The 72,089-nt window shown below is 46.6% G+C and overlaps 1 protein-coding gene across 2 annotated transcripts; it reads left to right on the plus strand.

The window, feature by feature from the left end:
- The first annotated feature begins 13,287 nt into the window (after positions 1 to 13,287).
- On the plus strand, positions 13,288 to 38,093 carry LOC119390544 (uncharacterized). Of its 2 annotated transcripts, XM_049414861.1 has the most exons (4): positions 13,288 to 13,526; positions 16,215 to 16,358; positions 18,837 to 19,832; positions 37,201 to 38,086. In XM_049414861.1, exons 1-4 carry the CDS (start codon positions 13,298 to 13,300, stop codon positions 37,347 to 37,349), a joined length of 1,518 nt encoding a protein of 505 aa, XP_049270818.1. In that variant the 5' UTR covers positions 13,288 to 13,297; the 3' UTR covers positions 37,350 to 38,086. The 2 variants fall into 2 exon arrangements, with proteins under 2 accessions (XP_049270818.1, XP_037514080.1); XM_037658152.2 differs by lacking the exon at positions 16,215 to 16,358 and having other exon boundaries at positions 37,201 to 38,093.
- The last annotated feature ends 33,996 nt before the right edge of the window (positions 38,094 to 72,089 follow it).

A 72,089-nucleotide genomic window follows, 5' to 3' on the forward strand; every position in this document is an offset into this window, starting at 1 on the left:
TTGTTACAATTTTCGCTTGTTCATTCTTCGCCCTAATACCCTCTTGTCGGAATAACGAGATAACGCATTGTGGAGTGCATGTACCCTTGTTTTCGAGCAAGCTGCTCACGTTTCTTCTTTTGAGCATCGTCGCGCATATGTCATAAAAGATGCCTGGCAACAGCACTATTAACGGCAAGATTGATAATACTAAGAATTGCGCAACAACCTCACTTCACTATCATAAGAGTCTCTCTTTTGTGAGAATAGTAATGGCCTAATACACTAAGTGTTTCGATCGTAGATGCTTTTCCGCCACGAGGCAGTCACATTTGTGTATGTGCTGCCAAGTGATTGGTACGTACGCCTGTGATTTTACAACAATATTGCAATTGCTCTTTCAATCTTATGAATACGGGTCTTACTTTATTTATTTATTTGTTCTATTGCTGCGTCATCGTACAGTTCGTGTTTTGCAGCAGTTGTATTGCCTTTTCGGCAGCAACTATAGCGGCTTTACTGCAAACGGCCTCATACGGCAACGGCGTACACATTAGCGACTTGAACGTTGATGGTCGTATTGGCATATATGTCTTTCAACAAGCTTGTTAGTGCGCTGCCCCTATTCGAAACTATATGATATGATAAAATTATTTGTAACTGTTAACTAAAACCAAAACCTAATGCAGACATAATGTTGGAGAAGCCAATAGCAAAGATCATTTAGAAATAACAAAACTTGGAGGATGCTTGAGCTTCGCCTTCAAGAGCAGAACGCGATAGCGTAAACGGGCCCCGTGCACATCGCCTTCAGTCGTGCCGCGAGGAAAGGAACGTTGTGCGCATAGCATTGACCCTTTCAATCTATCCTAGCATGCCTACTGCAAGTACAGCTGCGAAATGCCCAATACGCCATCAATTCCCTTTGCAAATTGGCGAAGAACCCAAAGGTGCCACGCGCACCTGCGAAGCCGCGCACTTTGTAACGGGTGGGTAGCTTTAAGCCACCCACTCATTGCGCAATTCACATGTGTTGACGCCTGGTACAATTCTACGGTTCTGCCACGTAATATTACATGCGTTAAGGAGACTCCTCCCACTACATAACATTCTTATAGCATTTTTTTTACTAAGCAATTTCAAGCACTCGCGTGGCTCCGTGGTAGAACACCTGCTTGCCACGCAGAAGGCCTTGGTTCGATTCTCAGTCGGACCGAAAAGTTTTATTATTTATTCGTTTATTTGCATCTATCCCGAATTTCCGCCAACGGACCATGCTGATTTTTCGTTAACAACAATCGACGCCGCCGCTGACACCGACACCGGTATTACGAACTCTTCAAAGCTATCGTTTTAAAGGTCGGAGCAATTCCACTCTATGAAGGTGCGCAACCAGGGCAGCTGACGGGCGCACTCCCGTCTGTGCGCTCGTCACTGTTCTTCAAAAGCGCGCTGCTCCTCAGGCAGTCTCACAATGCGCGGTCGACGCATACTTGCCACGAACCACAGAGGCAACGCAGCTCCAAGACTCAAGTGAACTGGCGAGGCACGTACGAAACACGTGCGACTCCCCTGAAACTTTCTGCACCCCACGGGGCGTTGCACTGCCGCCGGGTTCGGCCCATGTTTGGCCAATCGACAATATAAATTGGTGACGTCATCATGCGGCGTCATGTAATGGCGATATCGTGTGACGCCGCGATGTCATTGTGATGACGTCACACGTATTGGCGATCTGTGGCGTCATGAAGACGTAACATGATGACGTCATTATGTGACGTCATCGCTTGCTCGGAGGAGGTGGCGTTGTTTTTGCACGTGGACAGACGCCGCATATTCAAGAAATTTAAATGTGTCATTTGTAGGTCCGCTGTAGAGGTTTTGGAAATTCGGCGTCAAATACAAGTTTTTTTTCTTCACTTACACGCCGTTACCTGCTATTTAAGTAAGGCATACATATCGCTGCTATATATGTTTTGCTGTGTTTCGTGAAGGTAAGGTTTATTGTTATATTATTATAGTTTGCTTGACAACTGTGTTGCACTAATCACATTCATTTTCTGTACACTTATGAACATGTGAACCAGTTACAACATATGAAGCAGAAACCTGCAGAATAGCAAAGAATGTCGAAAAGAAGCTAAGGAGCACCCAGCAGGCAGCGGAAAGAAAAAAAATGGGGGACGTTTAAGCATCGCCTTTAAGATTTGAACGCGATAGCGATATCCGGCCCCATCCTCATCATGCCCTGTTTCGCTTGTGATTATGTTCAGTGGCCCGGTCTCACACACACGCACACTCACACACACACACACTCGACATACCTATAGTGAAGGTAAAGTTTTCCGCCCTCTTCAACAGCACTTTTATGGCAATGGTGTAGCCACTACGTGTGCGTAAGAGAATACGCGCACTAATACGTGTGCCCTTTGTAACGGGTGGCATGCTTTAAATGAGGAGCAATTACGCGCGTGATACTGTTTCGAAGTTGTCATGCACTCACCACGCGTTCGTAAGGGAATGCGCGCAGTAATGTGTGTGCCTTTTGTAATGGGTGGCCGGCTTTAAACCACCAACTCGTTATGCAGTTCACATGGTGTGACGCCCGATGGCAATATACGCTTGTACCCCGTTTTACTGCGATAATACATCTCGTACTGTGACACCTGTACACAGGACGCGTATGTTTGTGAATCATTAATCTCAATTTCAGTGCAGCGCCAAGCAATAAAGCAGCTGTGTGGTAGAACACCTGCTTGCCTCGCAGACGGCCTGGTTTCAATCTCATTCAAACCTAAGGTTTTTTTATTATTTATTTTATACAAGATGACGTTTTTTCGCTCACAACCAAGGACGCCGGCACCGACGCCGACACCGGAATTTCTGCGGAACGAGCTCTTTAAGTCTATCGCGATAAAAACAGGTGCAACTCTAAGAGACACGAAGACAGCAGAGTGGATCAGCAAACAAACAGGGGTAGCCGATATCCTAATAGACATTAAAAAGAAAAAAAAAGTGGCCCTGGGTAGGTCATGTCATGCGGAGGGGTAACAAATGTCCGGCTGCAACTTTGGAAAAAATGCTAAGAGATGCGAAGCGCGGACATGGAAGGGAAATGATTAGGTGGAGCGATCAAATGAAGTAACTTGCAGGCATGAAATAGAGGCAGCTCACGCAGGATATGATTGTTCGGAGATTATTGGGAAATACCTTAGTCCTGAGGTGTAGCTTAGACAGGCCGATGAAGGTGATGATCAACAACAGTGACAACAAAAGTTTCTTCTTTCATTGTACAGGGCTCCTAGGTATGATCCCACATAAGGATCAGCCAAAAAAAATAAATTTGTCTGAAAGCCTACAGTGGTAGCTTGAACACAATATCAAAGTAGTGTAGGAACACGATCCGCCTTTGAGAGACTGAGTCTGTCTGCTATGCTGCCCTGGTCATATTCGCAGCTGATCGTACTGTTAACAATTTGCAGTGTATTTTAAATCAGACCGGTAAAATATCGCAATTCCAAATAGACAGAGAGAGGTTTATATACAGAAAGGCGGAGAGGTCGGTATGAGCGATAGTATGCTCTAGCCTGCTACTCTACACCGGGGGATGGGAAATGGGAGGAAAAATAGTGATGGATGACGATGGCGAGTTAGATTGGTGAGTACATACAGCCTCGTCAAGTTGGCGCAGTGCTATAGCCGCGCGTCCAGTCCAGTGGCCTGCAGGAAAGCTGTGACCGCTCGTACGACAACACTTGCACTGTGGGCGTCAGGCCAAGGGCCCAACACAACCTCATCAGTTAATGGCCTATTATAATATCGTTCAGTACCGGAAACAGATTTCTGTCGGTCAAGTGCATGCTGGGCACGTAGAAAACATGGGCTCAAGTGTTTCTGGCACTTGACAATGATCACAAGTGGGACCGCTGTCACTGCAGCAAATGAGGCCGGTGTGCACAAGGTCTTGTGAAGGCCACCCCAAGACGAATCCGGTGAATCATACTTGCGATGTGCCACTTAATTTACAAAGAAATGATGTCACTTGAAGCGCTATCACAGCTTCCCGTTAAAATGCAAGCTGAAGTTGTGAACGCGGTTTTGCAGTGCGTTGAGATCCTTTGTCACAAAATTTTTGTCGCTACCTACGACGTAAAATTAAGTATTTTTTTTCTGCAGGAAGGCACCTAACTGGGCTGTTTTTTGTATGGGTTATTAGTTCAGCGCCCAGTGTGCCGTTCTATTACCGTCCCGTGTCAGGCATTGCCTGTTTCCGTTGTAATAAACTCTTCTTCATCACTTCAACGCACGCCATTAGAGAGCTCTCTCTTGGGTTTTATTAGACTCCAGAGCATGGAATGCGGGGGAAATATGATAGACTGCACACACATATACGCAAAAAAAATATTAAGGCACTGAACGTAATATTACTTCATGGAATGAAATTCTGTCACAACCAAAGGGTGTAGCGGCGTACTCGCTGTGCTTCACCGAGTATGCGAGTGAAAGACGTCACACTGAAAGGTCACTGAACGATGAACGCCTGGTGTTCTTGATGAAACAGCTGCGGTCATTTTAAAAAATTTCTTTACGTCTCATCCGTCCAATGTTTACGCCCCGTAGCTATTGTTTTATGAAGAGGTGGTCAGTACTGAAGCGGCATACTATTGGGAAACGCAAGATACACCCGACGTGGTAGCTCAGCAGGTGAGGTGCGGTGTTGCCTGAGTGGTAGTTCTTTAGGTAGAAATCTGAAGTCGTAACCCTTATGTGGTGGTAGTTTGAAAAAAAAAAAGGTAGTTCCAGGAAGATTAGCCTCGTGAAATCGCTGTGTTGATTTCGCATATTGCAATATGCACGCTAAAGTACAAGTACTCAGTTAAAGAAGTGTATGTGTGAAATTTTTGCTCACGAGTCAATCATGCATTAAGTTCATTGTGTAAGTAATGTCTGCCTCTTCGTGTAATGCAGCTTAATGAGTAGATTGATGCTGCATTTCTACAGGCAGTAATTCTTATTCTGGCAATTGATGCTCCATTTCCACAGGCAGTTATTCTTATTCCGGCAACCACGAATGAAGCAACCATGAATGAAAGAGCAGTTATTGTGCGCAGTCTCATTGAAGGCGGCGTCGTCCTTCAGCATTCCGGTCCGGATCCCGTGAGCTGCTTCTCCGTAATGTTCTTTGTCAGGTGTCCTTCAGCACATGTCAACAGTCTGGTGCACGCTTAGCGAGGTGCAAAACTTAGGGCACCCGCTCATGGCGATCGAGTAGGAGATGCGTAAACGGGAGCGGCGGTGGCGAGCATTTGTTTTCATAGGAGCCTCATTGGTTCGCAGAGGTTTTGGAAGTTTTACTATTTTCACCGTAGCCAAGCAATTTAATGAATGACAAATAGTCGCTCAAGATTAAACTATGGTTGACGAACACAGAAGTCCACAGGTTATGAAAAATAAATTTCTGTTTCAGAACGTAGGCTTTTACGAGCTCACAACAGCGGTACACACACACACACACACACACACACACACACATATATATATATATATATATATATATATATATATATATATATATATATATATATATATATATATATATATATATATATAGTGATGGGGCCGGAATCGAACATAACCAGGCATTTTGCGGGGCAGTCAAGCTTTATACCAGAGAGCCACGCCAGTGCATGAACGTTCCTTTGAAAAAGACCCTTACAGGCGTCTTGTCGGACGACAAATTGCCTTAACAGATAGCAATAATAATAACGGCGATTTTACGTGCCATTATAACAATATGAAAATGAGGCACGCCGCGGTGGAAGTCACCGGAAATTTCGACTACCTGGGGTTATTTAGCGTGCACGTATATCTAAGTAGATAGGCGGGCCTCTATCATTTCACCTTCATCGAAATGCCACCGCCGCGGCCGGGACGGAACCCGCGACCTTTATGTCAGCAGCCGAGCACCGCAGCCACTCTACCACCCCGGAAATTTCGACTACCTGTGGTTATTTAGCGTGCACGTATATCTAAGTAGATAAGCGGGCCTCTATCATTTCGCCTTCATCGAAATGCCACCGCCGCAGCCGGGACGGAACCCGCGACCTTTGTGTCAGCAGCCGAGCACCGCAGCCACTGTACCACCCCGGCGGCAACGCGTTGACAGATGTAATGTTTCGTTGCAGAATAGTAAAGTCGCACCAGGTTTCGCAGCATGCGAAGTGCGTCACCAGTGGATGGTCTGAAGCTTAGCAAAGGTCTCAGCCACAATTTTCGAAGAAAATCAGCCGCAGCACCAACTTAGTGCGCGGCGACGTATGCAGAGTAGTACACTGTAACGTAGGTACCCACGTTGCCTTACAGACGCGTAGTGGTTTCCTCGCTAATTAGGATGATGATGAAATATGGCCCAGTGGGTGGCCTACACTTTTAATAAAGTTCTGGTTAAATGGTGGCTATATCCAGGAAATCAGACGAAATATGCCCGGTTTTCTGGCTATATCTAGCACTTTAAGCGGGACCTGATTAAGAGTGTACTTCGAGAAATGGTGATGATTTATGTCGTAGTAGGTGCCTCTCAACAGCACTCGCAGTAGTCGCTTTAGGAGAGTTGACAACGTACTTTATGAAAGCCTCTCCTCCCGCTTGCGCTGTGACTGTGCTGCTTGTTAAGCACAGGCCTGGCATTTTTTTTTCCGCAATACAAAGCTAAATGTAGCCATGATTATGCGCGGAGGTTCATGACATCTTTTGTTGGCGTATTATGCAAGCGTCGTTTAGTTCAAATCCGATAGAGAGCAATGTTCAGTACGATAAGGCGAATGAAAGAGAAAGCGGACATGATTTACGGTTGAAATGCTAATGCAGATGCGTCAGACAGGATGTTTTCGAGCTTCGCTATGTCATGGCTTCTATAAAGTAGTACAGGTGTATCTTTAAACACAGTATTCCATTTTATCCTCGTGTAGGTACCATGCCATACCTTGGTTAAGGTCTTGCGGCTTTAGAACAATAAAAGGTAAATATATGTGGAGTATTACCTATTGGCTTAATTTTTCAGCCTATACGTTACTGTATACTGCTGCTTAAATGCCGTAAAAGTCGTTCTCTCGTCCCATGTGCGGAATAGATGAAGAAATTGTTGGCACAAGCCAAGAGCCAGGAGTGCTGGTAATGCAGATAACTTATTTCGCCAAAGCATATAGAGACCATCAGGATGTTGAACTATCGTGCCATATGTGAACATATTGACCATCACGGTTATTCATCAAATTGCAGTGATTTTTGTGCCACTGTGTACTCTGATATAAAGACATGTTTCGATAAAACATAATTTTATTGAAATAAAATCTAAGGTCTTTCAATAAATTGTATTACTGCTACTGGCTTCAGGGAAAAATTCTCTCGATCCAGGACGCGAAAGATTACGAAGTGCCAAAGTACATTCTCCATTAGAGAATATCAATGGGCATGCTGGCACTTCTAGCATCAGCTGCCCTTACCTAACCTAAGGCATTTTCGCTAGCTTGTGATTTTAAAGTAATTAATATTTTTCCAGCACTCCTTACTTCAACTAAAAGAGTCCATTTTTATAAAATATATAGGGGACACTATTATAAACGGTTATCAAGCATAGAGCGCCAGCTTTCATGACGTAATAAGACTTGTTGGGGTTTACGCCCCAAAAGCATTATATGACTTTGAGAGACGCCGTAGCTGAGGGCACCGGAAATTTCGAACATCCGGGGTTCTTTAACGTGCACCTGAATCTAGCGCACGTGACTCTAACAACGTTACCGCCGCGGCTGGAATTCGGTCCCGCGACCTTCGGGTCAGCAGTCAAGCGCCATAACAACTAGACCACCGCGGCGGGTTTTTGAAGACGTAGAGCAGCAGTTGTTCAGTCGAGTGTAGAAAGCGTTGTTGTGAAAACGTAGTGAAGCAACGCCAGTTTTGTTGTTGTAAATATTTTTATCCGTTCTATCCTTATCGAAAATTCTCATATGACACATACGCCTCGTATCCAATAATCTTGTATGAACACAAATGAATCATATGTGTTCTCGTATGATCATATGAGATTATTGGATATTTGTCATACGTGTCATATGAGCTTTTTCGACAGGCATGGTATCGTTTATTATGGTAAGTGATTGGATAGAATAGCGGTAATTAGTATTTCCGCTAAATTATGATCCCCGCCTTTTCCCCGAAATGCAGGAAATGCATTTCTGTTGAAAATTGCGCTTCTCTTTGAATTCTCCTGCAATGAAAATGCATCGCCCCTACAAGCCGCTGCGCAAGCCAGCTGCCCATAGTAAGGATCAATTAAGGGCGGAATGAAAAGTAATACAATTAAAAATACCAAAATGGCGGCTGGTTACCTGCCTCAACTACTGTTTTGTGTTGACCGTGAAGTAAAGGTGTAATATAGCACGAAATATATTTCATTAAGTTCGCTTTGTCATGCATACCTTCTTCACACGGGGCTATTCGTGCACTTCCTTCAAACAGAGCGAAGCGTTCTTGTTTTCCGTGCCGTGTTCGCACGCAGTATTTCTGTTTTCTTTTTCAGCAACTTATACATGGAACTGAGAGCGCAGCGCCCCTTCTGATTTCCGGTTTAACCACAACATCCTGGACACTGCTTTCGCTTCAAAAGCGAACTAGGTAGGAACCGACCAGCTGTTCTGTACGATAAGTGCCAGGAAACTACATCCATGCCACGCATACACGTGCCTGTCTAGATGTCCCCGTCGCCATTTTGTTACACTTTATGCGATTTTGCCGGCTGTGGAATCCTTTGAGGTCGACATGTATAAACCATTAAATGCAGGTTCCACGTGCACGTCCAATACACGTGCGTGTCGGAGATTGAGAGAAGAATGCAAGAAGAAAAAGGTTTAAAAAGGAGCAGACATTGTATGAAACAACGGGACTTTTAAATGCGAAGAATTTCTTAGCGAGCCAGAGCAACTTTAATGGTATCTATCTATCTAATATAATATTATTGGTATTTAATGGGATCTATCTATCTATCTATCTATCTATCTATCTATCTATCTATCTATCTATCTATCTATCTATCTATCTATCTATCTATCTATCTATCTATCTATCTATCTATCTATCTATCTATCTATCTATCTATCTATCTATCTATCTATCTATCTATCTATCTAAGTCTCGGCGTGCTCGTGATCGTCGCTTAACTTGGCATGTACCGAAATTGGCACAGGAGTGCTTCAGTGTGTGGCAAATACGATTCTCAGGTGATGATCTGAATAGCATTACTTTCCTGTCGGGTACGTCATGAAATACTTTCCAGCAGTTACGGGGTATGCTGTCCGTGGTATGCGGGTATGTGCCGCGAAAGCGTGAAGTCTGGTTTAATGTGGACTGTGAATATTCACTTGGAATCTTCATTTTTCCTCGTGAACAGCGAGGAAAAATCACCGTTGTCCCCATCCCGCGAAACGTTCACCCCAACAATAACGAGTGTAGGAGACGGGCCAGGGCAAAGGCTTTTTTAGAAAGGGCTCACGATCAGGCCGGGGACTGTTGCTTCGTCGACGCGGCCCGGTATCCCGAGGGGAAGGCGTATGTGGCAGTGAGCATCAACCACGAGAGGATAATCACAAACTCGACGACGGTCCGGACGACAGCAGCCGAAATAGCGGAGCAAGCTGCGACTGCGTTGGCCTTGCTGGACAACAAGAGGTCCACGATTTACAGCGACTCGAGATCAGCGATTAGAGCATTTGCCAAGGGCACCATCTCGGAACCGGCCTTGCGGATCCTCCGGGACAAGCACATCGAGCCACACACACTCGTCTGGTTCCCAGCTCACATGGGACAGATCAAGGGAGCCCCGCCCAATCTCAATGAGTCGGCCCACATAGCTGCGCGAGGACTAGTAGACCGCGTAGCTACCGGAGGGCGCGCTGAGGTTTTGGAGAATCGGGACCCGCCCACCTCGTATAACGAAATTACCAAACATTTTTACCTGGGGCGGAGACAGTACCCTCCACCACACAGAAAAGTAAGCAGACCACAGGCTCTGACACTCAGGCTACTTCAAGTCGGGGCGTACCCTAACCCCGCGCTATTGCACAAGATCTATCCTGAAATACAGCCAACCAATGCATGTTCATTATGCGCAGATATCGCTAATCTCGAACATATGCTCTGGCGGTGCCCCGCGTTACACGGCGGCGAAGTCATCACGCCGTCAAAAGGGGAAGAAGCTATTACAAGCTCCGGACTCGAAGCACAACTATGGGCAGTCCAACGGGCCCGCGACGCAGCAGAGAGACTTGGTCTTTCTGTTCCGACGTGGGAGCGGCCCGCAACGTGCTAGGGTGCGCTCCGAGGGACCGAAATAAAGTTTGTTCATCCATCCATCCATCTTCATTTTAATTTCTTGACGTAGATATCACAGCCCCTACAATACAGTTAGAACACTGCAAATAACGTCCCCTATACCGTTCTTGGCTCCACTGTGTGTTGGTTTTCATTAAGGCTGCGTCTCACAAAGGAAAAACGAGTCCTTATGTTCCACTTCTTTCGCTCATATGTTTGGGAAACATACTGAGTTGCGCGTTTGACTTCCGGAGCATCCGCAAGGCTGGTGCTTGGCACAAATACAGACATTCTCCTGTAGTTCCTACCGAAATAATGTGTTCGAAGCCGGGCCTCCATTTACATGATGTATGACAGCCCGAACTTAGGCGCTTGTCTTCCTTTTTCGCGCTCCCTGTCCTTTGTGTAAGTTCGCGCTGGATCCTGGATCCCCATCATGGATCCTCAGGAAGAAATTGTTCTTCGAAAATAAAAGTATGTGCGTGTTTTTTCGGTCAGTCCTGAACTTCCACGAATCTGACTCTCTTTAAAGCGACACGTTATTCTCTTCAGGGTCAACTCTCCTAACTGTCCGGATAGAGTATATTCATCGCAAAAGAGAGTTCACGTGTCCCTTTAAGGATAGTCATATACGTGGCGAGACAGAACTGACAGAAAGAAAAAAGTAAAAGGAGTCGTTTTTCTTTATTAGAGTGTGCCTGGCCGGAAACATTCCTCCGTTTGCAGATGGGCTCGTCAATGAAGTAACTGGAAGATATAATTGCGTGCTGAAACAAGGTAATGAAAAAAATGCCAGGCCTGCGCGGAAAGCGCAGCACAGTCACAGCGAAAGCTGGAAGAGCGGCAATTCTAGAGCCCGTTGTAAACTCTCTTGGGGCTACTAATATATGTACACTAGCAAGGTACCCACTACGCCATAAATCACAATATTTGTGAAATTGGGAAGCACCTACAACGCCAATATGCGTCATTTTGCGCAGAAGCGAGGTTCCAGCTACACATATGTAAGGCATTATGTGAACTTTGTTTACGCGACGACTGACGACGGTGAAGAATTATGGCTCAGCCCTTTGTAATGGGTTGGAAGCTTTAAACGGTCCACCAGTTATGTAATTTGCATTGGGTGACGCCCGGTCGCTATCTAACTCTCCCACCATGCAATATAACATACATTGACGTGAGAAAGAGAGACAGAGAGAGGGGAGAACAACTTTATTGAGACCCTGAGGAAATGGATGATGGGCTCATGGGCTTCCTTGGCAACCAATGCAAGTGCACTTGCAAGGAACCCACTTCGCTATAAATCATAATTTCTGTGAAGTAGGGAAGCAGCCACTATGCCATTTTTCGTAAACAGGCGGTGGGTGCTCGAGCCAACGTTTCGACAAGTGGACTTGTCTTCTTCGAGGCTGGAACTGATTTCCTTAGCTATCGTGTGTATATGCTTTGTGCCCTCTCCAAAAGAGGGGAGAAGGGGTGGGGAGGGGGGGTGGAGAGGCCACCGGGACGACTGGGTGAGTCATAAGGAACAAAAAAAAAAGGGGGGGGGGGCGGGACGGGAGGGTTTACGTTTCACTGAATCATTGTCAATGGAAGCACGTGGCATTTTAACAATAGTAGGTTACTACTATTGTTAAAATGCCACGTGCTTCCATTGACAATGATTCAGTGAAACGTAAACCCTCCCGTCCAGCCCCCCGCCCCCCCCCGCTTTTTTTTTGTTCCTTATGACTCACCCAGTCGTCCCGGTGGCCTCTCCACCCCCCCTCCCCACCCCTTCTCCCCTCTTTTGGAGAGGGCACAAAGCATATACACACGATAGCTAAGGAAATCAGTTCCAGCCTTGAAGAAAACAAGTCCACTTGTCGAAACGTTGGCTCGAGCACCCACCGCCTGTTTACGGATTTTTTCATCGCAGCTTCCATCTTCCACTTCCTGCTGTTTTTTTTGGATATGCCATTTTTCGTCATTCAACTAAATTACATATGTTAATGTGGTTCCTTCTGGACATGAAGCCTGTATAGCATCGTTTTGCAAGGCAGTTCCAAGCACTGGCATGGTTCTGAGGTACAACACTGGGCTCCCACGCAGAGGGCCCAGGTTCGAACCCCGTTCCATCCTGGAAACTTTTCTTATTTCGTTTTTTTTCTTATTTCGAGCGATAGTGGTTACGGACACCGGCGGCGGCGGCGGCGGCGGCGGCGGACAACTACGCCACCAAAAACGGCCGTTGAAATGATCTCATAACAGCTTTCGCTGTAAAAACAGTGGTAAAGCAGTCCATAACGTTATTGAGAAATTATTTGTCACATGATCTGTGTTTGCGCAGTCGGGCGAAATGCTTATGGTTGACGTTTTTAGAGAAGTACAAGAAGAACAGATATCAGCGTGTTGTAAGTACAAGATACCTGCGGTGCGCCTGTGTCACTTTTACCGATGACTGCGCCATACATAATTTAAGAAGACCATGACAATGCCCGTGGCAATTTAATAGAGAAGAAGGTACCGACTTGATTCACCGCATAATTGTACACCGGAGCATTTCATGTATTGTATACACCCGTGTGAGACATTTGTGTATAAATCTTGAGAAACCTTAGCTGGAATAGACATGTAGACAAGGCGCTCTGGTCTCTGTAGCTTTCGGCACATGTTGCAGTTAAGGCGGAATGTTGGGCTAGCTGGTATCGGGCATATCAGCACATGGTTTCTATGCGTAAAGGCGAGAAGCACGAGAAGAAGGAAGAGGTTTGGCGCCGTGTTCTAGCGTGGTCCAGTGTTCCTTCTCGTTACTCTCCCCTTTACTCGAGAAATCATGCCTTATTAGGCGTGTGTTCCACTTTATATATATCTCGCCACGGATTGTTGTCATTACAGATTATTTGACCTACCTTGATATATAAAAAGGTGACATTGAAGCAATAATTTTTTTCTACTCACTGCAGCTCAGTCAACCATGGCTGTTCCCACTGTTTCGCCCTCGAAAAGCGGCCTGCAGCCGTCCCCTGCATTCATCGACAGCTGCTGGACGGTTCCGTTCATCACGGGATTCATAAGCCTCCTGATTTCCATTCCTCAAACAAACAGCGGCATGCTCTTCGTGCTGTTTATGGACACGTTTGACGTCAACCGGCAAACAGCCGCATGGCCCAAAACCATATATACAGCAACGACAAGTTTGATGGGTAAGGTCACTCTGTGAGCCACATCAATAATTAAAGCATAGCACCGCATGAGTTTGCAACATGTTTTCAATGTGGCTTTTGAGATCCAGTTGTTATTTTAACTCCATGTAAAGGTAAAAGAACTGCCTGCGGCAGGCAGCAAGATTATTTTGTTTTTCTATTTCATTCAAACGTAAAACAAACCAAGCAGTATTATTATCCTTTACCAGAAATAGAAGGAGGAGGCGGTAATTGCCTCTGTGATACAGTAAAATGAGTGAGTGAGCAATTAACGATGCTGCAGTAGTTCAATTTTGAAGTATTTCAATCCGATGTGCATTCAAACCTCCTGACGGACGTCCACGAGTTCGCGAGGCGTATTAACTTGTAAACAATCTCAGCATGGTACAAGTGCCAAAGCATTCATTTACAACATGCGCGACGAAATGCATTGGTTTTCCAGTAACTGTTCTTGTTTCAGTGAAAGAAACTGTTTTTTATTAAAATTAGCAAGGATGGTAACCTTCCAATTTTTGACAGAAAGAAAAACTTCTATTTCGAGACCAAATGTGACCTTCAGAATTCATTCAATGCCAATACCCCTCGCGAAGCTCTTCGTATAGAAACTGTAAATTGCAGAATATGTGAAAATGGAAGTGTTTAAGGTTATTCTCATGAAACGTTAACATTCAGTCACCCATAATTTTTTTTTAATGTAAATGGTGTCCGCCTCTGTGCCATAAATTAGAAGTGTTGTATCGGATACATAGCTAAACATTTTGTAAAGTCTTAAGGCCCGAACACACGTACGCGTTGCAGCGCGTCAACGCGGGACTTTTTGACGCAGCGCCGCGCCCTCTCCCAATGGAGAGGGAGGGCGCGCAGCTTCGCGTAGCCGCGCGCCCTCTCACCCCACAGGGAGAGAGCGTGGCGCCGCGTCAAGAAGTCACGCGTTGACGCGCTGCAACGCGCACGTGTGTTCGGGCCTTTAGAATAAACCGGCAGGCACTGATATAAAGCATTGCATAAATACTAAAGCTCCGAAAATTATTTGAAGTATGCCGGTATTTCATGCAAAGGGAGACATATTTTCTGTTAAAATACTGAACAAGATATTTACCGTGCTTATTAATGATTATTCTTGTTTGGCGGAAAGAAATATTACAGAGAAAAAATTCGCCGACGATTACGATACTGCCTAATGCTAATTCTGAGCGCACGCAGCTTCGTGCTGGGGTAATGCCAACTGTGTTTGAAGTTTTGGCTTTGCGCAAGGTATCGACTACGCCACAAATCATAATTGTTGTGAAGCAGAACAGCACCCACAATGCCATTATTCTTCTTTCTGCGGATAAGCGAGGTACCCGCTACACATCTGTAAGGCATTATGCGCACATTGTTGATGCTGCAGGTGGCTGATGACGATGAAGAATTATGACTGATCTTTTTGCAGTGGGAGGGAAGCAGTAAACCACACACTCGTTGCGCAATTAGTGTTGTGTGATGAGTGATTCTGCCACGCTATATTACATAGGTTAACGCGATTCCATGCCCGACATGACGCTTGTATAGGGTCTTTTTGCAAATGAGTTTGAAGCACCAGCGTGGCTAATTGGCAACATACTCGACTGCCGCGCAGAGGGCCCAGGTTCAAATCTCATTCGATCGTGGATATTCTTTTCTGTATTTTTTCTTGTATATCCGTTACTTTTTCATGTCTATCTATTACGCCACCGACGGCGACGCCGCTCAACGCAGGAACGGGCGCCTAAGAGCTGTGCTCTAGAAGTATCACTCTGAGAGAAAAAAAATGTCAGGCAATGCGCGGAAAGTGCAACAGAGTCCCGGCAAAAGCTGGAAGAGTGGCATTTCTAGAACGCGTTGTCAACTCTCTTGGGGCTACTAATACAAGTACACTTGCAAAGCATCTACTACGCCATAAATCATAATTCTTGTGAAGTAGGGAAGCACCAACTATGCCAATTTTCGTCATTGTGCGGAGAACCGTGGTACCCGCCACACACCTGTAAGGCATGTGCACTTTGCTGATGCTGTGCCTGATGACGATGAAGAATACTGGCTGAACCTTTTGTAATGCGTTGGAAGCATTCAACGACAAACCCGTTGCACAGTTCGCATTGTGTGATGCCTGGTTGTTATTTTACTCTGCTACCACGCTGTATTACATATGTTAATGTAGTTGGTTCCCGACATAAAGCCTGTACAGGGTCTTTTTGTAAAGGACTTTAAAGCACCGGCATGAGCCTGTGGTAGAATGCTGGGCTGCCACGCAGAGGGCCCAGGTTCGAACTCCGTTCCTGCCTGGATATTTTTTTCTTATTTCGCGTGATAGCCGTTATGGACAACGGCGGCAGACAACTACGGTGCCAAAGACGGTTGCTGTTATGATCTACTAACAGCTTTGGAATTAAAAAAAAAGAAACGGAGCAGAGTAGTTTGAATTACTGTACAGCTATTTAGGAGAATTCATTGGTTTTAACGCCGTAGATACGTGCTGGTTTAGGCGTATCGAAAAGTAAGTTGCATAGAACAAAATGCTGGAAACCCAATCATACTTCATACGAAATGGGAGGATTTAAACTCGAGGTCTGTCTGGAAAACAACGGCACAGGGTCTTTTTGCGGGCTCTGTCCAGCACAGACGCATGTCGGTTGCGTTCTTACTGATGTTAGCCTATTTCTTTTAAAGGTTTTGCATTCGGAGCTATTCAACACAAGGTGTCCATTCACAGCACAATCCTGGCTGGTGCTATTGTGTGCCCTCTGGCAATCATCGCCAGTGCTTTTGTTCCGAACGTGGCATGGATGTCCGTCACATTGGGAATATTCTATGGTACGTGCTCACTCAATCTGCTAGACAACTTTAGCATCAAGGAAGATGATTTTATCTGCACGCGGCAGTACGGGACAGGACACGACACGAGGAGGACAAACGCGGAAGGAAAAAGTGCGATGGCGTTCGGCCGCTGGGTTCTTTGCTGCGCCCCGTCGTATTACTCCCCGAAAGAAATAATTTTCTCAATTAATCTTAATTCTCGCATCAACAGTTGGCCCAATTAGCTGCTGAGTGGGCGGGGTGGCGTACGGAGTTGTGGGGGCGCGTACTGAACAATTAAAGCAGAATTCGTCCGTATAAAGTGACCGGACCTTGGGGCTACTTATGCGTATTCTTTTACGTTTATCACGATTTCAAATCTTTAAGGAGACTCGAACTCGGTTACAAAAACCAAAAGCAAAGGCTGCGTTTGAGTGCCCAGTGAAAATCACTGGGCTATAACGTTTCGTGCTTATTTGTTCGTGTACCCACAAGCATCAACGTGTTCCTGAGCTTATGCATGGATTTCTTGGCTTACTGCGTGGCTGCTGGGATGAGTCCCAGCGTAATGGTTTCAGGAACTGGGCGTCTCCAGACAACAACAGTGGTGCTTCCTACCTTCTAATGCAACGTTCGTACTAGAGTGTCTTGTTATTTCTTTTTATCTTACACATCATAGCAACTCTTCGCGAGTAGCAGTACGGCAACCCTAGTGAAACTGTGGACCTCCTATATATTATCCACGTCCACGTGCGCACATTTTCCCTTGCCTAAAAAAAAGAAGCGTGTTCCACAGTCGGATGCAATATGACTGAGAGTCACAATGTCATAGTGTTTGTGACCAGATAATGTTCAAAGAACAAGGCAGTACGTGTGAAACGGTTACTGTCTCTCGGTCTTTCGGTTGATGGCTGAGGGAAGGCCATATTTGGTATTTCATAGCAATTCCCCATTCCGTCTCCCCGAGTGCAGGGTTTCAAACTGGACGCGTGTCTGGTTAACCTCCCTGCCGTTCCTTTTCGTCGTATGTTTCTTTGTTTTTCGTAACAGTTCGACTGCGCATACATGTTTTTGAAGGGTTGTCATGGGCCCCTTCTGCGCTCATTTGTAATGGCAAGGTTAGAAAATGCCTACGTGGGTTTGTGTAGGACCGGTGCGAGCGAAGCCACGAGTAATGATGCCTGCATATCGTGGTGAGGACAGTCACATAGAACATGTTAAAGGCACCCTCACGGCGATTGTAACAAAACATAATGTTGTCAATGATTTTAATGCAGAAATCGACTTCGTAAGGGACACTCCAAGTCATAGCCGTAAACACAGTATGGTGCATTTTTAAATTAATTTGATATGATAAGTAGTCACATATACTTACCGACAAGTTCAAGTTGCTGAGACACGTCTTCAGGCGACTCAGCGGCAACATTACGCCATTATGCTTGACAAGAAAGACTTTAGATGAATACTCTGCTGTTGCTGGCAGCTTGAACAAAGGCTACTAACATGCTGCGTTGACATATTGTAAGCGCCATCACATATAATAACATTAACAAAATAAATGAATTCACTGCGATTATATAACTTTTATTCAGCTAGTGTTTTGCTGCGAATAAAAGGAGGTCTGTTACAACAACCACAACACCAAGAAGTTTGTTCACACTCTCGTCACATATTCCTCGACGATTCGTTTCATTGTTTTGCCGAAATCAGAGAAAAAAACGTTATACAATATTTCTATCTTGGCGTTGACTCGGGCTGTATGGTTTTAGATGTGTAAGAAAAAAAGTTCGCATAGAAGCTAAGCATCATGCAACAAGGAAGTGCATACAAATGACAGGAAGGCTACAGAAGGGATGAGTGGGTAAACACCGGTGGCTCATACAAAGAAGTGGGTCAAAAACTAAGTTAGATACATTAAGAAAAGAATGCATGCAGCAAAAATGCCACCATTTTGCACATAAACCTGCGACAACTGTTAAACAACTTATGTCTGTGCTGCTCACAAAGGGTGGCTTTGCAAGCCAATACTTGTAGCGTGGATAATGTCCCAGTACGATACTTGAAAATATAAACAAAAATGCTTGTCTTCATGGACATGTGTTGGGACAGTCTCGTAAAACCAGACCTACTCTTTCTTTCATATTTTAACAATCGTTGCTAAAAAGCCTGCACCAGTAGATGGAAATATCTTGTTCAAATGGTGGGCGGACAACGCGGAAAACAGAAAATAGATGGTGCATAAAAGTAATAGAATGCGTTTCAAGGAAGTGGAGACGATGGAAGGAAGCAGGCTTGATGAGGTAAACAAGGTGTTCGGGCGAAAGCAAACGTATATATCCACGGAGGCCTTCGATCTAGAGTGCACATAAGACGCAAGTGCTTGTACTCCGCACGTGTAACGAGGTACTATGTCTAGGCAAGAGCCATACTATTACACAGCTTTAATGTCAACTATTTAGCAGGTAACTCTTTCTTTCCTTCCTTGAATTTTTTCAGGGGCATCGTACGGAGCGCTTGTTATAGGGGCTGCAGTGTACGTCGTTTCTTACTTCCACGAGTACCGAGGCTTCGCCACGGGTATCAAGTTCCTGGGCGTATCACTGTCGGGAATCGTCGGCCCTTCCCTCCTGTCGCACTTGGCGTCTGAACACGGTCTAAAAGGCTGCTTCCTTATTACGGGAGGCTTGACGCTGCACCTGATTCCTCTTGCCTTTATGCTGCGCTACGCGAAGCCCGTGAGGTGGGCATGCTGCAGAAGCCGTGAAGCGTCAGACTATGCAGTGAAAGGAGTGACCACGATCTTGTACGGGACCACAACAACACACGTGCAAGAACCTAACGGAAGTAACTACACTATAAAACATCCAGTGTTTGAATGTGACTCGGTGTTGGGAACGTCTGATGGTTTGGTGGGACGGAATTCACTCTCTACTGGTGCAAAGAATGCAATTGATATTGTAGAAAAGCACTCAATAGGTTCTGCCACACCACATGAACAACAAAGTGCTCCGCTGGGCTTTCTCGCTCAAGCCATGAAGGTTCTGCGATCCCCCTGCTTTTATGTTCTCCTGGTGGCCATGGTGGCGGCAGACTTCACTCTTCCGCTTTTCGGTTCTACTATCGTTGACTATGCGGTGGACAAAGGTATTGCGTTTAACGCCGCCGCTCAACTTGTGGTGTGTCAGTGCTTGGGCGGCTTCGTGGGACGCCTCGTGATTCCCTTGATTACTGACAAGATCGCGCACAGCCGCTGCCCTATCACCGCCATCAGTTTGGCACTGTTGTCGCTAAGTTTCTGTGTTTTTCCTCATGTAACAAGCTTCGCGGCAGTGGCGACGGTTAGCTTTGTGATCGGTGCGCAGCAGGGCTACTTGAATGCCTTCAAGTCTGTCCTCGTAGCGGACTACCTGGGTGTGCACAGCGTCGCAGTGTCCTGGGGCATCATGGGAGTGGCCTTGCTTCCGCTCGTGTGCTGCGAGCCTTATATCGTAGGTAAGTGGTCGTTCGAATACATTCACATTTTTTTGTGTCTGTACGAGCTGGAAATAAAAAAATGCCCCCACCTCCCGAAGGGAATCACGAGGAAATGCGAATGCATTTCTTGCGCCGAGAGTACACGGCGTAGTAATTTTAATGGCGTAAACCTGGACACATCGACGCGCTCAAGTGTCTCCCTTTAGGGCGCCTCTTCCAACGAACGCTTCCTACGTGCGTTCGTAATCACCTCAGGGATGTTGCCACCGCCTTCAATGCAGCACAAACGCGTTTAGAACGCGCTGTTTTCAGGCTGTGGCAAGGCAGCACAAACGCTACAAACGCGTTTCAAACGCACTGCATTGAGGCGGTGGCGCAGGGAGGAGAAAGAGCGAACGGCGAGAGAAGGAGCGGCGAAGCACTACACTCTCTCCACACACGCGGGAGCTCCGCCGAGCTCCCGCGATGCGAGCGCCCTCACACGCCAGAGCGCGCTCCTCCTCTCCACTCACTCTCCGCTACTCCGCCCGCACCACCTGCTCCGGTTGCTAGGGGCGAGGATAAGCGCGCGTGCCCGCAGCTGTTGCTCTGGGAGAGGGAGTGAGAGTGGAGAGGCGCGCGGACAACGCCGGACGCCTGACATTGCCCGACTCAGAAATGCATTCGCATTTAAAACTACAATTAAGGATGTAGAGGAGACACGGTTCGCAGTGTTGTTGTCTGGATGATGCCATGTACAGTATAAGTTAGCACCTGTTTTTACACGAACCAAGGTACATTAGGAACATGGTGTAAGAATATTCAGGCGTTGACACTGCGCGCGCCTAAGCGGCCAGGTAATGTTCGGTCATGGGTCCGTTGAGGATAGCGCCATCTAATGGCTCGAGGCGGAGAGCGCCCGCGAGTAGCCGAACCACGGTCACGGCCAGTGGTCGCGGCCACGGTGGTCCCGCGTAAGCGCCACCGTGCCCTCTCCTGTTACTCTCTCGATTTCACCCCTTGACGCCGCTTGGCGTCGAGGGGTGAAACGACGCCGCTTGGCGGTGTGGCTTGGCGGCAGTGCCGCCAAGCCACACCGCACACCAAGCAGAACACGCGCTGAAGCAGACTACACTCTCCGCCGCCTGCGAGCCAACCTTTCGCTCTTTTTCGGTCTTCTGCTAAAAAGAATCACGAACGTTGATTGAAGTTGCTGCTACGGCAGAAACAAAAAAAAAACAATGAAATAAACCGTCAATACGACTCGTACCGGAGCAATAACTTGCACCCCAGTCAACTCGCAGACTAGGACAAAAAAAAAGGTTTTCTCAAAAAAAAAAAATAAATTCAGGCAGTTATGCCCGTGCCCTCAGTACATCGACACACTAGCACTCGTTTTATTTTTCCGCATAAGACCCACCCTTTGCCCATATGGTGACTTCGCCTTCATGAGGAACTGCCCCTACCTTTCACATGTTTGACAGTCGAAAGTTTCAGATGCAGCCGAGTCTGTTCCACTGTTCCAGACGATCCCTGTCGGACGGCGCTTTGAAGAGAGGCACACGCTCCAGGCAAGTCCGATAGCCAGAACGGCAGTTCGATACGAAGCACGTCCTACCCATTGCAAACACCTCTCAGCAGTCCGTTGCCACCTTCGTCTATACAAGAGCATAAAACCACCGTGCATAAAACGCACGCGAACAAAAATGCCTGGTTCAAAACATCGCGGCTGCACATGCAGAAAAAGGCACATTATCAGCAGCATGCGCGTTGCTATGGAGACGACTGCCCCGCTTTTCGTGGCGCCCTCCAAGAAGGCGCCGATGAAACTGAAAGTGAACTGATAAGAACCCGAACAATATCTGTCCGCACGTGGATTGCCGTTTTCCATGCGTTGGGGGAAGAGTGCCAACACCTGAGTATATTCTTAACCCGTGATTAGGAAGAATATGTAGAAACATGTATGAGTACGAAAGCTCCGTTTCTACGTACGAACTCTGCTTTGCAACACTGCAAGTAAGTTACTCCAGCGCGCCAGCTAGACAACGTTGACAGCAGTATCGAGTAAACGTCGGCGCAGCAGAATAAGTGAGGTTTTAAATGCCTAACCGCTCTTCATAGTTGACCGAAACCTGCTCTAGCTGAAAAGCAATTTAAGATACCACATTTCTCTTGAATGCTAAGCTGGCCGCTACTATTTTCCCACAAAATTGCCACCATTGCAACATGAGATTTATGAACGTTTCAATTTCTTCAACTAAGAGGTGTAGATGAAGAGTACCGTCCTAGTTTCTGCTTATTTGTGTTATGTTCTTTATAAACCCGTGGTTGAACACGGTTGAAATGCCGTGGTTGAACTTCGCTAAGATAAGTCTGTCTAGTGACAGCTTGTGAGCATCACGGTTCGACAGCCCCGCTCCTCTTGCTTGTTCCTACATGTCTGGTTCGTGCGAAGTCGTTGCCTTACAGTCGGTTTTCCAGCAGCAACTACGGCATCTACAACTCCACGAAAAGACAACACACGCACGATGTTCGCCGCCGCCGGCGCTCTCGTTGCGACTGCGCCGCGAACGTGGATGCAGCCGGTGCCTCTGGCGGTGGGGGCACGAAATACTGACCTCGAACTGTAGCCTGCGCAATTAGCTCCGGCAGCGCGCTGGTACCGCGCGGCCGGACCTAATCGCGGAGGCCACGCTTGAACAGGTGTTAGTTTTTGTGAACACGCTGTTCTAACATTTACAGCGAAAGCTATTATGAGATCACAACAAGGGCCGATTTTAGCGCCGTAGTTGTCCGCCGCCGCCGGTGTCCGTAACCACTATCGCGTGAATTATGAAAAAAAAATTAATACGAAAAATTATCCGGGATGGAACGAGGTTCGAACCTGGGCCCTCTGCGTGGGAGCCCAGTGTTCAACTTCGGAGCCATGCCGGTGCTTGATGAAAGTACTTTGCAAAAAGACCCTATACAGGCTTCATGTCGAAAAGGAACCACATTAAGATATGTAATGTAGTATGGTAGAAGAGTAAAAAAACAACCACACGCCACACAACGCGAATTCTATATGGACCAGGCGTCACACAATGCGAATTGCGCAATGAGTGGGTTGTTGAATGTTTCCAATCCATTACAAAGGGCTCTGCCATAATTTTTCATCGTCATCATCCACAGCATCAACAAAGTGCAAATATGGCTTGCAGGTGTTCAGCGGGTACCACGGTTCTCTGCATAATGAAAAAAAAAATTGCGTAGTGGCTGCTTCCCTAATTAACAAAAACTATGATGATATATAGAGTAGTGATTTTCTCGCAAGTGCACTTCTATTCGTTGCCAAGGGAGCCCATAATGCTCCCATGATCCATTTCCTCAGGGTCTCAATGTAGGTAATTCCCTTTCTCTCTCTTTCTCACGTTAACGTATGTTAATAAGCATGGTGGGAGTTAAATAACGACAGGGCGTTACCCAATGCGAATTACATATAACTAGCGGGTCATTTAAAGCTTCCAACCAATTACAGAAGGCTCAGCCATAATTCTTCATCGTCATAAACCGTCGCATCAACAAAGTGCACATAATGCCTTACATATGGTACCTCGCTTCTCCGCAGAATGACGAATCATGTCGCGGTGGGTGCTTCGCAACTTCGCAAAAATTATGATTTGTGGCGTAGTGGGTACGTTGCTAGTGTACTTGTATTAGTAGCCACAAGAGAGTTTATAACGGGCTCTACAAATGTCGCTCTTCCAGCTTTCGCTGTGACCTGTAATTTTTCAAGTACTTGACGTCTGCCTTCTTATCGATTAACAAGATGTCAACATTCTTCCAAGATTCTGGTACTCTCAACGCCAAGAGAAACTTTGCATACAGGGTGGCCAGTTTTTCTAACAGAATCGGTCCACCGTCTTTCAGCAGAACTGATGTTACCAGATCCTCACTAGCGGCTTCGCCTCTTTGCACTCCCTCTAAGTCTTTACTTACCCTGTCGTTACTGTGGGGATGTCCGGTTCCTCCGGGCTACTACTTCTTACGTTATCGTCCTGCTTGCGTAGGCTACCGTACAGATCTCTGTAAAACTCTTGAACTACTTCAAAGGAGTACTGACACGATTTTGCGACATCGAAAAAGGGATATTTTTCATTTGCTTGTTATGTAGTGTTAACGGTCGCCCCATACCGGAGTCAGAAAACACGTATACAATATTTTACGTTGATTTTAAAATTTTCTTCACTGAGCATCTGTAAGCCAGCCCCACCGCAATGGATATTTACCGACGAGTCAACACAGTTCCATTGCGTTCTCGAACTCTGTGTCCTACATGCAGCCTAAACCAGAGAAATCACTGTCGGGATCACTGGACGACAATTCACTCATCGTTGCTAACGTGCATCACGATCAGATGACAGATTTGCCGCTAGTACGTCGCGAGTTTCTGTCTCCCCCCGAGGTCAACTGCGACGACGCGTCAACGAGAAGCCGCCCCCTCGATATCGAAATCGAAAGTGTTTTTTAAGGTAGCTGTATTAAAATATATTTTATGCATTCCCAGGCAACACACTGTTCTTTTTAGGGTTCTCGACACCAGTGCTTTTATCTAGAGCAATAATCCGAAAATATTTAGAATTCGTGTCAGTACTGCTTTAACTGTCCTATTCATATTGATAGTGACGTTCCTGTTATTGTCCTGTATTGAATACATCTGGAAATCCGCGTGATGATCGAATTGCGTAAAGATGCCTGCGGTGTGGCCTCACAGGTGACCACAGCCGGTAATGAACTCCCTCACCAGAAAAGGATTCGCCATCCTGGTGCCGTATTTGGCCACTTCCTCTCACATGAATGCACCTTAAAAGTTGGCTTTGCAATGGTGCACTTGAACATTTGACGTCAATGGCACCCCATGATGGCACTCGCCGAAAAGCGGCGCGAACGGCTAAAGGAAAAGTTATGCGAAACCCTGCTCCCTGCGGTAGAATACACAGGTGCGCTATCATCGACGAGAACCGCGCTATCTCGCGGGCAATCTCCAAACAATCTCCTGCGGGTGCTGACGCAGCTCAGAAACACCGACTTCACCTTGCCTGAGCATGAAGGTCAGATTTACGGAACGAGGTATTTCCTGGATATCTAGCTTGAGGAGTAGAGCTGTCGCTCTAACATTGTAGCGTCATCCCACCCGGTGAAAATGGATGATCACTGTAACTTGTCACACACGGTCATGTAAAAAGTCTCACATAAAACATGGTTTGCATGGCGTAGCCCGGCTTTTCGCTTGCATTCAGCGTCTCGAGCATGTTCGCCTCCATATGTAAGTCGTTCGGACTTGCCGAGCTCATGCGATGCTGTCAGGGCACCATCTATACGCCTAGTGCGCGCCGACGGAAGCGCCATAGGCGGCGAACTCAATCATTGCTCTCGGGAAAGCAAGCAGACGGCCGCCGTGGTTTCCTACGTCGTTGCATATCGCGCTCAGTATGAGCTACATCACGCGAGCGCGTGGCCGAGCGCTCTGCAAGGTTGTACAGTTGCGCCGATTATGGCATGTTTTCGAGTTATTGGGAGAGAGTTTGGCTGTCCCTGCGAGCGCGCATCGACCCCACTTGCTTGCTTTCCCCCTCGAAGTTATCATTTTCGCAGCTGATATCACCGCAGGGCAAAACGAGGGCGATGGTGAAAGCAAGTGAAGGCGATGCGCGCTCGCAGGGACAGCCAAACTCTCCCAATAACTCGAAAATATGCCATGATCGGCGCCACTGTACAGCCTTGCAGAGCGCTCGGCCACGCGCTCGCGTGGTGTAGCTCATACTGAGCGCGACAGTACGTGTGTTTCCGCGTTGTTCACGTTTCCGTAGTGAAATAAGCAACGTTCGTCGTATGTGTGGTGGCCGAATAACAATTGCTGTGGAGTGGAGTGCTCAAACACCTACCAAAACGCGCCCGGAACACGGTTTTACTCACCTAGCGCAAGGCCTCCTGAGCAAGAGCGACGGAAGCAATGGATCGCCGCTGTTCGTTGGCAAAGACGAGCCGCTTCGTCATTGTGCGGGTTAACACGTCGCTTCTTGTTCTAATGCCTTCGTTCTGTCATATCGGTGCTCGCTGGATGCACTCGATCATGTTGACACTGGTAGACGACCAAAGTTATCAGCCTGAACATGCGTTGGTTCGGTTCGACCGCCGTGCAGGGCACTTCGCTCAAACGTTCTATATTTCAGAAGTGTTGTAGTTCGGGCGAGTTGGTCATCCATGAACTTAGCTTCTACTAGCGCGGTACATGTACCGCGCGATTACAAGCTAAGTTCTACATTTATTATTTACAGAAACAGAAATTCAGCAATGGTTGACTTCAGAAAGAACAAGAAGGGATTGAGACGTCACCTTTGTAAACAAAACAAAGCGAGCTGCACCTCATAGCTGGATCTTGTTACGCTGGTCTGCGCAACGAACCTTTGATATTCACCGGCATGACGATTCACTCCAGGGGCGTAGCCAAGGGGGGGGGTTGGGGGGGTTCAACCCCCCCCCCCCCCGAAATTTTTCAATTTTGCTTGCGTATATATACGCGCACGCATACAAACGCACGCACGAACATACATGAAGTATGGTTGAACCCCTCCCGAAAAAAATTTCTGGCTACGCCCCTGATTCACTCCACGCGGACGTTCGTTCTTCTCCGCAGTCGGTCATCACATGTTCTCGGCGACCCTGTTCAAAACTTGTCACTGTCATCTCTTGATACTTAACTCACAGCACTAGATCATCAAGCAACACGTCTTCTGCGGTCGAGCGAACGATGCTATCACTAGAACGATATAACTTCTTCGCCGACTAACTCCTCACTGACTGACTCTGCCCCCGCGCGCTTGCTGCGCTTGCATTGCCTGTATCGGCTCGCGCCTGGGTTCGGGAAGGTGCGTATGATTCGTCTCTGCGTAGCACAGCGAAAGCTAGGGAAAGTGCGAAATCCTCTCACCGATTCGTCTGCGGAATTAGACAGCACCGCTGGCTCGGCTTTGCTTTCTCTAACATCCCGATCTTTCGCGTTCGTTAGCTGTCGGTGGCGTCTTCTGCGAAGAGGGTAAGAGGCGCGCGGGCGCGCTCCAGGCGCCTTTTTATACTTGTTTTTTCGATGCTCGCTCTCTGTCGCGCACGAACCGTCGGAGCCAGGCTTTCATGCCGTCGTTCGAAATCGGCGACGTGCGCTTAGTTAAGCGCTCGTTCGTGACAAACATCGTGCGCAAGTCCACTTTCGTAGAGGCCTGCGCCTTTCCTGCAGCTGCCAGTGCAGAATTAGTTGTCTGGCACCCGCACGAAGGGGAAATAGCAGCCGCGAACTTCATTCATCTCCTCACAGCAAAGCTGTGCAAAGCGCTGTCGTCTGCTCGGCTTCCCGCACGTACTGTCGGCGGCGCCCGCTAGGTGGCTATCAGTGGCTCCTCTATAGGCGGTGCACAAGGCGTATAACGATGGAAACTGCGCGATGGTCGTAACGGATTACCAGCTCGCCCAGCACTCAGTTCTAAAACATCATCTACCTCGAGGCCCGCGCTCGGCGTGTCGAGCACGTGTTGCCTGTGTGTTCCGCGCAATTTGTGACTCTGCCTCGCTTGTCGTTTGCGTTGGACGTTTCCCTGTCGCATACCTTCCGCGTCGCATGCGATGCGACGTTCCGCACCTGGTCGCCGTTGACATTGACACAATTCCTGGTCCATGCGAGCATACAACGATGCATACACGCCGTCGAACAGCGTTTTCGGCTCGTTTCTCTTCCTCCGAAAGCGTCGCTTTCACTTCTTTCACTGTTAACCGGAGCGTGAGTTTTTCAAAGCACTGCTGATGTCTAGTAGAACAGACATTTGGGCGAATTGGTTATGATTCATTGCTGAGCATTCCCGAGCTACGAACATCCGTGGAACTGGAGTCACTGGACGGATGCGGATGCACGGAGGCGTGTTTTTTGCCACACCCCAGCCATAAGCAGGTTCGCCCTGAATACTAAAGCGGGTATAATGTCGCGGCTTCGTAGTCGCATGTGTTCAAGGACGCCAGAAACTTTGAGTAAGGCTTATAGAGCTGGGATGCAGAATACTATAGAAACGGCACCATTCTTCACTTAGAAGCACCATTTCAGATTAACAGCGGAATAGCGAAGGTGACAATTCAGCATGGTTTGCAGTGTCAGCAGATGTAGGGCCGTGAATATATTTTAGCCAACGGTGTTACAGTTATGGCTCCGCTTTCATAGGCCTAGTTGGCGACATTCCAAAACATCCGTTTTAGCATGTTTATATTCCCGCTGAACAACTACAGCTGGTGGAAAAGAATCTAGAGCCCCTCGTTGAGGTGCTTCTGAAGATCATATCATGGTTCCCGATAATAAAACCCCATAAATTATATGTTTATATTGTAATCAAGAGCAGGGCTGGGCAGTATCGCCATACAAGAGTATCGCGATAGTATTTCAGAGATACTTTTGAGTATCTGTATTTCTGTATCGAGATACATTTGAAAAATGTATTTGTATCTCAGTAGTGAAATACATTTACGATGTATCGCCTGTATCGCGATACTATGCTGGACACGGGTATCTTGTTACATTGTTTTCTTTTTTGTGTCGGAAATGAGTTGAGGCGTGTTTCCAATGGGGGAATGGCGTTTTTTTTTTTCTTTCTTGTGCCAAGACAAGCAATGGCGCGCCGCCGGTCGCCTACAGATAGGGTGGCGATGGTTTCCGCTAAGCACAGAATGGTCCATGTGGTAAAGCTCGCGACGCCGCAGACGGCAAAATCGCGGGGGCAGTGTTGTCGGCCTCTGCCGACGAAAGTCACTGTCTCTCAAGGTCAGTGCAGCACGCCTACTTTTTTTCGGGTGGCAAGCTATTACTTCGCGACCCCCCGCGCGGATAACGCCTTGGAACAGGCTTTGCAATGCGTCGCGTGCAATCAGTTTTCAAGGCGGCGGCACTTCCAAAAGCAGTTCCCGTAGCCGCGGCGGAAGTGACTAGAAGGTGGCTATCTTTGACGCGCTTTCAGCCACCTCTCCAATGTCAGGGTGCGTACCTAATTGATTACATGCGTGAAACGGTCTTTTGTGGTAGCAGGCTCCCCCACCGCTGGAGCCGACTTCGCCTGTTGCGGCTTTCTGAAATGGGTGCTGGTAGCGTCGGTGGCGGTGACAGCTTCATTGAAGCCGACAGGGTCAGACGGCTTAGGATTCCGAAGATGGGGACAGACTTCGGTTTCTGAACAGCGAGAACAACCCAAGTGAGGGCGGAAGTGTTTCGGTACCTGGATGACCCGATATGAGATATCGCCACGCTGCAGGGCAATCCGGCTATGAAGGCGATATTTATTCACAGCAACCTTCTCAGCAAAGCAGATCTTCAAAACAAATGTGTGCTTTTTTCTCAATTCACTGGTGTTAATTAGTGATTCGAGTAATTTGCTTAAAGTGTGCTATTTCTAGCATAGCTTAGTTTGTTCGCCAACTATGTCGATTTCGGTGTCCCATCTTTGTTACTGTTGCTGTGAAATAGTGTATTTTTTATTGCAATTGATACTTGTAATTATGCCATTATTGCTAATTATGTACTTTGTCCTCCCCTCCCCTGCCATGTCTTCATGGCGCTGAGGTTACTGTAATAAATAAATAAATGAACTGAACGTTTCGATGCGCTGTAACTTTATTACAACATTATGCTGCACTAATAAGTGTCTTTGCCTAGTATGAACATCCTTCAAATAAAAAAAGTATTCCAGTATCTGTATCGCTGTAACTGTATTCCGGAATACTTTTTTCGTCTTATTGCAAAAGTATCTCCGAAATATCCCGTTACGTTAAAGGCAAATGTATCTTAGTATCTGTATTTTAGGCTTCCAGTTCATGTATTTCGATATCTGTATTCCGGAATACTTTTCTGAGTATCTCTGCCCAGCCCTGATCAAGAGTTATCTTGGGTTATGGTTCTACAGGAGTGGATACCGTTCTATCTAGCATGTACCTTGGCCTTGACTGGTTTCAAAAAATGCCGGGCTAATGAGCGATTTTAGACAACAATGATTGACTGTCAGCCATGCTGACATTATTGGCTAGTGACGTTATCGAGACATGCAAGCACTACTGGCATTGAAAAGGTAATTCAGTGCCTTGGCAGCACTCGCGCTTGCGTTCGGCTACGCAGTTGAGAAATGTCGAGGCTTAACAATATAATACACGGCGTTATACGGGTTAAAACCACAATATGACAATGAGGCACGACGTAGTGGAGGGCTCTGGAAATTTTGCCTCCATAGAAATATCGCCTCCTCTAGCATTTCGCCTGCATCAAAATGCGACCGCTGCGGCTGGGATCAAACCCGCCACCTTCGGGTCAGCAGTCACCTTACCATCGAGGAGTATATCTCGAGTCTTGCCTGGCCAGGCACCTGTTCTAAGCTTCTTGGTCCAAAACTGCAGGCTCTTGTCTTCCCTGATGGTTGCGCTCTGGTGGTCGACAAGAAGTGCTGTTCTGCGCAGCTTGGCGCGCGCCCTCGGTGCCTTCCTTGGAGTAGAATTATCGTAGTTGTGCATGCACAGCATGATGTTCGTTTGCCTTGTTTGTGCTGCTATTTCGGTTGTTTTGTGCATGTTTTGAGGGGAGAGGGACATTTGCATACACGTATTCTAATATGTATCTATACACTGAAAGGGTGTTTTGTTTAAGGACACAGGGCAAGGTAAAATAAAAAAAAATCAAAATTTGTTTTTTGCTTGTTTGTAATGATAAAGCCTTCCTTAACAACGTCCAGTGCGCCACACATTTAGGTGCGTTTTGATTGAGCCAAAAGGACCAGGTTTTTGAGGCAAACTGACGAGCAGCCAAGCCCCTCTTCTCAGACCGGGCACAACCTTGGTTTTATGCCTGAAGTGAATTTAAAAAATTAAATCAGAAATGGTAGTTTCCCTGAGCTTAGCAGGTTTTTAAAGAAGTATTCCGGCTATTGAAGGTATGAGGCCAAGCGGAAGAAGCAAACTTGTTTCACCAGATGTAAATTTCTGGTTTTTGATCATGTTAGGAGTGCAATTTATCGCAGGTCATTTTTGCTGTGTAAATGTTCTGTCAACGCAGTTTGTTTCAAACATAACAAGCAAGAATGTTAAACCACCCATCATCTACAAAACCGCAACTGCAAGTGCCAGTGTTGTGTGAATCACGAAATTAGCTTTACATATAATATTTTTTTCGTTGTTTAACAATCATATCAAGTGCGAACATGTAATAATGCACTGACATCCTTATAAACCCACCATTTTTATTCATAAAAGTCAGAAACTGCTGACCAGGTGGACGCTTAACGTCGTACATCTCAAAGATATGTATGTAAGCGTGTACATAATCAAATTGACTCTGTATGACGCTCTGTGTCATTTCAATAATGGCAACAGAAACACATTTGATATTCTGAAGCAAGTTGGTATACCGAGCCTAGCCTGTACGCTGCAAAAGCTAGCCTCACAAATGATTGTCACCGCATCGCGAAAACAACCCCTCACAGCACTAATGCTGCTGAGTGAGCTAGAAAAAAAATGGCGAGGTGCCGCTCGAGCAAAAACAGACGATACCCAGGCAGCATGCCGGCATTGGACCAATCTCGGAACAATGTTGGTAAACATTGGCAGAAATATTGGTCCTGCGTTGGCTTTTGGGGGTTTGCTACACCTAAATGTGCATTGGTCCAATATTGGATGCCAATGATTTTCCAATAATGGCAAGGATGGCTGTAGCCAACATTGTCCGTCCAACATATCGCCAATAATGGCAAGGATGGCTGTAGCCAACATTGTTCGTCGTACGTATCGCCAACATTGTATAAATATTGGCAGCTCCAATATTTTTTGCCAGCCTTTATCGTTGGCTGCACCATCGTTCTTTTATTTCCAGCGTTTAACGCTGGAAATGAAAACATTTTCCACTGAATGTGTAGTTTAACGTGAGGTAGATTTTTGTGCACGTAAATAAATGCATGTTACCCACGCTTTTGCTTTTAGGCAAGAAGCAGGGATAATGAGCGTACAAAAGCTGAGAGTACACACAAGTTTATTCTGCATGTATACATATGGCAAGGATACTGCAAGTTTTGAAAATAATTTCGCATTTCGCGCTTTGCTCTGCTGACCGCTTGCTGGCAGATAACAGCTGCACAGAACCTACACTAATTACCTTCAATAACGTCCTTATATTAGAAATCGGGGAAACGGGACCACTCACAAACACACACAGCCTCCCTAGGTGTTAGCGCTTATTTGATTTGTCAGTTCACCGAAGGTTCAAAAGGAAGTCAGTGAAAAGCGAAGCGTGATAGAAAATGAAATAAATGAACATGTACACGTGAACAGACATTCGATACAGCCGAGATCCATAACCACCTTGTACTACCAGAAAGTTCATCGCCTATTTATTAATTAAAAGGTGACTGCGGCAAGAGCTTGAAAGTCTGCGACAACTTCACAACTAATAAAAATTTGTGTGTTACAAATCCATCATTTCTTTGCGCGAATCCAGCGGCGAAGGGCAAATGAAAAAAGGGTGTTAAGCTGACGCACTACAACGCGAGAAAAGAACAAAATAGCACACGCAAATGCTGACAACATCGCTGAGGGCGAGAACTTAACCAACCTACTTCGAAGCGCACAATAAAGCCCCCCACATCGGTATTCACAAACTAGCAAATTTAAAAAAAACTTACGCGGTAATGTAGACAATAATAAACGCAGCACACATTTCACTTACGAACAACACGGAAAGTAACATGCGACGAAGGAGAAAAACGACTTACTGAACGCGATACGAACACAAAAATCCGGCGGAAAGTTTGCGAGTTGTCAGAACACATCGGCGCTCATCTGCGGATCGCTCTTCAAAAGTCAAAACAGTCAGGTCCGATGAAGAACAGGGCAGCTGCCTTCTCACTGTGGCATCGCCGTCGAATCTCGGTATCCGTAGAATCGTGGCATCCTGTCTCGGTATCCGACTCCGTTTTTTCCCGATGACTCTCGACGAATACTGAGGGGCGCGCGCCCGCCGATGCTGGGAGCCCGAACGAGGGAAAGTAACCGCCAGTCCGCCACTGACTGACGAAGAATAGCCGCCGGCCAGAAGGGGCCGAAACGCGTACGCATCTTCCGAGGTGCCATCGTCTCCCGCAATCTCCCTCAAACCCCCCCCCCCCCCTCGTTTTCAAAGGCATTGAAAGCGAACCGTCGTGGGCGGAGCAGCCGTCAAGTGACAAGTGTTTTATGACCAGCGACCACCGCGCTGCCCCACTGCCGCGAGAGGACGCGTGAAATTCCGGAGCAAAACATGGCGCCGCGCTGCTTCTCCGGCCTCCCGATCACCGAGAACATTTATTCTACTTCAAAGTGAACACGTCTGGTTGTGTGAAGCGTTGAAAGCAGTGCAAACATAACTCATCGATCATTTAAAGATTCCGCGGGCGATAGCGTAGTCTTGGATAGCACGTCGCTGTAGCGCGCACACAAAGAAGTTATAATCCTGTAATCCAACCAGTCGTGTAGCAAACACGAAAATACACAGCGTGGTTGAAGTCACATGAAATGTTTTGATTGTTTGCCGCTAATAAAGCCGTGAGAATAATTTCGGTGCGTGTGCGGTGCGCAGAAGGCGCACCAGCGCAGAGGCCCATTGCGAAGCAGATGACTTCTATTCTACTCCATTAACTCGTCAACGCTATGTACAGCTTCAATCAATGTAAAAGTAGGGTTTTTTGGTTGTTTTTATACAGTTGCGATGTATACGCTGGCTGTATCACACAATTAACGTTAACTTTCAACAAGCATTGCAAAGTGAGATTTTGTTTTGTGTTTCCTTTCTCATAGATGTATTTCCAACAGCGCGCAAAACTCAGTTGAGAACTTGGTACTTATTTTACATTGCTCAACGTCTGTAAAACGAATTTTGTCCAACTATTTCGCATATATTTTGTGCCACACTAAATGCCAACCTAAAAATCAAGACCCTGTGTGCGCCATTGTTCCCTTTCTTATAGACTGGAATTTGCAGTTTTGTTTGTTGGCTGATAACGATGGACTGTTTTTGCCATCTTTATACAGTAAAAGCTCGTTAATTCCACACTTATTAATTCGGAAAGTCGGATAATTAGGACGCGTTCTCTGGTCCCTGCAAGCATGTTTATTGTTTAACGGCATCACACTCTCGTTAATTCGGCCATACCTGTCCGCAACCCGGTTAATTCGGACGAACCTCTTAGTAGGGTGGGGGGCGCTGCGACGAACCTTTGCCCCCCCTAATGGGGAACCCTGCGCACGCCTATGGTGATAAGTAACCAGAAATCTTCTTTGAGGTGCGCTGGATGCCGGACAAAGTGATTTTCATAATAGCGTGCACGCAGGTGGTGGCTCGATTCGGGCTAACCTTCCCTCAGTGATGGTAAAAGGGGAAAAAAACATTCTTGCCGATTAATCATGCATATGCTTGCCAGTGTTTAAGACATTGGAGCGACAACGTGTAAGTCTGGACAATATTGTCCGGCGCGTAGCATTGGCCGTCCAATATTGTTTAACCAGTCAGATTGACTGGACAATATATCCGATCTACTGCCATTACTTAACCAATATTGTTTTACCAACGGATAAGCTGGCCCAATATTGCCATCCATACGGCCTGGTTCTGCCAATATCGTATTTACATCGGGAACCATGGGCCGTTGTTGCCAACCTCAAAGAATAGCACGACCAATATTGTATGTTGGCTGGCAAACATGGACCATTATTGGCATCCTTGTAGGCTGGCTTCCCAACATTGGTTTTATAGTGGTTTGTATGGGCCATCATTGGGCCATCGTTTGCCAACGTATAAACAATATTGGACCAATGTGCTGTGCTGCCTGGGTAGCCAGGTCCAGGATGGAACTGGCTAGAAATATCGATAATTTTAGCGCTCCTGATTACCTTGTGTAAGCGCTGCACCTGTTTGAAATTTTTTTGTAGATCTTCTCAGAACTTATATTTTTGGCATTGTTCCGTACGCGAACAGTCATAACTTCTTGCTAAAAAAGATTTTTGTTAGATTTTCAGATTTTCATCAAAAAGATTGAAACATAGCACACTGCCCTATCACATTAGTAGGTGTGCAATGAACTTTAATAAGCAAAATCCGGCGACAAGATTTAATATGGCGGCGTGTTATGCGAAGATGCCCCCAGTGTTAGTGAACAATTTTTTGGTTAGTTAGTCACTACAATTTTATTATTCATGTTATCTCATTTGGTTTGGTTCATTGCACTGGCCAAAGCTTCCTTTATGCCTCCGCAAAAAATTTAGGTTTCTTATTGGGTGGAACTTGAGTTAGTGGTCGCGTAAGACCCACTTTTAATGAAAATTTTAATTATGACAAATTAAGAAAAATAGAACTTGCTTTAAAATAAATGCGCACATACGTCCAGAAAGGTGTGCATTATAAGGTAGACTAATTATCTCTAGTGATTATCGCTTTTTATAAAACTTCTTCCGACACTTGGCCTCGTGCCTTAAAGGTATTTGGTGCAGTTTTTTTTTAACACGCGTGGCATTTACCGAGTTCAATTGCCTTGTGTGTGTGACACGCGTATGGAGACGCGGTTCCGTGTATTTATTTTTAGTTCAGTCGCGCCTTTGTTGATAGAATGGTGTACGTATGCAAAATAGTTTTCATTTTTTGGCAGTTTTTTTTAAAACAATGCCAAAAGTTACCTGCTTGGCTAAAAAAAATTGCAAAAATCTCACCACTTGAAATACACTTTTAATTCCAGTTCCACTACAAGACGAGAGCAAATAAAATAAAACGCCAGGCCTGCGCTGAAACCGCAGCACAGTCACAGCGAAAGCTGGAAGAGCGGCGTTTCTAGAGCCCGTTTTAAGCTCTCTTGGGGCTATAATACAAGTACACTAGAAAGGTACCCACTACGCCATAAATCACAATTTTTGTGAAGTTGGGAAGCACCTACAAAGCCATTATTCGTCATTCTGCGGAGAAGCGAGGCACCAGCTACACGTCTGTAAGGCATTATGTGCACTTTGTTGACGCGACGACTGATGACGGTGAAGAATTATGGCTCAGCCCTTTGTAATGGGTTGGAAGCTTTAAACGGTCCACCAGTTATGTAATTTGCATTGGGTGACGCCCGGTCGCTATTTCCCTCTCCCGCCATGCTGTATAACATACGTTGACGTGGGAGAGAGACGGGGGGGAGGGGCGAAGAACTTTACTGAGACCCCAAGGAAATGGATCATGCGCTTATGGGCTTCCTTGGCAACCAATACAAGTGCACTTGCGAGGAACCCACTACGCTCTAAATCATTGTATTTTTACTGAGACCCCGAGGAAATGAATCATGCGCTTTTGGGCTTCCTTGGCAACCAATACAAGTGCACTTGCGAGGACCACACTATGCTCTACATCATTGTAATTTTACTGAGACCCCGAGGAAATGGATCATGCGCTTATGGGCTTCCATGGCAACCAATACGAGTGCACTTGCGAGGAACCCACTACGCTATAAATCATTGTAATTTTTGAGAAGTAGGGCAGCAGGCACTGTGCCATTTTTTATCATTCTACGGAGAGCCGTGGTACCTGCTAAACGCATGTAAGGCATTATGCGCACTTTGTGGATGCTGTGCCTGATGACGATGAAGAATTATGGCAGAACCCTTTGTAATGGGTTGGAAGCATTCAACAACCTACTCGTTGCGCAATTAGCATTGTGTGACGCCTGGTTACAGAATTCGCGTTGTGCGACGCTTGGTGCTTATTTTACTCTTCTACCACGCTATATTGCATATGCTAATGTGGTTCCTTCCCGACATGAAGCCTGTATAGGACCTTTTTGAAAAGCTGTTTCAAGCACCGGCATGGCTCAGAGGTTGAATACTGGGCTCCCACGCAGAGGGCCGAAGTTCGAACCTCGTTCCATCTTGGCATTTTTTTCTTGTTTCGTTTTTTTTTTTTAATTTCGAGCGATACTGGTTACGGACACCGGCGGCGGTGGCGGACAACTACGGCGCCAAAAACGGCCGGTGAAATGATCTCATAACAGCTTTCGCTGTAATAAAACAAACTCGAACGCTTTACATATAATAGTTTCAGAGAAAATGGGTCTTAGCCTTAAAATTCATGGGCGGTGTAGGACGTACACTGTGCCCATAATACTTCACAATCCGCAATGTTCGTGGAGTCGTCCTTTTTTCTTCTTGAATATGTTCAATACTTCTTTTTCTTGTATGCTGACCTACGCATCCTGTCCTAGTATTGTGAGTACGGCTAACAAATGACAAGTAATGTGTATCGTTGTCGTGGCCCTCAGAGTGGTGAAATTCTTCGTGCGCTGTAGCCTGTTGCTTATGTCTTACGCAGGCGCCTTCCGTGACACGAGGGGATCGTACGACAATCTCTACCGAATGTGTGGCGCCGTGGACCTGTTTGCAACACTCATGGTGGCTGCGCAAGCATGCTTTGACTCTAGGATGAGGAAGAAGAGTGTAGAGACGTTTTCAACGAAATGAGTTTAAGAAAATTTACTTGAGTTTAAACGGGTGCGTAATCCAAACGGTCCGGTCACGACGTCGCATGGTTGCCTCGATCCATTGAAGATGTGAAGAAAGCAGAAATGCAGAGAGGGGTACGGTAATGTGAATCGCTTTTAAGCTTGAAAATTGGAAAATATCAGGAATGGCAATACGTGAAAAGATGAGCGTAAGTGTATTTGTAAGTTGTCTTCTGGTAACAAAGTACACTAGTACCAACTATACTGCGTAATCGTACTGCCATGCCGACACGTGAACCCCGCCGGCGGGTTGCTTCTCTGAAGTTGAAGCATCTGTTGAATCACGATGACACAGCTGTTAAAAGAAGACTACCTCAAACCGCCCTTACAGCACTCGACCATAATTTTTTATACTAAGAGCATCGGATCTTACATAACATGTTGCGAATATTCCAAACTCTGTTTTTGCGTCGACCATAGAGACACAAAACTGGCACGTATTTCCATGTATACTGATTCCTTGGAGGAATCTGCCGATAAAATTTATGAACTCGTTTTGCGCAGTTCCTTTCAATTCCTATAGAGATACAACTGCTAACTTCGTTACTATATTGTTAGTGTTGTACGTTTGTAACAATCAGTAATACATGAGCAAATATACCGCGAGTGTTTTGTGACGAATTATGCAGACAACTTTGTAATATAAAACATTGTGGGGTTGTGTGCTAACTGTTCTTAACTGTTCTTTATGTCTCCATATGTTTTATAGGCAATCCAATTTACCTATGTACTTGTCGTTCATTTCGCATGAATTACAATTTATATACATGCTCGTGTACGGACTTGTCATGGTTTTTAAGCTGAACAAATGAGAACTGTGGAGTCATCACGTAAGTAATATTTATTACCATATGTGGAATGAAATTCAATTTTTCTTCTCGCAATCATCTTTCGTCCATGTACCATATCTCCGCCTTCGGTCAAACACAGCGAACACTGAGTACACGAGTGCTTCCAGCAAATTGGCTGCTGCTAGCATGCGGTAAAATCCGTCGTAGGGGCCTCTCCCGTCCCGGTAGGATCCTAGGAGAAACGGAAAAGTGTGGAGCAGTGGGTAACACAAGAAGTACAACATGGAAGAGTGTATGCTTGGTATGTTGGTAATTCTTGTTTCACTTTGTGAGCGCACAAATGAACAAGGACGAAAAGCGACGCTGACACAGCGCTGCTTCCAACATATGCTTTATTTTCTACAGTGGCGCATACATATATATATATATATATATATATATATATATATATATATATATATTGTCGCGGTGCAACGCGGACAAACAAGAAGGACAACTTGCGACAGAGAAGCAGCGTGTTCAAATCAGCTGAACAGAAAAACGTCTTCCTCGTCTTTCACACCGAAAGCTACTGTCCCACTAGCCGGAGTCTGTGAAACCTCACCATCGTCATCATCGTTTATGTTTATACACGTGTCACTTGCCTCTCCTTAACAGAGCATCGGCCCGATGCTAAACCAGAACCACCGTTTTATGGAAGCGCAGAGTCAGTCGGTGACATAGGGCTTCATGCGTACCACATGCACGAGTTCTGGCCGGTGCTGGCGACGCCTTGTGCAGTAGGGACTGTCGGGGACGACCTCGTAGGTTACGTCACTCAGCTGTCGCGATACACGATATGGCCCGAAGTATCGCCTTAACAGTTTCTCGGACAGTCCACGTTTTCGTATGGGCGTCCAAACCCACACTCGGTCGCCGGTTGCGTAGGTTACTATTCGACGGTGGGCATTACAGCGGCCTGCATCGTAGTCTTGTTGTTGGCGGATTCGCAAGCGTGCGAGCTGCCTAGCTTCTTCCGTGCGTTGAGTAAACACGTCGGCGTCCGTGTCGATGTCGTCCCATTCGTGTAGTAACATCGCATCCAACATCGTCCGTACCTCCCGTCCGTGAACGAGGCTGAATGGAGTCATGCGAGTCGTTTCTTGTTTAGCTGTATTGTATACGAACCTGATATAGGGCAAGATTTCGTCCCAATTTTTATGTTGGACATCCACGTACATCGAAAGCACGTCCTCAATAGTCTTGTTTGAGCGCTCTGTTAATCCGTTCGTTTGCGGGTGGTAGGCAGTTGTCTTACGATGAGTCGTGCCACTTAACATCAAGACATGGTCTAAAAGAGCTGCCGTAAATGCGGTTCCGCGGTCTGTAATCACGACGGTTGGGGCACCATGTCGCAGTACAACATTCTCTATGAAAAATCTCGCAACTTCCGCCGCTCTGCTTCTTTGGAATGCCTTTGTTTCGGCGTACCGGGTCAGATAATCCGTTGCGACGATAACCCAGCGGTTCCCTGCAGTAGAAGTGGGAAGTGGACCCAAAATATCCATTCCGATCTGGGCAAATGGTGTTCGTCGGACTTGAACAGGTTGCAGCAGACCGGCTGGTTTTGTCGGAGGTGACTTGCGTCGCTGGCAGTCGAGGCAAGTACGAATGTGGTGCTTCACGGCTGTGGTGAGCCATGGCCAGTAGTATCCTTGCCGAACTCTTGCCAATGTGCGCGTGTAGCCTAAGTGACCAGAAGTCACCTCGTTGTGACATGCTTGAAGCACTTCAGTACGAAGGTTTGCAGGAATGACGAGCAAATAGGGAAGTCCAATCGACGAGAAGTTTCTTTTGTAAAGGACGCTGTTCCTTAAACAAAACGACGGCAATACTCGTGCAAAAACTCTGGGTGCATTTTGAGACTGTCCGTCTAAGTAATTAATTAAACCAAGCAACTCAGGGTCGTCACGTTGTTGTTGGGCAATCGTGGACGTGTCAAGAACACCAAGGAATGCAGTTTCATCCTCATCGGGTAGAGAAGCCGACTGTATTGGTGATCGGGACAGGCAGTCGGCGTCCATATGTCGCTTCCCCCACTTGTGTACGACCGTCATATCAAATTTTTGCAGCCTCATCGACCGGTGGGATCTTTAAGATTAGTCAACCAACAAAGTGAATGATGGTCGCTAATAACTTTGAAGGGGTGACCATACAAATACGGGCGAAATTTCATAACTGCCCATACCACGGCGAGGCATTCTTTCTCTGTTGTTGAATAATTAGCCTCTGTGCGTGTTAGCGTTCTGCTTGCGTAGGCGATGACTCTTTCCGTGTCCTCTTGCCGCTGCACTAGCACAGCTCCCAGACCCACATTACTAGCGTCAGTGTGAAGCATCGTGGGGGCTTCCTCGTCGAAGTGGGCAAGCGCTGGGGGTGTTTGAAGACGTTGGCGCAGATCATTAAACGCAGCTTCCTGTTCGTCATACCACTGAAAGGCAACGTCGTCCCTCGTGAGCCGAGTTAAAGGTGACGTAATGCGTGCGAAGTCCACGATAAACCGCCGATAATAGGCACAAAGGTCCAGAAAGCGTCTGACAGCCTTCTTATCGGACGGTACTGGGAACTGTGCAACGGCGGCAGTTTTTTCAGGATCGGGCCGAACGCCTGTGTGGCTGACGACATGACCAAGAAATTGTAGCTCTTCAAAACAGAAGTGACATTTCTCTGGCTTCAACGTGAGGCCCGCGGACCTTATGGCTCGTAAAACAACTTCCAGCCTCTTGAGGTGCCCGCCAAAAGTTGCGGAAAAGACTATGACGTCGTCAAGATAAACCAAGCAGGTTTGCCACTTCAACCTCGAAAGGACGGTGTCCATGAGCCTTTGAAAGGTAGCGGGCGCTGAACACAAACCGAAGGGCAATACTTTAAATTCGTATAAACCATCTGGTGGCACAAAAGCGGTTTTCTCCCGGTCTCTTGGATCTACCTCGATTTGCCAATATCCGCTCCTCAAGTCCATTGAAGAGAAATAGCGAGCGTGTCGAAGTCCGTCAAGCGAGTCATCGATGCATGGAAGCGGGTACACATCTTTCTTGGTTACTTGATTCAGCTTCCTGTAGTCCACGCAAAAACGCAGTGTGCCGTCCTTTTTCTTGACTAGTACTACAGGTGATGCCCAGGGGCTTTGTGATGGCTGAACCACGTCATCTTCAAGCATTTTCGCTACTTGTTGCTGTATCACTTCGCGTTCCTTGAGAGCCACACGATAGGGATTCTGGTGAATAGGTCTCGCCGTGTCTTCGGTAATTATTCGATGCATCGTTAGCGGCGTACGGCCAACTCGTGATGTCGATGAAAAGCAGTCCTGGAATTCGGCTAGCAGCTCAAGAAGTCTCGTTCGTCCTTTGACAAGGTAGTACCAACGTCAAGAACGGGTGCTGATTCTTGTTTAGGCGCTTCGTCCAGTATCGATAAACAGCCTTGGACTTCTACAATATTGTCAAAGTAAGCGACGGCTGTGCCCTTAGGAAGGTGCCGGCGCTCAGCACTAATGTTGGTGAGGAGCAAGTTCGTGCGTCCAGCAGTGACAATGACAATACTTCGCGCAACTGAAATGCCATGGCTAAAGAGCAGTGAGTTAATTTGGTCGGCAATGCCTTCGCTGTCGAACGGTGCGTCCCCTGCCACCGAAACAAGAGTGCGTGACCGTGGCGGGGTGACCACATCATGATAATTTAGACGCAGAGGTTTATGTGCCGCCCCTGAACAATCGACTAAACCAGGGCTGTTGCGGAACGTTATTAAACTGTCCGGGATGTTGATGACGGCGCCATATTCCCTCAAGAAATCCATCCCAATAATTAGGTCTTTGCAACATGAGGCGAGAACGACGAAGGTCGCCACGAAAGAAGAACCGCCGATGTTGATTCTCGCTGTACACCTTCCGATAGGCATCAGTAACTGGCCTCCTGCGGTCCTTAGGTGAGGTCCCGTCCACGGCGTCTTTACTTTCTTGAGGCGTACGGCGAGGTCTTCACTTATAATAGAGAAGTCGGCACCGGTGTCAACTAAGGCGGTCACTTGTTGTCCGTCCACGAGAACGGCAAGGTCTGCGGTCACAGTTTCGTCGGTGTTACGTCGTGTCGGCTTTACGGCGTCCTGTGGTGAGAGTAATGGGGGCTTTTTTTCGTCGTCTTGACGGCCTGTGACCTTACCCCCGGAGGTCGCCGCCTTCAGTTTCCCCGGCGTGGGCTGGGTGACCTCCTTGCTCGGAGGTCAGCAAAAGTGCGGTGATGCGATGAAGGCGAGTGGGCAGGAGACGGAGAACGTGGTCGATGTCCCAAACCCGGCTGGTAATCAGGTATGCTCTCGTCATCGTTAGTACGGCGGTCGTCAAAATGGGGCCGGGACGCTGGAGGTCCTTGAGAACCAGTGTTGTCGCGGTGCGATAAGTAGTCGTCGTTGGCGCGTCGACTGTCAGACCAGGGCCTTAGAGGGCGAAACGAATCTACGCGGTGCCAGCAATGACGATAAATATGGCTCACACCTCCGCAGTTAAAAAAAAGTGGACGCCTATCTACGGTGCGCCAGGCGTCTGTTTTGCGAAGCTGTGGACGTCGCAACGGCTCCTCTTGTGACGAAGGCCATGGCATGCCAGCGGATGGCTGGTCGTATGGCGGCAGGACGGCAGGTCGCCTCGATGTGTCCTCCTGCGGTGGTGGCCAAGGAATGGCTGCAGTTGGCTGGCGGTACGACGGTGGAACGGGTGGTGGGCGTCGAAGAGCGGCGGCGTAGCTCATGGGACGCTGATCTTGAGGAGTATCAGCCGTCGAGAATGCTTGACGGATTTCGTCGCGGACGACGTCAACGACAGACGCTTTGGGCGCTCCATTACCGGAGTCCGCAACTTCTGCAGTTCCTCACGAACAATCTCCCTGATCAAGTCACGCAAGGAGCTATGATTGTCAAACGTCATGGCGGCGGCGTGAAGTTGGGCGCTGCTGGATAAGCGGTCGTACTGTCGGCATCGTTGGTGAAGTGCCCGCTCGATAGCCGTAGCCTCCTTGATCAAGTCCGCCACGGTGCTTGGCGGGTTGCGCAGAAGTCCGGCGAACAACTGCTCTTTTACGCCGCGCATGAGGTAGCGCAACTTCTTATCATCGGTCATATGGGGGTCACCTCTGCGAAAGAGACGGGCCATGTCCTCGGCGAACATCGCGACTGTTTCATTGGGTTTTTGAACTCGTAACTCTAGTAGTTGCTGGTCGCGGTCCCGTCGATCGACATTGGCGAAGGTGTCAATCATCTGCTGTTGAAAGTCGCACCATATTGACAGACTGCCTTCGCGGTTTTCATACCAAGTACGAGCGCTGTCGTCAAGGTAGAAATAGGCGCGGGAGAGCTTTTGCTCAGCAGACCACTGGTTGATCTTGGCAACACGTTCATAGTGTTCAAGCCAGTCTTCAACGTCTTCGTGTGCGCCACCACCAAAGCGATCAGGCACCAGTGGTTGAAAAAGCGTTACCTGAGAGGGGTGGGGAGGAGCGCTGGCTTGGAGTACCTGTTGCGGGCTGGCGTTGGCCATTGGTAGATGCAGGCGGCGCCTTGTGGAGGGTCCCGGCGAATGGGTGAGCTCGGGAGCAAGGCCGCGCAGCCGACTAAAGCGATGCACAGGGTTGCGATAGGTGCGTCCGGGCTGGATGAACGACTCCCAGTGGGAGTGTGGAGCATCAGGCAGGGATGTGGTCCAGCACCTCCACCAGTGTCGCGGTGCAACGCGGACAAATGAGAAGGACAACTTGCGACATCGTGTTCAAATCAGATGAACAGAAAAACGTCTTCCTCGTCTTTCACACCGAAAGCTACTGTCCCACTAGCCGGAGTCTGTGAAACCTCACCATCGTCATCGTCGTTTATGTTTATACACGTGTCAATATATATATATATATATATACATATATATATATATATATATATATATATATATATATATATATATATATATATATATATATATATATATATATATATATATATATATATATATATATATATATGCGTCGTAATATGGCCATATAGTACCCGTCGATTTTCGTCCTTTTTCATTTGTGCGCTCAAAAAGTGAAACAAGAAGGATTTTCAAAGGTAGGCTACGCTATAGCTGAAGAGGCGGCGTCGAAACCTAAGTGTGTGTTTTGTCGGATGTGTGCGAAAAGCGGCAAACAGTTTCGCGGTAAACAATTCACTCAGGGAGGTATGCCCTACATTTAGAACGACGACGTATTCTACAGAGGGGCTCTGTGACTAAGATATCGTGCTGACGGGCCCGTGGTCGCAGGTTGTACTCCCCAACCGAAGCCTACGAAATTCCGTGGACTCGGTAGAGAAAGCGGCTCTCGCGGGAAACTATCACTGCGTCCACACTTGATTAAAATGTTGCCTACAACATCTTACAATTAATCAATCGCAATACGTCAACTGAAGTATTTAGCGCAAACATAATTACTCGAATTTTCTAGCAATGCTGCACCACTAATAATTCAGAATGTGAGAAAACTCTATTGTCGACAGTTGTCAACATTACAACGTCTCATTCGGAGGCGCGATTTTGCTTGTAATGACAATTTCTGCACATGGCGGGCTAGTCCAAGTTGTGAAAGCCTGGAGAACGTTCGCAGCACTCACCTAGGATTGCAGGGCTGGCTAGACTAAGTGGTATCATTGTCACGTCCGTGATGCCGATGCAAGCCGCCGACCGATCGACACCCAGCAGCTCAGCCGTGAGGACGGCTCTGAAGCACAACAGAGCTCCTTTGAAGATTCCATGCATCAGGGCGGCAGCCGCAACAACCTCATAGGCGTGCACTTGGGGCATCGCAATCAGGATAGCGGCGATGAAAACAAACCCGAGCACGTAAAGGGAATTCAACATGCCTGGCCAGATGTCGGACAGGAAGGGCACCGCCACACGACCGACTAGGGCACCGAGTGACGAAAAAGAGATGAGTGTCTTCGCGATGTCCAGTTAGTTGCCCTTGTCAATGGCGTAGTCCACTATTGTAGTGGAGAACTGCACAAAACTATAATTTTCAACGATGGTGGCCACGACAATGATATAGAAAGATGGTGTGACGAAGAGTGCCAGGGAATGCCTTACAGAGCTGTTTTCAGGAAGTGGTGGTTTACAAATCGGCCGTGTTTCTCGAGGTCTTTCTGCGTTCCTGCGGGAAAGATAAAGGATTCTTAGGCATATTTTAATGGGTGGCGTTTGCGTCGTTCTAACTGTTTTGAAGTTATTACTGCCACTACCGGAGAGATCACCTATCCTATGATTCGTCATATTTAGCCCTCTCATGCATAGTCACCTCATATCAGGACATCTAAATGGAAATAAATAAGTGACATTGGTTTACGATTATTCCTTCCATTTCTCCATGATGCTCTGAAGTAAGGACAGAAGGTTTTAGAAGTACACCATTGAAGCACCAAGTGTCCTTGTTATGTTTTGATTTAATTTATCTTCGCGAAATGTCAGTAAACCTAACTTCAAAGTGATCCGACTTCATACCACGCCGACGCCAGCTTTAGAGCCGGCAAAGCAGTCACAGCAACAAGGGACCCACGTGGTCAAACAATCGTAAAACACCATCACGACGTTCCTTCCGCGGCAATAGCAGAAATACTGGCCATAACGCAAGCCATCACACAGCATGAGCACGCCTCTCAAGAAATCACGGCCAGGACGGACGCACAGGCAGCCCTACGGGCCATCCTCCAGAACTAACTCCCTCCAAACGCACTGGCTGAGCTGACTACTTATGGGCATCATAATCCCGCTATATTAGTTCACCTGGATTGGACACCAGGCCGCTCTTCTTCCTTGGGCAACTCCCGGACCCACGCTGAGGCCTCAATACCGTGGTGTTTACATACCTCTCAGGGCTGTCCTGACATTTACCTGCCGACAGTGGACCGCGCAGAACGCCATAAGGAACGAAGGGCCCGCCTGAAATCCCTCCTAATAGCCCGAAGAGCGCTTCCTAGACCGCCCGATACATTTTCGAGAAGAGAAACCACGCCCTTGAGGCAAGCACAAACACACTCTCTAGCGAATGACTTCACACTGCATAAAATACAACATGCCCCGAATACACCTCATTGCCAAGTATGCGGTTCCATACCGACTCTATCCCTTACATACTGACACTGCCCCAGAGCCAGTACGCCACAACGCCATTCACTCCACTCTGACATACTTACATGGGAGGCCTGGGTTGCGAATCTGGGCGAACCCACCTCCTCAGGAGCAACTCTGCTTAACCACGTAGCGCTCGCGGCCGTTTCGCTAGCTTGATATACACCAACGTTGGTATTGTGTGACATGACTTTGTGACCAACATAAATGACTTGTGGTAAAAAGAAAATCATGCCAGGCATTTCATATACAGCGTGACTTACATGCTACGCTCATGGTGTGGTCGCGGCCGTTCGCTAGCTTGGTTATAGCGTGACGTGACCCCATGGCTGTAGCGTGACGTGACCCCATATGAACAACATCAATCCCAGTTGCTAACATGAAAATAATGATATGCATGACGTGTACGACATCATTTACATGCCACGCTCATGGTACGCTCGCGGCCGTTTCGCTAGCTTAATACACACCAAAATTGGTGTTGCGCGACGCGAAAGTATGATGAACATAAATTACAGGTGGTGACATGAAAATATTAACACGCATGACATGTATGGCATGACATACATGCCACTCTCATGGTGCGCTCGCAGAAGTTTCACTAGTTTGATATGCGCCAAAATTGGTGTTGCGCAACGTTACTGCATGACGAACATGAATGAGAGGTGGTAACATGAAAATCATGACATGGTTGTCAGGTACGGCATGATTTATATGACACGCTCATGGTGCGCTCGCGGCTGGTTCGCTAGCTTGATATACACATAAATTTTTATTGCGCAACGTGACTGTATGACGAACATAAACGACAGCTGGTAATATGAAAATCATGACCTGCATGCCATGTACATCATGATATACGTGACACTGTCATGGTGCGGTTTCGGCCGTTTTGTTAACTGGATAAATGCCAAAATTGGTATGTCATGACATGAATGCGTGGCAAATGTAAATCATAGGTGATGGCAGAGCTGGGCAAAGATACTTTGAAATTGTATCGCGATACGATACAAGATACTCAGGCAAGAAGTATTTGGGATACAGATACAAGATACTGCAACACTGATTGTATCCGATACGATACATTCCAATTGTATCTTAAGATACTTCGATACATTCTCAAATTTGTTAATATATATGTGTATCTATACAATGCAGCATTAAACGCCTATGCACATAAATGTTCGCTTGAAAATTTATTAACTGCGACCAATTGTGTTTTATTTGAAAGAAAACTCTCTTAGTATATCAAAAGTTTTGTACTTCTTGCTGAAGGGATATCTGTTTCATTCCGAAACAACTTATTGGCGTTGTTTTAGTTGCTTAACATGACAGCTCTTTATACATTTCGCTGATAGCGATTCTTGCTTGTAGCTTTTGTAACTGATGGGAGCTAGTCGCTACTCTGCTTGCTGACCAGCAAGCGGGTTGCCAAGTAACCACATGAACTTCAATAAGAAGCCTCCGCATGATGGTGCAAATACCGATATGGAGTTCTAACTTGCCGATAAACATATTACGGTTTTCGCAATAACGGATCACCGGACAGGTGTACGTCACCAGGAACATATGCAGCCCAGAAACGTTTCAGACGAATTGTACAGTTGCGCAAAGCGCTGCAGGACACCGCCGCTATTCACGTTATTGACACTTATAGATCCCATTACCTGGTGATTAGCAACAGTAAAAGAATTCAGGGAAGCCTAAACAAAGAAAACAAATATATCTAAGTAATATAGAAAAGTGGTTCGGTATCAAACACAGCGAATAAGCACAGAAACGCGATACAGGAGACACCCCTAAGAGCTACTAATAACTTGCGTTTTACGTCGAACAACCACGATATGATTATGAAAGACGCTGTGTGGAGGGCTCTGGAAATTTTGACCACCTGTGGTTCTAAAACATACATATAAGCACATGGGCCTCTACCATATTCCCTACATCGAAATCCGGCTACCGTGACCTTCGGGCCAGCCATAAACCTCCTTGGGGCCAGCAGTCAAGCGCCATAAGCACTGGACCACCGCGGCGGGTAACCCCTAATAGCTACGATAATTGAATTCAGTGCCTATGGAAAATGGCGTAAAACGACTCTTTGGGACGCTCATGAGAAAAACGGAGCATTTGGCATAACAGTGTTTGCCAACGTATTTGCCAACGTATTAAAGATGGCGCCTAATAATTTACGTTATTATAATGCAAACTCAAATTTGCTAATTTAGTTAGCACTAAGCAGAATTATCGTTACTGCATACTCCAGGCGCGCCCATATTATTATATATTTGTTCTCAACATCACCTTTACATAACAGTAAATTCAAGTGGAATATAGGTATATAAACTTATATTCCACTTGAAGAAGAACAGCGGCAAAATGACGCAGACAGTTAAAACTAGGAATAAAGCAGAGAGCTTACATTGGCAGCACGTTAAAGGCATATTGCAGTAAGCAGACCGGCAGAAAAAAAAAGACAAGATAGAGACATAGGTAATCTACGGAATAGAAAAGAACGACAGCTAAGAAATAACTTCTGCTAACAATCAAATTATGATTTTAAAAACTCTGAAAGAAAAACAGACGTAAGCTAAGATAGCGTCTGTTAGGTGAATGCGTGTTCTGTTAAATCCAGCATCGGTACAGTTGGTGCTGTAGCTGTTGCAACTGCTGGACACCATCACTCCAGTTCTCGCAAGTCTTCAGAAGTCTGTTGTTTGAGAACACTAGCAGCACGACCATGACTTCACCGTCGACAAGATTTTTGGTTGCATGGGACCGCGCATACAAGTTGCATAAAGCAACAAATGCGCTGCTCTATTTTCAGCTACGGGACTGACTCACTGCCTGTGGTGTCAAGCGCAGAGCAGCCGTTACGTCGACGGCAACAGTGACTTTTCTCTCCTCCTCTCTATAACCTTTATTCCCCCTCCCCCCTTCCCCAGGGCGGGGTAGCCTATCGGGCTCAGCCCTGGTTAACCTCCCTGCCTTTCAACCTTATTCTTTCTCTCTCTCTACATTCATGAGATCCTTCAAATCGCTTAAGTGTGAAAGCCACGAGAGGCAAAGCAACCCGCCATTCTTGCATTCTTTAGACTTCGTAACGAAGGATCACACAAGAGGAACTTCGATAATGACTTTACAGCGGCATCAGCATGTGTGCGAAAGACGCCGCACGCATTGTAGTACGCGGCACAGGAGAGTGGCTAAGTGCCAAGTGTCATGGCACTGACAAAACTAAAAAAAAACGATTAAACAAAAGTTCGGCTGGGCGCAGACGTTCGCGCGCTTGTCTCGAGACGACGCGAGCGCCACCTCGTAACTCTGCTCATCCAATATATAGGGACGCTCAGAGCTTATCGCCTATCCTCGCTGGCAAACTCATGCGGAAAGATAAAATAATGTCACTGCCTTTAATTTTATTTCAGTGAATTAGTGGCAGCAGCATCAGCTTGAGAAGCTCGAGCTCAGCGAACGTTATTGCTTCGCACGGTGGTGGTGCGATCGCAGTATCTTGTATCTTAAGATACACGATACATTCGTCAATGTATCGGAAATACAGATACAGATACTTGTTTTGCGAGACGTATCGCGATACAGATACAAGATACCCGAAATGTATCTAAGATAGTATCGAAGATACATGTATCTTCGATACTGCCCAGCACTGGGTGATGGATTGTGCATGCCAGAATATGCGTTACATTAGCATGATAAATGCCTTATTGTTAACGTATGCATGCACGACAAACAAACGATATATAGTGCACTAGATGTCATGACATGAATGACTGAATTTGCCTCAAAGTCAATCAAGGTGATGAATGCAGCTCTTAGCTGGCTGCTTCGCATTACATCAACTCTCACAGTGCGTGGCATCTGCCGGTTCTTTAGGAGCAAGTTTTGAAAAGCGTTTCACGTGCCTAACTGAATACCCTGGAAGAAACGAATTGTTAAGGACGAGGACGCACTTCCTTGCCCACTTCGAGTGATACCACAGCCGAAGCACGATGGATGAATACCTGCGTTGTTCATGTTGTGTCCAGCTATGCTGACGAAAGCCTGAAGGGACGACGAGGCCGTACAATCGCAAAGAGATATGCCTAACTGAGATGCGGAGGCCTTTCTTCAAAGAGGTTTATAAAAAGCACAAGAAAAGAGTGGCCCGGTGCAGGAGTGATTTTCCCAGCATAACTTTTAAAAGATTGGCTGAGCGCGAATCGCAATAAAAGAAATGAGCGCCGACCGAACTGTCTCCATTTATGAGCGCTTCTCGAACGTTTACGTTTCCTTACAGCACTCGACCATAATTTTTTATACTAAGAGCATCGGATCTTACATAACATGTTGCGAATATTCCAAACTCTGTTTTTGCGTCGACCATAGAGACACAAAACTGGCACGTATTTCCATGTATACTGATTCCTTGGAGGAATCTGCCGATAAAATTTATGAACTCGTTTTGCGCAGTTCCTTTCAATTCCTATAGAGATACAACTGCTAACTTCGTTACTATATTGTTAGTGTTGTACGTTTGTAACAATCAGTAATACATGAGCAAATATACCGCGAGTGTTTTGTGACGAATTATGCAGACAACTTTGTAATATAAAACATTGTGGGGTTGTGTGCTAACTGTTCTTAACTGTTCTTTATGTCTCCATATGTTTTATAGGCAATCCAATTTACCTATGTACTTGTCGTTCATTTCGCATGAATTACAATTTATATACATGCTCGTGTACGGACTTGTCATGGTTTTTAAGCTGAACAAATGAGAACTGTGGAGTCATCACGTAAGTAATATTTATTACCATATGTGGAATGAAATTCAATTTTTCTTCTCGCAATCATCTTTCGTCCATGTACCATATCTCCGCCTTCGGTCAAACACAGCGAACACTGAGTACACGAGTGCTTCCAGCAAATTGGCTGCTGCTAGCATGCGGTAAAATCCGTCGTAGGGGCCTCTCCCGTCCCGGTAGGATCCTAGGAGAAACGGAAAAGTGTGGAGCAGTGGGTAACACAAGAAGTACAACATGGAAGAGTGTATGCTTGGTATGTTGGTAATTCTTGTTTCACTTTGTGAGCGCACAAATGAACAAGGACGAAAAGCGACGCTGACACAGCGCTGCTTCCAACATATGCTTTATTTTCTACAGTGGCGCATACATATATATATATATATATATATATATATATATATATATATATATATATATATATATATATATATATATATATATATATATATATTGTCGCGGTGCAACGCGGACAAACAAGAAGGACAACTTGCGACAGAGAAGCAGCGTGTTCAAATCAGCTGAACAGAAAAACGTCTTCCTCGTCTTTCACACCGAAAGCTACTGTCCCACTAGCCGGAGTCTGTGAAACCTCACCATCGTCATCATCGTTTATGTTTATACACGTGTCACTTGCCTCTCCTTAACAGAGCATCGGCCCGATGCTAAACCAGAACCACCGTTTTATGGAAGCGCAGAGTCAGTCGGTGACATAGGGCTTCATGCGTACCACATGCACGAGTTCTGGCCGGTGCTGGCGACGCCTTGTGCAGTAGGGACTGTCGGGGACGACCTCGTAGGTTACGTCACTCAGCTGTCGCGATACACGATATGGCCCGAAGTATCGCCTTAACAGTTTCTCGGACAGTCCACGTTTTCGTATGGGCGTCCAAACCCACACTCGGTCGCCGGTTGCGTAGGTTACTATTCGACGGTGGGCATTACAGCGGCCTGCATCGTAGTCTTGTTGTTGGCGGATTCGCAAGCGTGCGAGCTGCCTAGCTTCTTCCGTGCGTTGAGTAAACACGTCGGCGTCCGTGTCGATGTCGTCCCATTCGTGTAGTAACATCGCATCCAACATCGTCCGTACCTCCCGTCCGTGAACGAGGCTGAATGGAGTCATGCGAGTCGTTTCTTGTTTAGCTGTATTGTATACGAACCTGATATAGGGCAAGATTTCGTCCCAATTTTTATGTTGGACATCCACGTACATCGAAAGCACGTCCTCAATAGTCTTGTTTGAGCGCTCTGTTAATCCGTTCGTTTGCGGGTGGTAGGCAGTTGTCTTACGATGAGTCGTGCCACTTAACATCAAGACATGGTCTAAAAGAGCTGCCGTAAATGCGGTTCCGCGGTCTGTAATCACGACGGTTGGGGCACCATGTCGCAGTACAACATTCTCTATGAAAAATCTCGCAACTTCCGCCGCTCTGCTTCTTTGGAATGCCTTTGTTTCGGCGTACCGGGTCAGATAATCCGTTGCGACGATAACCCAGCGGTTCCCTGCAGTAGAAGTGGGAAGTGGACCCAAAATATCCATTCCGATCTGGGCAAATGGTGTTCGTCGGACTTGAACAGGTTGCAGCAGACCGGCTGGTTTTGTCGGAGGTGACTTGCGTCGCTGGCAGTCGAGGCAAGTACGAATGTGGTGCTTCACGGCTGTGGTGAGCCATGGCCAGTAGTATCCTTGCCGAACTCTTGCCAATGTGCGCATGTAGCCTAAGTGACCAGAAGTCACCTCGTTGTGACATGCTTGAAGCACTTCAGTACGAAGGTTTGCAGGAATGACGAGCAAATAGGGAAGTCCAATCGACGAGAAGTTTCTTTTGTAAAGGACGCTGTTCCTTAAACAAAACGACGGCAATACTCGTGCAAAAACTCTGGGTGCATTTTGAGACTGTCCGTCTAAGTAATTAATTAAACCAAGCAACTCAGGGTCGTCACGTTGTTGTTGGGCAATCGTGGACGTGTCAAGAACACCAAGGAATGCAGTTTCATCCTCATCGGGTAGAGAAGCCGACTGTATTGGTGATCGGGACAGGCAGTCGGCGTCCATATGTCGCTTCCCCCACTTGTGTACGACCGTCATATCAAATTTTTGCAGCCTCATCGACCGGTGGGATCTTTAAGATTAGTCAACCAACAAAGTGAATGATGGTCGCTAATAACTTTGAAGGGGTGACCATACAAATACGGGCGAAATTTCATAACTGCCCATACCACGGCGAGGCATTCTTTCTCTGTTGTTGAATAATTAGCCTCTGTGCGTGTTAGCGTTCTGCTTGCGTAGGCGATGACTCTTTCCGTGTCCTCTTGCCGCTGCACTAGCACAGCTCCCAGACCCACATTACTAGCGTCAGTGTGAAGCATCGTGGGGGCTTCCTCGTCGAAGTGGGCAAGCGCTGGGGGTGTTTGAAGACGTTGGCGCAGATCATTAAACGCAGCTTCCTGTTCGTCATACCACTGAAAGGCAACGTCGTCCCTCGTGAGCCGAGTTAAAGGTGACGTAATGCGTGCGAAGTCCACGATAAACCGCCGATAATAGGCACAAAGGTCCAGAAAGCGTCTGACAGCCTTCTTATCGGACGGTACTGGGAACTGTGCAACGGCGGCAGTTTTTTCAGGATCGGGCCGAACGCCTGTGTGGCTGACGACATGACCAAGAAATTGTAGCTCTTCAAAACAGAAGTGACATTTCTCTGGCTTCAACGTGAGGCCCGCGGACCTTATGGCTCGTAAAACAACTTCCAGCCTCTTGAGGTGCCCGCCAAAAGTTGCGGAAAAGACTATGACGTCGTCAAGATAAACCAAGCAGGTTTGCCACTTCAACCTCGAAAGGACGGTGTCCATGAGCCTTTGAAAGGTAGCGGGCGCTGAACACAAACCGAAGGGCAATACTTTAAATTCGTATAAACCATCTGGTGGCACAAAAGCGGTTTTCTCCCGGTCTCTTGGATCTACCTCGATTTGCCAATATCCGCTCCTCAAGTCCATTGAAGAGAAATAGCGAGCGTGTCGAAGTCCGTCAAGCGAGTCATCGATGCATGGAAGCGGGTACACATCTTTCTTGGTTACTTGATTCAGCTTCCTGTAGTCCACGCAAAAACGCAGTGTGCCGTCCTTTTTCTTGACTAGTACTACAGGTGATGCCCAGGGGCTTTGTGATGGCTGAACCACGTCATCTTCAAGCATTTTCGCTACTTGTTGCTGTATCACTTCGCGTTCCTTGAGAGCCACACGATAGGGATTCTGGTGAATAGGTCTCGCCGTGTCTTCGGTAATTATTCGATGCATCGTTAGCGGCGTACGGCCAACTCGTGATGTCGATGAAAAGCAGTCCTGGAATTCGGCTAGCAGCTCAAGAAGTCTCGTTCGTCCTTTGACAAGGTAGTACCAACGTCAAGAACGGGTGCTGATTCTTGTTTAGGCGCTTCGTCCAGTATCGATAAACAGCCTTGGACTTCTACAATATTGTCAAAGTAAGCGACGGCTGTGCCCTTAGGAAGGTGCCGGCGCTCAGCACTAATGTTGGTGAGGAGCAAGTTCGTGCGTCCAGCAGTGACAATGACAATACTTCGCGCAACTGAAATGCCATGGCTAAAGAGCAGTGAGTTAATTTGGTCGGCAATGCCTTCGCTGTCGAACGGTGCGTCCCCTGCCACCGAAACAAGAGTGCGTGACCGTGGCGGGGTGACCACATCATGATAATTTAGACGCAGAGGTTTATGTGCCGCCCCTGAACAATCGACTAAACCAGGGCTGTTGCGGAACGTTATTAAACTGTCCGGGATGTTGATGACGGCGCCATATTCCCTCAAGAAATCCATCCCAATAATTAGGTCTTTGCAACATGAGGCGAGAACGACGAAGGTCGCCACGAAAGAAGAACCGCCGATGTTGATTCTCGCTGTACACCTTCCGATAGGCATCAGTAACTGGCCTCCTGCGGTCCTTAGGTGAGGTCCCGTCCACGGCGTCTTTACTTTCTTGAGGCGTACGGCGAGGTCTTCACTTATAATAGAGAAGTCGGCACCGGTGTCAACTAAGGCGGTCACTTGTTGTCCGTCCACGAGAACGGCAAGGTCTGCGGTCACAGTTTCGTCGGTGTTACGTCGTGTCGGCTTTACGGCGTCCTGTGGTGAGAGTAATGGGGGCTTTTTTTCGTCGTCTTGACGGCCTGTGACCTTACCCCCGGAGGTCGCCGCCTTCAGTTTCCCCGGCGTGGGCTGGGTGACCTCCTTGCTCGGAGGTCAGCAAAAGTGCGGTGATGCGATGAAGGCGAGTGGGCAGGAGACGGAGAACGTGGTCGATGTCCCAAACCCGGCTGGTAATCAGGTATGCTCTCGTCATCGTTAGTACGGCGGTCGTCAAAATGGGGCCGGGACGCTGGAGGTCCTTGAGAACCAGTGTTGTCGCGGTGCGATAAGTAGTCGTCGTTGGCGCGTCGACTGTCAGACCAGGGCCTTAGAGGGCGAAACGAATCTACGCGGTGCCAGCAATGACGATAAATATGGCTCACACCTCCGCAGTTAAAAAAAAGTGGACGCCTATCTACGGTGCGCCAGGCGTCTGTTTTGCGAAGCTGTGGACGTCGCAACGGCTCCTCTTGTGACGAAGGCCATGGCATGCCAGCGGATGGCTGGTCGTATGGCGGCAGGACGGCAGGTCGCCTCGATGTGTCCTCCTGCGGTGGTGGCCAAGGAATGGCTGCAGTTGGCTGGCGGTACGACGGTGGAACGGGTGGTGGGCGTCGAAGAGCGGCGGCGTAGCTCATGGGACGCTGATCTTGAGGAGTATCAGCCGTCGAGAATGCTTGACGGATTTCGTCGCGGACGACGTCAACGACAGACGCTTTGGGCGCTCCATTACCGGAGTCCGCAACTTCTGCAGTTCCTCACGAACAATCTCCCTGATCAAGTCACGCAAGGAGCTATGATTGTCAAACGTCATGGCGGCGGCGTGAAGTTGGGCGCTGCTGGATAAGCGGTCGTACTGTCGGCATCGTTGGTGAAGTGCCCGCTCGATAGCCGTAGCCTCCTTGATCAAGTCCGCCACGGTGCTTGGCGGGTTGCGCAGAAGTCCGGCGAACAACTGCTCTTTTACGCCGCGCATGAGGTAGCGCAACTTCTTATCATCGGTCATATGGGGGTCACCTCTGCGAAAGAGACGGGCCATGTCCTCGGCGAACATCGCGACTGTTTCATTGGGTTTTTGAACTCGTAACTCTAGTAGTTGCTGGTCGCGGTCCCGTCGATCGACATTGGCGAAGGTGTCAATCATCTGCTGTTGAAAGTCGCACCATATTGACAGACTGCCTTCGCGGTTTTCATACCAAGTACGAGCGCTGTCGTCAAGGTAGAAATAGGCGCGGGAGAGCTTTTGCTCAGCAGACCACTGGTTGATCTTGGCAACACGTTCATAGTGTTCAAGCCAGTCTTCAACGTCTTCGTGTGCGCCACCACCAAAGCGATCAGGCACCAGTGGTTGAAAAAGCGTTACCTGAGAGGGGTGGGGAGGAGCGCTGGCTTGGAGTACCTGTTGCGGGCTGGCGTTGGCCATTGGTAGATGCAGGCGGCGCCTTGTGGAGGGTCCCGGCGAATGGGTGAGCTCGGGAGCAAGGCCGCGCAGCCGACTAAAGCGATGCACAGGGTTGCGATAGGTGCGTCCGGGCTGGATGAACGACTCCCAGTGGGAGTGTGGAGCATCAGGCAGGGATGTGGTCCAGCACCTCCACCAGTGTCGCGGTGCAACGCGGACAAATGAGAAGGACAACTTGCGACATCGTGTTCAAATCAGATGAACAGAAAAACGTCTTCCTCGTCTTTCACACCGAAAGCTACTGTCCCACTAGCCGGAGTCTGTGAAACCTCACCATCGTCATCGTCGTTTATGTTTATACACGTGTCAATATATATATATATATATACACATATATATATATATATATATATATATATATATATATATATATATATATATATATATATATATATATATATATATATATGCGTCGTAATATGGCCATATAGTACCCGTCGATTTTCGTCCTTTTTCATTTGTGCGCTCAAAAAGTGAAACAAGAAGGATTTTCAAAGGTAGGCTACGCTATAGCTGAAGAGGCGGCGTCGAAACCTAAGTGTGTGTTTTGTCGGATGTGTGCGAAAAGCGGCAAACAGTTTCGCGGTAAACAATTCACTCAGGGAGGTATGCCCTACATTTAGAACGACGACGTATTCTACAGAGGGGCTCTGTGACTAAGATATCGTGCTGACGGGCCCGTGGTCGCAGGTTGTACTCCCCAACCGAAGCCTACGAAATTCCGTGGACTCGGTAGAGAAAGCGGCTCTCGCGGGAAACTATCACTGCGTCCACACTTGATTAAAATGTTGCCTACAACATCTTACAATTAATCAATCGCAATACGTCAACTGAAGTATTTAGCGCAAACATAATTACTCGAATTTTCTAGCAATGCTGCACCACTAATAATTCAGAATGTGAGAAAACTCTATTGTCGACAGTTGTCAACATTACAACGTCTCATTCGGAGGCGCGATTTTGCTTGTAATGACAATTTCTGCACATGGCGGGCTAGTCCAAGTTGTGAAAGCCTGGAGAACGTTCGCAGCACTCACCTAGGATTGCAGGGCTGGCTAGACTAAGTGGTATCATTGTCACGTCCGTGATGCCGATGCAAGCCGCCGACCGATCGACACCCAGCAGCTCAGCCGTGAGGACGGCTCTGAAGCACAACAGAGCTCCTTTGAAGATTCCATGCATCAGGGCGGCAGCCGCAACAACCTCATAGGCGTGCACTTGGGGCATCGCAATCAGGATAGCGGCGATGAAAACAAACCCGAGCACGTAAAGGGAATTCAACATGCCTGGCCAGATGTCGGACAGGAAGGGCACCGCCACACGACCGACTAGGGCACCGAGTGACGAAAAAGAGATGAGTGTCTTCGCGATGTCCAGTTAGTTGCCCTTGTCAATGGCGTAGTCCACTATTGTAGTGGAGAACTGCACAAAACTATAATTTTCAACGATGGTGGCCACGACAATGATATAGAAAGATGGTGTGACGAAGAGTGCCAGGGAATGCCTTACAGAGCTGTTTTCAGGAAGTGGTGGTTTACAAATCGGCCGTGTTTCTCGAGGTCTTTCTGCGTTCCTGCGGGAAAGATAAAGGATTCTTAGGCATATTTTAATGGGTGGCGTTTGCGTCATTCTAACTGTTTTGAAGTTATTACTGCCACTACCGGAGAGATCACCTATCCTATGATTCGTCATATTTAGCCCTCTCATGCATAGTCACCTCATATCAGGACATCTAAATGGAAATAAATAAGTGACATTGGTTTACGATTATTCCTTCCATTTCTCCATGATGCTCTGAAGTAAGGACAGAAGGTTTTAGAAGTACACCATTGAAGCACCAAGTGTCCTTGTTATGTTTTGATTTAATTTATCTTCGCGAAATGTCAGTAAACCTAACTTCAAAGTGATCCGACTTCATACCACGCCGACGCCAGCTTTAGAGCCGGCAAAGCAGTCACAGCAACAAGGGACCCACGTGGTCAAACAATCGTAAAACACCATCACGACGTTCCTTCCGCGGCAATAGCAGAAATACTGGCCATAACGCAAGCCATCACACAGCATGAGCACGCCTCTCAAGAAATCACGGCCAGGACGGACGCACAGGCAGCCCTACGGGCCATCCTCCAGAACTAACTCCCTCCAAACGCACTGGCTGAGCTGACTACTTATGGGCATCATAATCCCGCTATATTAGTTCACCTGGATTGGACACCAGGCCGCTCTTCTTCCTTGGGCAACTCCCGGACCCACGCTGAGGCCTCAATACCGTGGTGTTTACATACCTCTCAGGGCTGTCCTGACATTTACCTGCCGACAGTGGACCGCGCAGAACGCCATAAGGAACGAAGGGCCCGCCTGAAATCCCTCCTAATAGCCCGAAGAGCGCTTCCTAGACCGCCCGATACATTTTCGAGAAGAGAAACCACGCCCTTGAGGCAAGCACAAACACACTCTCTAGCGAATGACTTCACACTGCATAAAATACAACATGCCCCGAATACACCTCATTGCCAAGTATGCGGTTCCATACCGACTCTATCCCTTACATACTGACACTGCCCCAGAGCCAGTACGCCACAACGCCATTCACTCCACTCTGACATACTTACATGGGAGGCCTGGGTTGCGAATCTGGGCGAACCCACCTCCTCAGGAGCAACTCTCCTTAACCACGTAGCGCTCGCGGCCGTTTCGCTAGCTTGATATACACCAACGTTGGTATTGTGTGACATGACTTTGTGACCAACATAAATGACTTGTGGTAAAAAGAAAATCATGCCAGGCATTTCATATACAGCGTGACTTACATGCTACGCTCATGGTGTGGTCGCGGCCGTTTCGCTAGCTTGGTTATAGCGTGACGTGACCCCATGGCTGTAGCGTGACGTGACCCCATATGAACAACATCAATCCCAGTTGCTAACATGAAAATAATGATATGCATGACGTGTACGACATCATTTACATGCCACGCTCATGGTACGCTCGCGGCCGTTTCGCTAGCTTAATACACACCAAAATTGGTGTTGCGCGACGCGAAAGTATGATGAACATAAATTACAGGTGGTGACATGAAAATATTAACACGCATGACATGTATGGCATGACATACATGCCACTCTCATGGTGCGCTCGCAGAAGTTTCACTAGTTTGATATGCGCCAAAATTGGTGTTGCGCAACGTTACTGCATGACGAACATGAATGAGAGGTGGTAACATGAAAATCATGACATGGTTGTCAGGTACGGCATGATTTATATGACACGCTCATGGTGCGCTCGCGGCTGGTTCGCTAGCTTGATATACACATAAATTTTTATTGCGCAACGTGACTGTATGACGAACATAAACGACAGCTGGTAATATGAAAATCATGACCTGCATGCCATGTACATCATGATATACGTGACACTGTCATGGTGCGGTTTCGGCCGTTTTGTTAACTGGATAAATGCCAAAATTGGTATGTCATGACATGAATGCGTGGCAAATGTAAATCATAGGTGATGGCAGAGCTGGGCAAAGATACTTTGAAATTGTATCGCGATACGATACAAGATACTCAGGCAAGAAGTATTTGGGATACAGATACAAGATACTGCAACACTGATTGTATCCGATACGATACATTCCAATTGTATCTTAAGATACTTCGATACATTCTCAAATTTGTTAATATATATGTGTATCTATACAATGCAGCATTAAACGCCTATGCACATAAATGTTCGCTTGAAAATTTATTAACTGCGACCAATTGTGTTTTATTTGAAAGAAAACTCTCTTAGTATATCAAAAGTTTTGTACTTCTTGCTGAAGGGATATCTGTTTCATTCCGAAACAACTTATTGGCGTTGTTTTAGTTGCTTAACATGACAGCTCTTTATACATTTCGCTGATAGCGATTCTTGCTTGTAGCTTTTGTAACTGATGGGAGCTAGTCGCTACTCTGCTTGCTGACCAGCAAGCGGGTTGCCAAGTAACCACATGAACTTCAATAAGAAGCCTCCGCATGATGGTGCAAATACCGATATGGAGTTCTAACTTGCCGATAAACATATTACGGTTTTCGCAATAACGGATCACCGGACAGGTGTACGTCACCAGGAACATATGCAGCCCAGAAACGTTTCAGACGAATTGTACAGTTGCGCAAAGCGCTGCAGGACACCGCCGCTATTCACGTTATTGACACTTATAGATCCCATTACCTGGTGATTAGCAACAGTAAAAGAATTCAGGGAAGCCTAAACAAAGAAAACAAATATATCTAAGTAATATAGAAAAGTGGTTCGGTATCAAACACAGCGAATAAGCACAGAAACGCGATACAGGAGACACCCCTAAGAGCTACTAATAACTTGCGTTTTACGTCGAACAACCACGATATGATTATGAAAGACGCTGTGTGGAGGGCTCTGGAAATTTTGACCACCTGTGGTTCTAAAACATACATATAAGCACATGGGCCTCTACCATATTCCCTACATCGAAATCCGGCTACCGTGACCTTCGGGCCAGCCATAAACCTCCTTGGGGCCAGCAGTCAAGCGCCATAAGCACTGGACCACCGCGGCGGGTAACCCCTAATAGCTACGATAATTGAATTCAGTGCCTATGGAAAATGGCGTAAAACGACTCTTTGGGACGCTCATGAGAAAAACGGAGCATTTGGCATAACAGTGTTTGCCAACGTATTTGCCAACGTATTAAAGATGGCGCCTAATAATTTACGTTATTATAATGCAAACTCAAATTTGCTAATTTAGTTAGCACTAAGCAGAATTATCGTTACTGCATACTCCAGGCGCGCCCATATTATTATATATTTGTTCTCAACATCACCTTTACATAACAGTAAATTCAAGTGGAATATAGGTATATAAACTTATATTCCACTTGAAGAAGAACAGCGGCAAAATGACGCAGACAGTTAAAACTAGGAATAAAGCAGAGAGCTTACATTGGCAGCACGTTAAAGGCATATTGCAGTAAGCAGACCGGCAGAAAAAAAAAGACAAGATAGAGACATAGGTAATCTACGGAATAGAAAAGAACGACAGCTAAGAAATAACTTCTGCTAACAATCAAATTATGATTTTAAAAACTCTGAAAGAAAAACAGACGTAAGCTAAGATAGCGTCTGTTAGGTGAATGCGTGTTCTGTTAAATCCAGCATCGGTACAGTTGGTGCTGTAGCTGTTGCAACTGCTGGACACCATCACTCCAGTTCTCGCAAGTCTTCAGAAGTCTGTTGTTTGAGAACACTAGCAGCACGACCATGACTTCACCGTCGACAAGATTTTTGGTTGCATGGGACCGCGCATACAAGTTGCATAAAGCAACAAATGCGCTGCTCTATTTTCAGCTACGGGACTGACTCACTGCCTGTGGTGTCAAGCGCAGAGCAGCCGTTACGTCGACGGCAACAGTGACTTTTCTCTCCTCCTCTCTATAACCTTTATTCCCCCTCCCCCCTTCCCCAGGGCGGGGTAGCCTATCGGGCTCAGCCCTGGTTAACCTCCCTGCCTTTCAACCTTATTCTTTCTCTCTCTCTACATTCATGAGATCCTTCAAATCGCTTAAGTGTGAAAGCCACGAGAGGCAAAGCAACCCGCCATTCTTGCATTCTTTAGACTTCGTAACGAAGGATCACACAAGAGGAACTTCGATAATGACTTTACAGCGGCATCAGCATGTGTGCGAAAGACGCCGCACGCATTGTAGTACGCGGCACAGGAGAGTGGCTAAGTGCCAAGTGTCATGGCACTGACAAAACTAAAAAAAAACGATTAAACAAAAGTTCGGCTGGGCGCAGACGTTCGCGCGCTTGTCTCGAGACGACGCGAGCGCCACCTCGTAACTCTGCTCATCCAATATATAGGGACGCTCAGAGCTTATCGCCTATCCTCGCTGGCAAACTCATGCGGAAAGATAAAATAATGTCACTGCCTTTAATTTTATTTCAGTGAATTAGTGGCAGCAGCATCAGCTTGAGAAGCTCGAGCTCAGCGAACGTTATTGCTTCGCACGGTGGTGGTGCGATCGCAGTATCTTGTATCTTAAGATACACGATACATTCGTCAATGTATCGGAAATACAGATACAGATACTTGTTTTGCGAGACGTATCGCGATACAGATACAAGATACCCGAAATGTATCTAAGATAGTATCGAAGATACATGTATCTTCGATACTGCCCAGCACTGGGTGATGGATTGTGCATGCCAGAATATGCGTTACATTAGCATGATAAATGCCTTATTGTTAACGTATGCATGCACGACAAACAAACGATATATAGTGCACTAGATGTCATGACATGAATGACTGAATTTGCCTCAAAGTCAATCAAGGTGATGAATGCAGCTCTTAGCTGGCTGCTTCGCATTACATCAACTCTCACAGTGCGTGGCATCTGCCGGTTTTTTAGGAGCAAGTTTTGAAAAGCGTTTCACGTGCCTAACTGAATACCCTGGAAGAAACGAATTGTTAAGGACGAGGACGCACTTCCTTGCCCACTTCGAGTGATACCACAGCCGAAGCACGATGGATGAATACCTGCGTTGTTCATGTTGTGTCCAGCTATGCTGACGAAAGCCTGAAGGGACGACGAGGCCGTACAATCGCAAAGAGATATGCCTAACTGAGATGCGGAGGCCTTTCTTCAAAGAGGTTTATAAAATGCACAAGAAAAGAGTGGCCCGGTGCAGGAGTGATTTTCCCAGCATAACTTTTAAAAGATTGGCTGAGCGCGAATCGCAATAAAAGAAATGAGCGCCGACCGAACTGTCTCCATTTATGAGCGCTTCTCGAACGTTTACGTTTCCTTACAGCATTTCACACTACGCCCACTGGACGAAGGGGTCTCGGGATTTTAGGATAAACCTGTGTCGCTAAAGATGCCATAGCCTGTGATAAGCGATATGCCCGACGAGGTAATCACCCTTGGTTTTGCGACGTTGTCGCTGCTCCGCATAGCGTCCGGTCCCAATTCCCGATTCTCGACAGGCGCCGCTTTGCACCACTGGCATCCGATTGACATCGGAGAAGGGTGCCTCGCAAGCATGGCGATCGGAATTGAGTGCATAATGATCCCTGCGAACAAAAATAATCCACCTTGGAAGCCATATATGTCTAGTAGGCGGGACAGTATCAGTTGTCCGACAATTCCCGCTACGCCCCAGCCAATGCCATAAAGGATTGAGAGAGCCGTCGCCCGGCATTTGGAGAAGTAGAGCAGGATGTAGATGGTCGCGAACGAGGTGTACAGTCCCATTCCGAAACCTGCAAGGAAAGAAAAAAGAAAAAGAAAACCCAGATATATTCGGACCGCAGAAACTATTACATCAAATACATCGAAGCACTGTGAAACACTTCTCTAGCTTTCGGCGTGTACTAAGGGTGCTTGTGATGGTTGCACGTATTAACGCGAAAGCGTTAACGAGTTCTTTTCGCGGAAATTATTGTATCGGCGTCTGCATCTTTCGTTGTGAGGGAAAAATGAGCCTTGTCCGTGAGCGCAAACTCGATGTAGATTGAAATAAACAAATACAATATCTTCGGGTCGAGTGGGACCGGGGATTCGAACCTGTGAGCCCTCGCTCCGTGGCGCGATGGGTTTAGCCGCTCGGCCACCAGGCATAGATCTGCTAGCTTGCTAACGGCGAACTATTTATATTTACCGGTGGTGGTACGCTGATCTCGGAGGTGCTTAAGCGTGGCAGAGGCTTGACTGTCACCCGCTAGATGGCGCAAAGGGCCCACGGGAGCGCTTTAAACCAGAGTTCTTCAATCATACCCCTTGCAAAACTCCAAATAGGCTCTGTGTATCAAAATCCGAACTTGCCATTGGCCGAAATCGTGGGGGTCTGGTGATTTTAGCGTCATCTGTTGACCAAAATATAAACTAGTAAACGCTATATTTAACTTTGCGCAGCATTGAGCGTCGCCGCATACTGCCAAACATGGCAGCGCATAGAGCTGCGGTGTGTGTGTGTGTGTGTGTGTGTTTTGTGTAGTGCTGCGGCCAGGTGGCTGGACAATCTGGAAGCACCCGCGAAATTGGCCACTTGCATGTCCGGGTTTTCGGAATGCAGTTTCTCAATTGGTATGATTGAAGAACTCTTCGTTAAACGGCATGCGAAGCGAGGCTGGCGATTGAGAGGGCGATACGAACACGGTGCGATTACGCTATGGCGTTCTGCTCTCGAAAGCGAAGACCAAGCGTCCTCCAAGTTTTTGATCATTTGTCATCACTGCGGCAGCCATACGGCTGATTTGATTTTTCGATGCTCAAACTTAGTTTCTGGACGACACCGTTGCATTACCAGTGCGATTACAAGACCCTGTCTAACCACTTACCGGTAATGTGATTGTTGAGAAGAAAAAGATACGGCTAGCTTCGTAAAGCGCAGAGCTAGTTGTGCTCACCGATAAACGAGAATCTTCTAGGGTCAATCTTAGCTTCATAGATTTTGCGAAGACAGAACACGCCTTTTAATCAGTGGACACGTGTGCTCTGTCCCTAACATGATGAGTTCAATTTCTGCTTTTATGAACAAGCACTATGCTTGTTTTCGAAGCGTTCCCGTTACTGCGCGTCGGCTTTTTAGGCTGAAAAAAATTGATGCATAGCTGATGCCGCCAACGTTAAAATGAGACACCTGTTATTTGTTATATTGCATTAGAAATTTGGTCACAGGTGGTAGGACACTAAATCAAGTTAATGGTTTAGTGATGCTTACGCCGAAATAGTCGCCTCATTTTTAGCACGCAGCACCATGCATACGTTCGTGTTGGGCATAAGGTAGGAGGCAGTAAGCACGCTTTTTTCTTTTATGCGAATGCGAGTACGTAGGCAACAGTGATTCAATGGAAAATCAACAATAATACCGTACAGCCTCCCGCATGTATAACTTAACTTTATCGCGCGACTATCGAACACACGCAGGGTCAGCGCCTAACTACGATGATAATCTTTGAATATGTTCTTAGTATATACGCGCGGGCATAAGAAGGACTCTAGTGCAACCACCATCGCTTGCGCTGTTTCATTCAGGCCGACGCACGCCGCATCATAGCGTCTCGATTGGTGTAATCATGAAAGCGAAAAAAGGAGGTGAACACAACCAATGCGAACAGAAACTTCGGTAACACGGAAGTTTGGAATAAAAAGGTCACTGTTTCGCTGCAAAAGCGAAGCAACGAACTGCATAACAAAAATTGGGAATGTTACACGAAGTAAGCTAACCCCTTTATTATCCGATCTGGCAAAAGCAAACGCGTATGCTGCAGCGATCGACGCAACCATCGTGCCGTCTATGACTTTATCAAAACTAAGTGGTGAGAACAGCGCGTATAAAGGCATCAACGGTCTGAGGATCCCTCTCATTGTAAAGCGCGCGCGACTGCACCAGGTCGAACCAAGTGCGGAGTTCCTGTCAAAGCCACGAAGCCCTCCCACCACCCCTATGGCCTTCCGCTACGCGATGAAAGACAAAGGGGGCCTGCTCGTTCTATCCACTTGAGTGGCAATAGTTGGCTACGCTCGCACGCGTTGACTCGCTCCTAAGACATACGACAGGCCAGGGCTATGTAATCGATTTGGTCTTTACACGGGACCTCACAGCGTCACCGACGCTGACGACATGAACACGCCCGCAGTGTCCATATAATTGCTATCACACACACAAAAAAGAACATGATATTCATGATGTTAGTACTTTCGAATTATCTCCGCGATGCAGGCCCTTAAATTACAAAGGCACGAACGGTTTCCACCTGAAGGAAACAGCATAGCATAGGACGCCTGCACTACGTATAGCTCGGTGCTCTTGCGCATATTACTACCGGTTTCTCAGATTATCGCTGCCGAGTGACGTTGACATGGCGTATAGTGGAGGCTCGCGCCATTATAGTTAAAAAAGGTGGAAGCTGCACATGAGAAAGATAGAAGAGAACGTATGTTTACCGTGCATAGCGCCGAAGGTTATGCTCATACATGTGATATTAGGGGAAAAAGCTGAACCAATCAGCGCCACGCTGTTGAGGATGGTGCTAAGAAGAATGATATGGTAGATTCTCATGCAGCGCTGTAGCGTGAAGACTCCAACTCCTGAAAGAGATGAAATGGCCGATCTGATTTGCTTTGCGAAAAGATGTCGAAGAAACGCGTCCATGCAATCATGCATATTTTTACATTAAACAGCCCGTTCCAGCTCAGTTGTATTCATTCATAAGGACAAACATATTTAAATTGGCTTGTGGCTGCTCGTGCACTTACGTAAAGCTGTTAATCTTCAATTACAGCTGACGAAGACGAAAAATACGTGGGACGCTGAAGGCTCCGCGTTAAGAGATACGCGGCTATTTAACACCTGATGACACACCCCCACCATCAACGCAAGAAAAGGTCAGGCAGAACAATCGCCGGCTAAATATGCCAGACAAACACTGCCTGTTGCAGATATAGATAGATAGATAGATAGATAGATAGATAGATAGATAGATAGATAGATAGATAGATAGATAGATAGATAGATAGATAGATAGATAGATAGATAGATAGATATAGATAGATAGATAGATAGATAGAAACGCTCAAAGTCCCAAAGGTTCGCTAAGAAATGCTTCGCATTTAAAAGAAGAAAAGTCGTAAGCTCACATAGCGATGATGTGTGGTGCGCGTTTAGAAACTCCTGTGAATATAGCACATGCTTCGCACAGCCAGCCAATCAATGGGCGTATGCGTGTTGAAAGAGATGTTTCTACGACAAAATATTCATGCTTGCGATTAAGCATAAATCAAGCAGAGTGCTTTCAGGGACTCTACACATAAGGGAAAACACACGCTCTCATGTGGTGACATGTGCATTGACGCCAAATTTGTTTTCTGTTTATTCTGTTTTCATGCTTGATTTGCTTGTTTTGATCCTCCGTCTCGATGTCAATCGTGCGTGCTAACATGTGACATAATGGTCACATACTTATCGACATATGATACATATTTATGTCCATATGATATGACAAACATCCGCTAAGTGACAGTGTGTTTTGCGAAGCACATGTATTTTATGACATTTCACTTCGTTAGTTGCATATCAGCACTCGAACTTGGGTTACATGTGCATTTTTATAGCCTTTACGAGATGTGTTAGTTCTGCAAGGCTCTTATAATCTCATGGATATGTCACTTGAATCTGTTGGACCATGTTGTTTAATCACCTCAATTCTTTCCTCGCATTGTTTTGTTTTTCATTATGTTGTCATAGTGTTTTTTATCTGTACAGAGTATTCTCACTGTTGACACAGTTTCTGACAAGAAAAAGCGCTGGTATTGTGTGTACGTCTTGTTTTGTCCTATTACAAGTATGCTGTTAATTTTTGCCATGAATCAACACCAAGTCGCCCACTCGTCAGTCCTAAACAGAGCAGCGGCGGTTGATCAAGAAGCTAGTGTCCAACGTGTTCATATTCAAAGGGAACCTCACTGACATTCACACCCCTTTAAACTATAATGCTGACTTCACTGACATCAAACACTACTCGAATGGTGGTACACTGGACAAGAGTAACACTTCTAGTGTTGTTTCGCCTTTTACAGCGAAAGCTGTTATGAGATCATTTCACCGGCCGTTTTTGGCGCCGTAGTTGTCCGCCGCCGCCGCCGCCGCCGCCGGTGTCCGTAACCAGTATCGCTCGAAATAAGAAAAAAAATGACATAAGAAAAAAAATCCAGGATGGAACGAGGTTCGAACCTGGGCCCTCTGCGTGGGAGCCCAGTATTCAACCTCTGAGCCACGCCGGTGCTTGAAACTGCTTTGCAAAGAGGTCCTATACAGGCTTCATGTCGGGAAGGAACCACATTAGCATATGCAATATAGCGTGGTAGAAGAGTAAAATAAGCACCAAGCGTCGCACAACGCGAATTCTGTAACCAGGCGTCACACAATGCGAATTGCGCACCGAGTAGGTTGTTGAATGCTTCCAACCCATTACAAAGGACTCTGCCATAATTCTTCATCGTCATCAGGCACAGCATCATCAAAATGCGCATAATGCCTTACATGCGTTTAGCAGGTACCAACGCTCTCCGTAGAATGACGAAAAAGGCACAGTGCCTGCTACCCTACTTCTCAAAAATTACAATGATAGCGTGATAGATAGGAGATAGCGTAGCGTAGTTTATAGCGTAGTGGGTTCCTCGCATGTGCACTTGTATTGGTTGCCAAGGAAGCCCATAAGCGCATGATCCACTTCCTCGGGGTCTCAGTAAAATTACAATGATTTATAGCGTAGTGGGTTCCTCGCAAGTGCACTTGTATTGGTTGCCAAGGAAGCCCGTAAGCGCATGATCCATTTCCTCGGGGTCTCAGTAAAATTACAATGATTTATAGCGTAGTGGGTTCCTCGCAAGTGCACTTGTATTGGTTGCCAAGGAAGCCCATAAGCGCCATCCATTTCCTCGGGGTCTCAGTAAAGTTCTTCGCCACCCACCCCCCGTCTCTCTCCCACGTCAACGTATGTTATACAGCATGACGGGAGAGGGAAATAGCGACCGGGCGTCACCCAATGCAAATTACATAACTGGTGGGCTGTTCAAAGATTCCAACCCATTACAAAGGGCTGAGCCATAATTCTTCATCATCATCAGTCGTCGCGTCAACAAAGTGTACATAATGCCTTAGAGACGTGTAGCTGGTGCCTCGCTTCTCCGCAGAATGACGAATAATGGCTTAGTAGGTGCTTCCCAACTTCACAAAAATTGTGATTAATGGCGTAGTGGGTACCTTTCTAATGTACTTGTATTCTAGCCCCAGGAGAGCTTAACGGGCTCTAGAAACGCCGCTCTTCCAGCTTTCGCTGTGACTGTGCTGCGGTTTCAGCGCAGGCCTGGCGTTTTTTTTTACCTTCGTGTATTTTTCGCTTTGTGTACTTTAAGTGAAAAGTCCACAAGGAACTACTTAGCAGCCTCTCAATTTTGCATTTGTTTCCTGCTTTGTTAAAAAGTTAGCAATAAGTATAGTCAAGTGTGAGTCCTTGGCAATAAATGCATTTTTATGCATACAGAAAGCCTAATGGACTTTTTTTTGTACCATTTTCAGGAAGACATTTCTGTCAAAGCAGCAAGAGTTGCTCGCTCACCTGCTTGCGTGTGATACAGTGTATCGTGGCAAAACTCTCCCGTGCCTCACTGTACACTATCTTACAGCATTTGGGCAAATACTGAATTGATGCAGAGTGTTATGCATGATACGGCGTGCAACCTTTCCAGTAGCGTGTGCATTTGAAAATTTCGCATTGTTCAAAACGACACTGAGTGAAACCGGCTTATTCAGCAAACTTATTCCTAAAATGGACAGTTGGGCAAGTTGATGTATATTCATAGTTAAAGAAAGTGCGAAAAAAAATCCACAACAGTGAGAAATGACAATGAAAGGCACAGGACGACGCGCTACTAGCAACTGAAGTTTGATGCAAACCAGAGAAACATATGCAGAGAAAGTACAAAACAATTACAAAATAAAGAATCACGCAGTCGCAGAAAGAGTACAAACACGCCTAAAAAAGTCAAACACATGTTAAACTTCAGTTGCTAGTACCCCGTCGTCATGTTCCCTTCGTTTGAATATGTGTTGCGGTTTTGTTTTTCTGCATTCTTTAACTATGAACGAAAGTCCTGACTGCTTTACAGGCTCTATACGTGCGTGGTCAAATTTTATTCATCCTCATGGTATGTCAAGTCCTAGGATCTACTGTGGCAAGCCATCACCCACTATTCAGAGGAATGTTTTAATTTTAAGCATGTGATTGCCTAATTTCAAGTTGACCTTACCTTGCAGCCATAAGGCTGGGCTTAATTCTAAATGTCGTAATTATGCATGAGCCATAAAGTGTGGAATTCAAGATTCAGAACATTAAGTTGCAGATGGCACTGGCTGGCATGGAAATATTGTACACACAGATGCACTACTTATGCATAATAGAAGTATGGGTACATTGCAGTCATGTGACAATGCCGACAAGTTCCCAAGCAAAATATCAGCAGAAATTTACGTTACTGTTCAGGAATCTGTGATTAAATATATGATGTAAATATATGAGTAGCGATGTCATTTAATGGGCATTGCTGAATGCTTTTATAAATCGTGGCAAGTGGATCTACAATAAATTCTAGACTTTTATGCAGGAAACACAACTGTATGATAACGTGCGACATGTTTTGATGCCATAGTGCAAACTAATGTAATAAAAAAAAATAGAACATGCCTATCTGTATGGTTGCATATTTCTCAAAAGTAAAGCTAGCCTTATTGTACTAATTTAGTTGCCTTCATGTGTAGGTTGACACCAAGTTCCCTGTGCATCTCACTTCTTTGAATTGTGCTTAGATGCTGGCACAGCGCAGTGCACATCAGTGTGAATTATGGTATTTTACACGCTACTTTCATGTTGCTTTACTGCTGTGAGTTATATATAGTGCTTGGGCTGTACTGTATATGTTGTTTGACGTGTTTAGTATTGAGTGTAGGTTGTGTGTACAAAGATCAAAATATACATATGCTTACACTGGCATGAGAACTGCTACTTATTTGATTCCAATAAAATGGTGCAAACACTGTTTCTTGTGTCAACTGAGGTAAGACTATTTGTTGTGCATGCAAATGGAAAGAATGGACTTCTGCATGGAATACAAATTGGCGAAACACTGCTCGCTCAATGTTGCGGCTTGTGTTTTATTACCAACAAAAGTGGAACAGATGATTTACAGATTAGAACACACTGTGGAAGAGAAATAGGCGAGAGGCAGTCAGGCAGCAAGTCATCACTGTGTTCTAACGTAGATTGGGTGATATTTAATCAAGCGTAGCATAAATGAAGGTTTCAGTTGTACAAGTTAACTTCAGCATAATGTGCAGGTAGACGAGGGAGTGCACATATGACCTACGTTTTCCGGTTTTCTACCTATTTGCTACAGTTCTGGCGTTTCTGTGCTATGTGTATAAAATTCTGAATCGCAAACAAGCCAACCCGTCTACCGCTGTGAACATAGTATACTAGCAATTCAAGAGAGCGATTATTTTCTGAAGAACAGCTGTTTCATTCAGGAAGACTAATACATTGCGTAAATTCATACTGCGTCTATGCAAGAGGAGTGCCAAATACACACGGATGTTCACTAGGGACAATTCCAACTGAATTAACTTGTTTATTTGGAGGGAGACATATCAACGGTAAATTTCAGGATGCTGTGCTTAACCAACGTTACTATATTAGCCTGACATCAGGGCACGCATTTGGCATTCGCTTTAACAGGTTGGCGTGAT

The sequence above is a fragment of the Rhipicephalus sanguineus genome, chromosome 4 (genome assembly GCF_013339695.2).
Source record: "Rhipicephalus sanguineus isolate Rsan-2018 chromosome 4, BIME_Rsan_1.4, whole genome shotgun sequence".
NCBI lineage: Eukaryota > Metazoa > Arthropoda > Arachnida > Ixodida > Ixodidae > Rhipicephalus > Rhipicephalus sanguineus.

What these genes read in the sequence shown, in the direction of transcription:
- LOC119390544 (XM_049414861.1), top strand. Translation starts at nt 13,298, where the DNA reads ATGGCTGTTCCCACTGTTTCGCCCTCGAAAAGCGGCCTGCAGCCGTCC. An exon ending in CACATTGGGAATATTCTATG is followed by an intron (nt 16,359 to 18,836) that starts GTACGTGCTCAC and finishes GAATTTTTTCAG; the next exon opens with GGGCATCGTACGGAGCGCTT. An exon ending in CTGCGAGCCTTATATCGTAG is followed by an intron (nt 19,833 to 37,200) that starts GTAAGTGGTCGT and finishes TGTCTTACGCAG; the next exon opens with GCGCCTTCCGTGACACGAGG.